Below are 72,089 nucleotides of genomic sequence, written 5' to 3'. Positions count from 1 at the left end.
GGTCAGCATGACGCCGTATTACATTTTCACCAACATCTACCGTGTACATCAGGGGTCCTTGTCTGGCCCGAATTGTTCCAGATTGCCATTTCTCGTTTTTATAATCCCGGGCTAACACTGGTTGTCCTATTTCGAAACTCCGAGTGGTCTTGTTATTTATATGCTGGAACTGTTTGTTTTCAACTTCCCTCCGCACATTTGGTTTTAACAAGTCCAACCTGGACCGCAACCTCCTGTTATAGAACATCATGGCAGGACTTTGGTTTGTCACTGCATGGGTGGCGTTTCGACATGCCAGTAGGAATTTGTCCACCTTGTGTTGTAGTGGAATCTGATCTTCGCTCATGGCCTTTATCGCTTTTTTGAACGTTTGTACAAATCTCTCGGCCAACCCGTTTGTAGCCGGATGATATGGGGCAGAGGTATAATGTTTCACCCCATTCTTCTTCATGAATCTCTGGAATTCTTCTGACACGAACTGCGGTCCGTTGTCTGAACATATTTGTTCTGGCAATCCATTTCTTGCAAATATCGTTCTTAACACCGCGATCGTCTTTTCCGAGGTAGTGGTAGTCATCTTAATCACTTCTGGCCATTTAGAATGTGCGTCCACCGCAATTAAAAACATGGAGTCCATGAAAGGACCAGCAAAGTCAATATGTACACGTTGCCATGGGGTTGAAAGCCATTCCCATGGATGCAGCGGTGCAATCGGAGGTGCATTTTGCACTTTTTGGCACCCTGAGCAGCTTTTCGTCAGCTCCTCTATCTGTTGGTCGATACCCGGCCACCACACATAAGCCCTAGCAAGGCTTTTCATCTTGACTCCCCCCAGATGACCTTCATGCAGTTCCTTTAGAACTCTCTCTCTTAACTTAGGAGGAATAATCACCCTTGTTCCATACATCAATGTTCCTTGACAGACGGACAGCTGTTCTCGTCTTGCTGAGAATGCCGGTAACAGTGGATCACCATGTGCTGGCCATCCCTTCACTGTCACTCGTAGACCCTGGACAGTGTCGGGTCGTTCCTGGTTTCTCTTTCAATACTTGCATTGGTGACTGGTAAACATTCGATGATGGTCGAGTGAAATAACTCAACAGGGTCAACCGTTGGTGCCTCCTCCTCTGTAGGTAGTGGCAGGCGCGACAGCCCATCAGCATTACCATGCTGCTTTGTACCTTTGAATTCTATCTGATATTGATGTGCCCCTAGGAAAAGGGACCATCCTTGGAGTCTCTGTGCTGTCATCACCGAAACACCCTTCTTAGGGTTAAAAATGGATACCAACGGCTGGTGGTCTGTCAGAAGCGTAAACTTTTGGCCCTGCAGGTAATGATTAAACTTCTTTACTCCCCACACAAGGCTGAGAGCCTCCCTATCTATCTGAGCATAGTTGCGCTCAGCGGAGGTCAATGATCTGGATGCGAACGCGACTGGCCTTTCCGTTCCATTTGGCAACTTGTGTGAGAGTACTGCCCCAATACCATATGGAGAAGCATCACAAGCCAAACGAATAGGCAGCGTTGGGTTGAAGTGAGCCAACACTTCCTCTGAGGTGATCAATGCCTTGCTTTCGCGAAAGGCCCTCTTACAGTCCTCGCTCCACTCCCATGGTACTCCCTTCTGCAAAAGAGCATTCAGCGGGTGCAGCACCGTGGATAAATTTGGCAGAAACTTATGGTAATAGTTAATCAACCCTAGAAACGACCTCAATTGGGATACATTATCCGGAGCGGGAGCCTTCACAACAGCTTCGATCTTGTCAGGAGACTTATGAAGCCCCTCCTGGTCAATGACATGACCACAGTACGAGATCCGCTTCTGAAAGAATTCACATTTCTGGCGATTAACTCGAAGACCATATTCTTTCAATCTGGTGAGCACCAGTTCCAAGTTTGCAAGGTGTTCCTCGTCATCATCTCCTGTAATCAGAATATCGTCCAGGTAACATTGTGTACCTGGAATTCCCTGTAATACCTGCTCCATGGCCCTCTGCCAAATTGCTGGAGCCGATGCCACTCCAAAAACCAGTCTATTATACCGGTACAAGCCTCTATGCGTGTTGATCGTGAGATACTGGCGTGACTCTTCCTCAACTTCCATCTGTAAGTACACCTGCGCCAGGTCTATCTTGGTGAAGTGTTTCCCGCCAGACAACGAAGCGAAGATATCCTCAATCCGCGGAAGCAGATACTGCACCGTGTGAAGCACCGGATTAACAGTGATCTTGAAATCTCCACAGATGCGAACCTTCCCCGGTTCCCCCGGCTTGTTGCTCGATGAACGCTTCATGACGGGAACAATGGGCGTGGCCCACTCACTCCAGTCTACCTTAGACAGTACTCTTGAACGTTCTAGCCCTTCCAGCTCAGCTTCCACAGCAGGTCGTATTGCATAAGGTCTGGCTTTGAAAAATTTCGGGTTTGCATGTTCTTCAACCTTGATGTTTGCCGTAATTCCTCTCCGTGTTCCCAGTCCCTGTTGGAACACCTCTTTAGCATCGTCCAATATTCTGGACAATCGTTTAGGTTTGGCATCTTTTGTACCGGAATCTACCGTTAGTGCTTTTAAGGAATGCCAGTCCATATTTATTTTCCTAATCCACTCCCGTCCCAGTAGTGGTGGACCTCCCTCAGGTAGCACATATAAGTCCATTCCTCGGCTTTCTTTGCCCTTGTGGACCACCTTTACCTCTATCTTCCCGATGGGGTATACTCTTTGCCCCGTGTATGTTTTCAATACAATCTCCGTATCCCGTAGGGGAATATGTGGGAATAACCTTTTGTAATCTTTCTTATTCATGACCGTCAATGCCGATCCAGTGTCCAATTCCATCTTCACTTGGACTCCTGCTATCTGAAGTGTGACCCAAATTGTTTGGAGGTCTGCTTCCTTACCAATATTGTGTACTCTTAGACTACCCAGTTCATTACTGCTGGAGTCTGAATCTGACTTCTGTTCGTTCGAACTGTTCTCTGTCACCTTGTGTACCTTTCTGTACTTGTCCTGCAGTGACTTTTTGTTGCTGGTCTTCTTTCCTGACCGGCATACTTTAGCTATGTGACCAAGCCTGCCACATTTTCTGCATTCCTGATTTTTGAACCAGCACTGGTTCTGATGGTGCGTTGTCTTTCCACAACGATAACATTTTACTGTACTCAAGACCATTTGATTGGTTGTGAGTTCCGGTGACCGTAGCTGCATTTCCGCAGTGCCTCTCGCTGCGGCTTCGTGCGATGCTGCAATAGTGACAGCTTTATCAAGCGTAAGCTCATTCTCCTCAAGCAGTCGCTTTTGTGTTCCTTCTTTCAACAATCCACACACAAATATTTATCTCAGCGCATCTGCTAGTCCTGTTCCAAACTGACAGTACTTTGCTAGCTTACGCAGTTCAATTAAAAATTCAGCGTTGCTTTCGTCTTTCAGCTGCGTTCTTCTGTAAAATTTAAATCGTTCCGCTATCATCAGCGGCGTGGGGTTTAAATGATCTTTCAGGACAGTAACAATATTCGTGAAAGTCTGATCCGCCGGTTTATTTGGTGATAGAAGGTGCTTCAATAGCCCGTATGTTTTCACACCCATTGAGCTTAATAAGGTTAGTGCTTTCTCATCATTTGGTACCTTATTTGCTTTACAATACACTTCCATGCGTTCTACATACGTGGTCCAATCTTCGATATCGCTATCAAAGGTATTAATGCTCCCATGTTTAGGCATCCTTGCAATTTTTAAAAAATTTTTCTTTTTCTCAAAATGGCGGCTTCCCGCGCTTGTCTTCTTCCCCCGCCTACTAAAATGGCGGCTTCCCGCGCTTGGCGGTCTTTCCCACGCTCGTCTTCTTCCCCCGCCGACTACAATGGCGGATTCCCGCGTTTGCCTTCTTCCCCCGCTGGCTGCAATGGCGATTGCCTTGCTGCTGCCGTTCTCGCTTCCCCAGCGGTTCTCACTCCCCGACGCTGCTTTGCCTCGCAGCCCCGCTTGCTGCCCGGTCCTTTACACCGGCTGCGTTTGAGTTCTCCGCGGCTCTCGAGCCTGAAGCTGCCCCAGTCGCTGCGCCTCTCGGCCTCGATTGCAGCCCGGCCCTTTCTACCGGCCGTCGTCGAGCTCTCCGCCCTTATTCCTCCGTTTTCCCTCCCCTACTCCACAGCCAACGCGGCCGACTTTCTGCTCATGTCGCTGATCGGCTTACCCACCACCGTGGTAGAAGGGATGATCACTGCCTGTTGCTGATGGAGGGCTTCATGGTCAGAATTCTTTTTCTTTTTAACCCGGGTTCTCGATGCCTCCCGTGCGATGGTGCTCAGCAGGATGATGAGGGCGGATGCCTCTTCTCGACGCCCGTTCTGAGGACGAAGCTGCCTTGGATGTAAAACTGCCGCAGGGTAAGATCGGACTCGTCGCCACTGTTGAGTCTGTGTGTCTCAGTTATGTTTAGGATCAATCACTGGACACAGACAACAAGAATAACTTTTAACAGGTCTTTACTATTCGGAGGTCAGGGCTGAACTGCCCAGCAAATCCTTACACAACACTTATATACCGGTGTGGTCACCACCGGTATTACAGTATACAGCAGCCAAGAGAAAGTAGTACATCTCTTAAAGTAGTTCTCTTAAGGTGGAACAGGTTACATACACCACAGGTGGGAAGAGAGAGAGCGAGAGACTGGGGGGAAGAGAGAGAGCGAGAGACTGGGGGGAAGAGAGAGAGCGACTGGGGGGAAGAGAGCGACGGGGGGAAGAGAGAGAGCGACTGGTGGGAAGAGCGAGAGACTGGGGGGAAGAGAGAGAGCGAGAGACTGGGGGAAGAGAGAGAGCGACTGGGGGGAAGAGAGCGACTGGGGGGAAGAGAGAGAGCGACTGGTGGGAAGAGCGAGAGACTGGGGGGAAGAGAGAGAGCGAGAGACTGGGGGGAAGAGAGAGAGCGAGAGACTGGGGGGAAGAGAGAGAGCGAGAGACTGGGGGCGAGAGAGAGAGCGAGAGACTGGGGGGAAGAGAGCGAGAGACTGGGGGGAAGAGAGCGAGCGACTGGTGGGAAGAGAGAGAGCGAGAGACTGGAAGGAAGAGAGAGAGCGAGAGGCTGGGAGGAAGAGAGAGAGCGACTGGGGGGAAGAGAGAGAGCGACTGGGGGGAAGAGAGAGAGCGACTGGGGGGAAGAGAGAGAGCGACTGGGGGGAAGAGAGAGAGCAACTGGGGGGAAGAGAGAGAGCGACTGGGGGAAGAGAGAGAGCGACTGGGGGAAGAGAGAGAGCGACTGGGGGGAAGAGAGAGAGCGACTGGGGGGAAGAGAGAGAGCGACTGGGGGGAAGAGAGAGAGCGACGGGGGGGAAGCGAGAGCAACTGGGGGGAAGGGGAGGTGGGGGAGGAAAGGAGGAGGGGGAGGAAAGGGGGAGGGGGAGGAAAGGGGGAGGGGGAGGAAAGGGGGAGGGGGGAGGAAAGGAGGAGGGGGAGGAAAGGAGGAGGGGGGAGGAAAGGGGGAGGGGGGAGTAAAGGAGGAGGGGGAGGAAAGGGGGAGGGGGGAGGAAAGAGGGGAGGAAAGGGGTGGGGGGAAGAGGGGAGGAAAGGGGTGGGGGGAAGAGGGGAAGAAAGGGGTGGGGGGAGGAGGGGGAGGAAAGGGGTGGGGGGAGGAGGGGGAGGAAAGGGGGGAGGGGGGAGGAGGAGGAGGGGGAGGAAAGGGGGAGGGGGGAGGAAAGAGGGGAGGAAAGGGGTGGGGGGAAGAGGGGAGGAAAGGGGTGGGGGGAGGAGGGGGAGGAAAGGGGGGGAGGAAAGGGGGAGGGGGAGGAAAGGGGGAGGGGGAGGAAGAAAGGGGAAGGGGGAGGAAAGGGGGGAGGGGGAGGAAGGGGGAGGGGAGGGGGGAGGAAGGGAGGGGGGAGGGGAGGAGAGGGGAGGGGGAGGAAGGGGGGAGGGGGGGAAGAAAGGGGGAGAGGGGGGAGGAAAGGGGAGGGGGAGGGGGGCAGGGGGGGAAGCAGGGGAAGGGGGAAAGGGGGTGGAGGGGTGAAGGGGGGAGGGGAGGGGAGGGGGGAAGCAAGGGGAGGGGGAAAGGGGGGGAAGAAGGGGGGGAGGAGGGGAGGGGGGAGGAGGGAGGGGGGCGTTGTATCCGTGTGTTAATGGAGACACGGAATGCAGGAGTTGGTTTAACAGGTGTTTACTGAACAAAGTCTGGAGGTGAACTACAAGATAAAAGACACTATACAGGCTTATATAGCCCGAGTGGCCACTACCGGCATTACAGTACACAGAGGCTCTTAAAGGCACATACACCACAATTCCTCCCCTTCTAGACAACCAGTACATAACATTTTTAAGTAATCATTAATTAACATGTTTACAAGAACAATAATCTACACATTTGCTGCAGTTAATCAATTATAAGTTAGTCTCTCTGGAGGCTTCCTGACTCGATCCGGATAATGCCTCGGTGGTGTAGTAGTTTTCGGTGGTGTAGTAGGTTCTTTTGGCAAGGTCAATTCGGCTTGAATGCCAGTGTCGGGTTCATCTGGTTCCAGTATCACCGGATCGGAGGTAGATACTATGGGTATCTCTGCTTCATCATTAGGCGTATAGAGTTGTGGTGTAGGTTGTCCCTTTTCGGATGACTCTATGATCTGGTCAGCATGGTGCCTTATTATGCTTTCTCCAATGTCCACGGTATACATCAGCGGTCCTAGTCGTGTGCAAATAGTTCCAGGCTGCCATTTCTCGGTACGGTAGTCCCGGGCCAAAACTTGTTGACCTATCTGGAAGGTTCTAGTTGGCCTTTCATTCATGCCTTGAAATTGCCGGTTCTCTACGTCCCTTCTGATGTTTGGCTTGATCAAATCCAGCCGGCATCTTAGTCTTCTATTGCAAAACATCATGGCAGGAGTTTGGTTTGTAACCACATGTGTTGCATTCCTGTATGCAAACAAGAAGTTATCTACCTTATGCTGTATTTTTATGTCTTCATTACCCATGGCCTTTATGGCCTTCTTGAAGGTCTGGACAAACCTTTCAGCCAATCCATTGGTGGCGGGATGGTATGGGGTGGACGTGTAGTGCTTAACCCCATTGTTTTTTAAGAACTTCCTGAATTCTTCGGACACAAATTGCGGTCCATTATCAGAACAGATCTGTTCCGGCAGCCCATTCCTGGCAAATATGGTCCTTAATACTGTGATGGTTTTTTCCGTGGTGGTGGAGGACATCTTTATTACCTCCGGCCACTTGGAGTGTGCATCAACCGCGATTAAGAACATTGAGTCCATAAATGGACCAGCAAAGTCGATGTGTACCCTTTGCCATGGAGATGAGGGCCACTCCCATGGATGTAGAGGGGCTTGTGGTGGGGCGTTTTGGACCTTCTGGCATCCTAGACAGCTCTTGGTCATTTCTTCGATGTCTCCATCGATACCTGGCCACCACACAAACGCTCTGGCTAGGTTCTTCATTTTCACTCCACCCAGATGCCCCTCGTGAAGCTCCTTTAGCACTTTATCCTGGAGTTTGGGTGGAATCACCACTCTGGATCGACACATCAAGGTTCCTCGGCACACTGACAGCTGTTCTCTTCTTTGCGAGAATGCTGGCAACAGTGGTTCGCCATGTGCTGGCCATCCCTTCACCATTAAATCGTAGACTCGTGAGAGAGTCGGGTCATTTCTCATTTCCTTTTCAATGGTAGAATTTCTTACTGGTAGACATTCCACTATGGTTGAGTGGAACATCTCCACTGGGTCCACTGTAGGTGCCTCTTCTACCGTTGGCAACGGTAGACGCGATAAACCGTCAGCATTTCTATGCTGTTTTGATCCTTTGTATTCTATGTCATATTGGCGTGCCCCTAGGAAAAGGGACCACCTCTGTAGCCTTTGCGCTGTCATAATGGGAACGCCCTTCTTAGGGTTGAATATGGAGACGAGGGGTTGATGGTCAGTCAACAAGGTAAATTTTTGTCCATGTAGGTAATGGTTGAATTTCTTCACTCCCCATATCAGGCTGAGTGCTTCCCTGTCGATCTGGGCATAGTTAAGCTCAGCTGAGTTCAATGAGCGTGACGCAAAAGCTATCGGCCGCTCCGAGCCATCAGGGAATCGATGCGATAATACCGCTCCTACGCCATAAGGGGATGCATCGCACGCCAGTCTGATTGGCAGTGATGGGTTGTAATGAGCCAAAACTTCCTTGGACGTGATCAAGCCTTTGCATTTATGGAAGGCACGTTTACAGTCTTCGCTCCATTTCCAAATTACTCCCGTTTGTAGCAGTTCGTTAAGAGGGTGCAGAACAGTTGACAAGTTCGGTAAAAATTTATGATAGTATTTTATCAATCCCAGGAACGACCTTAATTGTGAAACATTTTCAGGTGCTGGGGCTTTTATGACCGCTTCAATTTTTTCAGGTGACTTATGCAACCCTTCTTCGTTAATTATGTGGCCACAATATGATATTTGTTTCTGGAAAAATTTGCACTTGGGGCGATTTGCTCGTAGGCCCCGTTCTCTCAGCCTAGTGAGCACCTGTTCCAAATTGGCATGGTGCTCGTTGTCGTTTTCTCCTGTTACAAGGATGTCATCTAGGTAGCATTGAGTCCCCGGAATCCCTTGAAGGACTTGCTCCATAGCTCTTTGCCAGATAGCTGGAGCTGATGCTACTCCGAAAACCAGTTGATTGTACTGGTACAGGCCTTTGTGTGTGTTTATCGTGAGATACTTTTTAGAGGCCTCCTCAACCTCCATCTGCAGATATGCCTGTGCCAAGTCAATTTTGGTGAAACGTTTCCTTCCGGATAGTGAGGCGAAAATATTTTCTATCCTCACTGTACCATATGAAGGACCGGGTTTACAGTCACCTTGAAGTGGTGCCCCGCCCACCCCGATCTCCCGAGCCCCGCCCACCCCGATCTCACGAGCCCCGCCCACCCCGATCTCCCGAGCCCCGCCCACCCCGATCTCCCGAGCCCCGCCCCCCCGATCTCCCGAACCCTGCCCCCCGCCCGAGCCGGCTTCAAGAGCAGCGAGAGAGACGCCGCCGTGCATCCTAACGCGTGAGGCCCGGCCGGACTCAAGTCGCACGTGCTGACTCCTGCCCCACCCGCCTTTACTAAGATGGCGGCGGTGGCGATGCTCGACTCAGGCCCGCCCCCTCCAGCCTTCACAAAGATGGCGGCGATCGCGATCGCTTGTTGAGCGCGACGGGAGGTGCCTAACTCGGGCATGGCTGAGCAACAGAGGCCCAGGCTTACAGGCCTGGAAAAACGGTGAAAGGTAGGAAAATTCTAGATGTCAGAGAAAAGATTTGCAAATTAAATAACTTTTTTAAAAAACAATTTGTGTTTTAAAAGCAACTTTTTTTTGCTGGAAATGTAGATTTGAAAAGAAACACGCAGAAAGTGGGAAAAAGAAATGAATAGTTTGGAATCAAATGGCGGCCACTCACCTCGGTTCAGAATGATAAGGCCCGCCCACACACGCACCGATTGGTCAACCGTCAGGTCACTGAACTGTAGGATTGGTCAAGCGTCCTGTCACTCGACTGTAGGATGGCCCGCCTGCACATGCAATGAACCCGTCCCCGTGACGCAGCGATTGGTCGACCGTCGGGTCGCTCGACCGTACGATTGGTCAACCTTCACGTCACTCGATGCTAATGAGCGGATAATGAGCGGAATTTGGACGTTTTTTGGATACCGTCGGCACAATTTTTGTCCGATGAAAAAGTAAATACACCTACAAGAGTCCCCTAATGATGAGCTTTCTTTTGATATAACACATGTGTAGGTACGCTCTATAACTTTTGATTGTATAGCCGGACAGAGAGACAGAAAGACAGACAGAGAGACATACTGTTTTATATATATAGATGAATTGGCCTGAACTGTCTTCTGTGGTAGAGAATTTCACAGGTTCACCACTCTCTGGTGAAAAAATTTCACCTCATCTCAGTCCTAAATGGCTTACCCCTTTATCCTTAGACTGTCACCCCTGGTTCTGGACTCCCGCACCATCGGGAACAGCCTTCCTGCTTCAAGGAGAGGACATATAACTTGGCCAGAAAAATCAGCAAACCTGAGGATTGGGAGCAGTTTAGGAATCAGCAAAGAAGTACAAAGGGATTAATTAAGAGGGGGAAAATAGAGTATGAGAGTAAGCTTGCAGTGAACATAAAAACTGACTGTAAAAGCTTCTATAGAAATGTGAAGAGAAAAAGATTGGTGAAGTCAAGTGTAGATCCCTTGCAGTCAGAATCAGGGGAATTTATAATGGGGAACAAAGAAATGGCTGACCAATTAAATACATACTATGGTTCTGTCTTCACAAAGGAGGACACAAATAACCTCCCAGAGATGTCGGGGAACATAGGGTCTAATGAGAGGGAGGAACTGAATGAAATCAGTATTTGTAAGGAAATGGTGTTAAGGAAATTGACGGGTTTGAAGGCCGATAAATCCCCAGGGCCTGATAATCTGCATCCTAGAGTACTTAAGGAAGTGGCCCTAGAAATAGTAGATGCATTGCTGGGGGTCATCATTCAAAATTCTATAGACTCTGGAACAGTTCCCATGGATTGGAGGGTAGCTAATGTTACCCCAGTGTTCAAAAAAGGTGGTAGAGAGAAAACGGGGAATTACAGACTGGTAAGCCTGACATCGGTAGTGAGGAAAATGCTAGAGTCCATTATAAAAGATGTAATAGTAGAGCGTCGGCGGGAAACTCGAGCGGCGGCAGCGGGGATTTAAAAGGCTCCAGAGACCAGGTAAGGCCTCAAAGCGTCGGCGGGAAACTCGAGCGGCGGCAGCGGGGCTGTAAAAGGTTCCAGAGATCAGGTAAGGCCTCAAAGCGTCGGCGGGAAACTCGAGCGGCGGCAGCGGGGCTGTAAAAGGCTCCAGAGACCAGGTAAGGCCTCAAAGCGTCGGCGGGAAACTAGAGCGGCGGCAGCGGTGCTGTAAAAGGCTCCAGAGACCAGGTAAGGCCTCAAAGCGTCGGCGGGAAACTAGAGCGGCGGCAGCGGTGCTGTAAAAGGCTCCAGAGACCAGGTAAGGCCTCAAAGCGTCGGCGGGAAACTAGAGCGGCGGCAGCGGTGCTGTAAAAGGCTCCAGAGACCAGGTAAGGCCTCAGAGCGTCGGCGGGAAACTCGAGCGGCGGCGGGAAACTCGAGCGGTGGCAGCGGGGCTATTAAAAGGCTCCAGAGACCAGGTAAGGCCTCAGAGCGTCAGCGGGAAACTCGAGCGGCGGCAGTGGTGCTATAAAAGGCTCCAGAGACCAGGTAAGGCCTCAGAGCGTCGGCGGGAAACTCGAGCGGCAGCGGGGCTATAAAAGGCTCCAGAGACCAGGTAAAGCCTCAGAGCGTCGGCGGGAAACTCGAGCGGCAGCGGGGCTATAAAAGGCTCCAGAGACCAGGTAAAGCCTCAGAGCGTCAGCGGGAAACTCGAGCGGCAGCGGGGCTATAAAAGGCTCCAGAGACCAGGTAAAGCCTCAGAGCGTCAGCGGGAAACTCGAGCGGCAGCGGGGCTATAAAAGGCTCCAGAGACCAGGTAAAGCCTCAGAGCGTCGGCGGGAAACTCGAGCGGCAGCGGGGCTATAAAAGGCTCCAGAGACCAGGTAAAGCGTACTAATCTCCGAACTCGGAACTCAGAGGGAAGGAGAGAGGTAAAAAGAAATCGAAGTGTGACGTCACCAGAAAGCAGGTAAGTGATTGGTTGGTGAGTATTTCTCTCTTTTTAAACTTAAACTCTGTGGTTTATAGTTTCTAGGGTTTCTGTGGTGCAGTGGGGACTTCTGCCATACAACCGCCCTAGAGTATATCTTTAATTGGTGGTATTGAATTAATTTAAATTAATTAAAGGGTAAGTCATGTCAGGACAGCCCAGCCCCGTGTTATGCTCCACCCGCGCTATGTGGGAATTCAGAGACACTGCCGGTGTTCCTGACAACCATGTGTGCTGGAAATGCATCCAGCTGCAGCTTCTAGCAGACCGCATTGAGGCTCTGGAGCTGCAGATGGATGAGTTTTGGAGCATTCACGATGCTCAGAGGGTCGTGGATAATATGTTTAGTGAGTTGGTCACACCGCAGGTAAGGGCTGCACAGGCAGAAGGGAAATGGGTGACCATCAGGCGGAGCAGTAGAAGCAGGCAGGTAGTGCAGGGGACCCCTGTGGCCATCCCCCTCTCAAACAGGTATACCGATTTGGATACTGTTGAGGGGGATGACTTACCAGGGGAAGGCAGCAGCAGCCAACTTCCTGGCACCGGGGGTGCTTCTGCTGCTCAGGAAGGGAGGAAAAAGAGTGGGAGAGCAATAGTGGTAGGGGATTCTATCGTAAGGGGAACAGATAGGCATTTCTGTGGCCATAGACGTGACTCCAGGATGGTTTGTTGCCTCCCTGGTGCCAGGGTCAAGGATGTCACTGAACAGCTGCAAGGCATTCTGAAGGGGGAGGGCGAACAGTCAGAGATCGTGGTTCGCATTGGGACCAACGACATGGGTAGGAAGAGGGATGAGGTCCTGCAGCAAGAATTTAGGGAGCTAGGTAGCAGATTAAAGAGCAGGACCTCAAAGGTTGTCATCTCTGGATTACTCCCGGTGCCACGTGCTAGTGAGTATAGGAATAGGAGGATAGAGCAGATGAATGCGTGGCTAAAGAGTTGGTGCAGGAGGGAGGGCTTTAGTTTCCTGGATCACTGGGTCTGCTTCTGGGGAAGGTGGGACGGGTTGCACCTGAACCAGAACGGGACAAATATCCTTGCGGGGAGGTTTGCTAGCATTGTTGGGGGGGGTTTAAACTAACTTGGCAGGGGGATGGGATACAGAGTGGAGCTATAATAGGGGGTGATGTACAGCCAAATATAGAGGAAAAAACAAGTCAGCTTGGAAGGCAGAGCAAATATGTAACAGCACAAGGGAGTATGGCAAGGCTGGATGGCATTTATTTTAATGTAAGGAGTCTTGCGAATAAGGTGGATGAACTGAAGGCGTTGATGAACACATGTGAGTATGATATTGTTGTTATCACGGAGACATGGTTGAGGGAGGGGCAAGACTGACAGCTCAATATTCCAGGGTATGGAATCTTCAGGCGAGACGGGGGGGGGGGGTAAAAGAGGAGGGGGTGTCGCAATATTAATTAAGGAGTCAATTACTGCTGTAAGGAGGGATGATATATTAACAGGTTCCTCTAATGAGGCCATATGGGTAGAACTTAAAAACAAAAAGGGGGCAAGCACTTTGCTGGGAGTGTACTATAGGCCCCCAAACAGTCAGGGGGAGATAGAGGAACAGATAGGTTGGCAAATCTCAGAGAAATGTGCAAATAATAGGGTAATAATAGTGGGGGATTTCAACTTCCCCAATATTAACTGGGATAGTCAGAGTGTGAAAGGCTTAGAAACATAGAAACATAGAGATAGGAACAGGAGTAGGCCATTCGGCCCTTCGAGCCTGCTCCGCCATTCAATGAGATCATGGCTGATCTTCGTCTGAGATCATAGCTGATCTTACCAGTTCAGTACCCCGTCCCCGCCTTTTCTCCGTAACCCTTAATCCCCTTAGCCTTCAGAAATATATCCAATTCTCTCTTGAAAATATTTATTGAATTAGCCTTCGCAGCCCTCTGTGGCAGGGAATTCCACAGGCTCACCACTCTTTGAGTGAAGAAATTCTTCCTCATCTCTGTTTTAAATGATTTGCCCGCTATTTTTAGACTGTGGCCCCTGGTTCTGTGCTCCCCGGCCATTGGAAACATTCTCTCTGAATTCAGCCTGTCCAGGCCTGCCATAATTTTATATGTTTCGATGAGATCCCCTCTCAATCTTCTAAACTCCAGTGAGTACAAGCCCAAACTATTTAATCTCTCTTCGTAGGTCATTCCCGCCATTCCAGGTATCAGCCTGGTGAATTGCCGTTGCACTCTTTCCATGGCAAGAACATCCTTCCGCAGATGGGGCGACCAAAACTGTACACAATACTCCAGATGCGGTCTCACCAGCACCTTGTACAGCTGTAGTAAGGTATCCCTATTCCTATACTCGAACCCCCTTGATATGAAGGCCAACATACCATTTGCCTTCTTGATCGCCTGTTGCACCTGCATGCTCTCCTTCAGTGACTGGTGCACAAGAACACCCAGGTCCCTCTGCACTTCCCCATCTCCCAATCTATTGCCATTTAGATAATAATCTACCCTCCTGTTTTTACCCCCAAAGTGGATAACCTCGCATTTATCCACATTATAGTGCATCTGCCACGTATCCGCCCATTCCCCCAACCTGTCCAAATCGCATTGCAGCCTCCTGACATCCTCATCAGAGCCCACCCCTCCTCCTAGTTTAGTGTCGTCAGCGAATTTGGAAATATTGCATCCAATTCCCTGATCCAGATCATTTATATATATTGTGAACAGCTGGGGTCCCAGGACAGATCCTTGCGGCACCCCGCTGGTCACTGCCTGCCACTCCGAAAACGAGCCGTTTATTCCAACTCTCTGTTTTCTATCCGCCAGCCAGTTCTCTATCCACGTTAATACTTTGCCCCCAATCCCATGAGCCTTAATTTTGCATGATAATCTTTTGTGTGGAACCTTATCGAAGGCTTTCTGGAAGTCAAGGTACACCACATCCACTGGCTCTCCCCCATCTATTTTACCAGTTACTTCCTCAAAAAATTCCAGCAGATTAGTCAAACACGATTTACCCTTTGTAAATCCATGTTGACTCTGTCCGATCCTTTCCCCATTTGTCAAGTGTTCCGCTATTTTATCCTTAATAATGGACTCTAGCATTTTGCCCACAACCGATGTAAGGCTTACTGGTCTATAATTCCCTGCTTTCTCTCTACCCCCCTTTTTAAATATTGGGGTAACATTAGCTACCCTCCAATCCACGGGTACTGTTCCCGAGTCAATGGAGTTCCGGAAGATGATCCTCAGAGCATCTGCTATCTCCAGGGCCACCTCCTTAAGTACCCTAGGATGTAGTTTATCAGGCCCCGGGGATTTGTCGGCCTTCAGTCCCCTCAACTTACCCAACACCATATCCCTAGAGATACTAATTTCTGTCAGCTCCTCCCTCTCATTAGTCCCTATGTTTGCCGATATTCCTGGGAGGTTATTTGTGCCCTCCTTTGTGAATACAGAACCAAAGTATGAGTTTAATTGGTCTGCCATTTCGTTATTCTCCATTATATATTCTCCCGAATCGGACTGCAAGGGACCGACTTGGGATTTTACCAGTCTTTTCCTCCTGATATACCGATAAAAGCTTTTGCAGTCTGTCTTTATGTTTGCTGCAAGTTTACTTTCGTATTCTATTTTCCCCTTCCTGATTAATCCCTTTGTCCTCTTTTGCTGTATCCTGTACTGCCCCCAATCTTCCGGTCTGGTGCTTTTTTTTGCCAGTTGATATGCCCTTTTTTTTGATTTTATGCTGTCCCTAATTTCCCTCGTTATCCACGGTTGAGTCACCTTTTTAGGTTTATTTTTATGCCAAACCGGTATAAACATGTTCTGGAATTCTTCCATTCTATCTTTGAATGCTTGCCATTGTCTATCCACTGTCAATCCCCCCAGAAACACCACCCAATCAATCTTACCCAATTCCCGTCTCATACCCTCGTAATTCCCTTTATTTAAGTTCTGGACCTTAGTCTCTGATTCAATTTCCTCACTCTCCATCTCGACTGAGAGCTCGATCATATTATGATCGCTCTGGCCCAAGGGGCCTCGTACAAGAAGATTGCTGATAAGTCCCTTCTCATTGCACAATACCCAGTCTAAAATGGCCTGATCTCGAGTCGGCTCCTCGACATATTGGTCCAGATAACCGTCCCGAAAACATTCCAGGAATTCCTCCTCCTCAGAATTTTTACTAATTTGGGTAGTCCAATCAATATGTAAATTAAAGTCACCCATGATGACAGCTGTGCTCTTATCGCACGCTTCTCTAATTTCCCTTTTTATGCCTTCCCTCACCTCCATATTACTATTTGGAGGCCTATATATCACACCCACTAACGTTTTCCTCCCCTTGCTATTTCTCATTTCTACCCATACAGATTCCGTTTCATCCGAGTTAATATCCTTCCTTTCCATTGCATTAATCCCCTCCTTTACCAGCAATGCTACCCCACCTCCCCTACCTTTTTGCCGATCCTTCCTAAATATTGTATATCCCTGGATGTTAAGTTCCCAGCCTTGCCCACCCTGCAGCCACGTTTCTGTAATCCCAATCAAATCATACTTGTTTACCTCTATTTCCACAACTAATTCATCCACCTTGTTCCTAATGCTTCTAGCATTAAGATACAAAGCCTTCAGGCTTGCTTTTTTCACACTCTCATTATGAATTAGTTTGGCCCTTTGTGTTTCTCTCCTTTGCTTATTGCTTCTCACCTTTCTACCATCTATTTCTGACTTAGAGAGTGCAGAATTCTTAAAGTGCATCCAGGAGAGCTTTTTGAGCCAGCATGTAGAAAGTCCTACAAGAGAGGGGGCGGTACTGGACCTAATTCTAGGGAATGTGGCCGGGCAAGTGGTAGAAGTGTTAATAGGTGAGCACTTTGGTGACAGTGACCATAATTCGGTGAGATTTAAGGTAGTCATGGAAAAGGACAGAGATGGACCGGAAATAAAGGTTCTAAATTGGGGGAAGGCCGATTTTAATATGATAAGGCAGGATCTGGCCAAAGTGGACTGGGATCAGCTACTTGTAGGAAAATCCACATCGGAGCAATGGGAGTCTTTCAGAAAGGAAATTGAGAGAGTACAATGGCAACATGTTCCCGTAAAGGTCAAGGGTGGTGTTGTGTATGTACCTTTAAGGGAATAACTGGTCTCAGACTGCAGTACCGGCAGTGACCACCCCTGTATAAAAGGCCCTAGCAGGCTTCTGTAGTTTCAGTTTCCAGGTTGTCTCCATTCAGTAAAGACTTGTTATAATCAACTCCTGCCGTCCGTGTCTCAATTATACACGGATATAATATTGGCGACGAGCAGATACGAACTTACCTACAGTCTGCACCACCTCATGGGATCCATCCCTGAAGCGAAGTGAGCAGAGGTCGAGGCCAGAAAGAAGAAAGAAACAGTTGAAATGGGCGTCGACCATGGGCATCCGCCTCTGAGTCAGCGGAGTTGAAGATTTGCAGGAGAGGCTGTCGAGAGCGGGGCCTGGTTCCTGTCGACGGTGCTTCAGCTAATCGGGCTGGTGGCAGGTAGTACACTGATCCTTCCAGGGCTGCGGCGGTCTAGAACTCGAGCGGGTGGCTTGCAACGGGGCCGAGCAGCGTTGTCGGGAAGAGGAGAGAGAGAGAGGGTGGAGCACACAGGGCGCGGCCGGTGCTATGAAGCCGGGCAGCGTACAGACCCGAGAAGAGGGAGGCAAGAGTCCCGCAGGGTTTTCCGACGACGGGAAAATAATAAAATAAAAAAAATTAAACATGCAGAAAGCCGCGAGGAGCTGCAGTTTACAATGGAAACCATGGAAAGCAGCGCTAGCAACAGCGGGAAGAAGGCAAAGCGCGGGAGGCGCCATCTTAATCCAGCGGGGAAGAAGGCAAAGCGCGGGAGGCGCCATTTTGTTAAATCGGGGAAGAAGGCAAAGCGCGGGAGGTGCCATTTTAGATTTCCAAGATGCCGAAGACTGGCTATATCACTGCCTTTGATAATGCAATAGAAGACTGGACCACGTATGTGGAAAGAGTCGAGGTATATTGCGAGGCAAACGAAGTAGCCGATGACAAAAAGGCATCGGTACTGCTAAACTTAATGGGCGCAAGAATGTACGGCCTATTGCGGGACCTGATTACTCCAGCCAAACCGAAGGCGAAGAGTTTTAACGAAATTGTTGCTATCCTACAGGAACACCTAAACCCTGTACCGCTGCTGATAGCAGAAAGATTTAAATCCCACAGGAGAACTCAGCATAAAGATGAGAGCAATGCTGATTACCTTACGGAACTACGCAAGCTATCAAGGCACTGCCAGTTTGGAGCAGGACTGGCAGATACCCTACGGGACAAATTTGTCTGTGGACTCCTGAGTGAAGGAACCCAGAAGAAGTTACTCTCAGAGAAAGAGCTGACGTTAGATAAGGCTTTCAGCGTGGCAGTATCGTACGAAGCAGCAGCCAGGGGAGCTGCGGAAATACAACAAAAGCCACAGGAATACGGCACCCACGAAATGACACGGGGATTTGCAAAATGTTATCGCTGCGGTAGAACAACCCATGACCAGAAGGACTGCTGGTCCAAGGACACAATATGCAGGCAATGCGGAAAGATGGGACACATTGCACAAGTTTGCAGGTCTGGGAAGAAGACCAACGACAACAAAAAGGCTACTAAGGAACCGTACAAGAAAGTACAAAAGATGACGGACAGTAGTTCCGAAGGCCAGATGAGCGATAGTGAATCCGGGAACAAGAGACTAAGCTGTCTCAAACTTCACAATGTAATCGCAAAAGAGGATCACCGAACCATTTGGGTCACCCTCACGATAGCAGGGTCCCAAGTCAAAATGGAATTGGAAACAGGATCGGCTATAACCATCATGAATCGATAAGACTACGAGCGGCTATTCTCACACATACCCTTGAGAGAGACATCCATCGTCTTGAGGACGTATACAGGGCAAAAAGTATACCCCAGAGGAAAAATAAGGGTGCCTGTCGAATACAACGGCAAGAAAATACGGAAATTGTATCTCTACATACTGCCAAATGGTGGACCACCGTTATTGGGACGTGAATGGATCAGAAAGATAAGCTTAGACTGGCACTCCATTCAGGCAATGACGGTGGCGGGTAAAAAGGATGACGACGTCACTCCTGGACGATTGTCAACAATCTTAGCTGACGCCAAAGAGGTATTTCAACAAGAACTGGGCACTCTTAAAGGCGTAACCGCCTCGATAAAAATAGAAGAGAATGCAATTCCCAAGTTTTTCAAAGCAAGACCGGTACCATATGCAATTCGCCCGGCCGTCGAGGCAGAGCTGGAGAATCTGGAGAATGCAGGCGTGTTATCTAAGGTAGACTGGAGCGAGTGGGCGACACCCATCGTTCCTGTCATGAAGAAAACGTTAAACAATAAGCCTGAGGAGCCAAGGAAGGTTCGCATCTGTGGGGACTTCAAGGTGACGGTGAACCCAGTCCTTCACACAGTACAATATCCTCTTCCAAGGATGGAAGATATCTTCGCCTCACTATCTGGAGGGAAGCGTTTTACAAAAATTGACCTAGCACAAGCGTATTTGCAGATGGAGGTTGAAGAATCCTCTAGGAAGTACCTCACGATAAACACTCACAAAGGTCTTTACCAGTATCATCGACTGGTATTCGGAGTAGCATCAGCTCCGGCGATATGGCAAAGAGCGATGGAACAAGTCCTGCGAGTGATTCCGGGGACTCAGTGTTACTTGGACGACATCCTAGTGACAGGTGAAGATGACAGTGAACACCTTGCCAACCTCGAACAGGTGCTCACTAGACTACGTGAACATGGGCTACGAGCCAATCGCCCCAAGTGCGAGTTTTTTAAGAAACAGATATCGTATTGTGGCCACGTGATTGATGAAGAGGGGTTACATAAGTCCCCTGACAAAATTGAAGCGGTAGTTAAGGCTCCAGCGCCTGAAAATGTGTCGCAACTGAGGTAATTCCTCGGATTGGTGAATTACTACCATAAGTTTTTACCAAATTTGTCCACAATTCTGCACCCACTGGACACCCTACTACGAACGGGAGTAGCGTGGAAATGGAGCAATGAATGTAAGTGGGCCTTTCAGAAGAGTAAGGACTTAATCACTTCAAGAGAAGTATTGGCTCACTACAACCCATCACTACCGATAAGACTGGCGTGTGATGCGTCTCCCTACGGCATTGGGGCGGTACTGTCACATAAATTCCTTGATGGTCTAGAGAGGCCGATAGCTTTTGCGTCACGCGCGTTAACTTCAGCCGAGCGTAACTATGCCCAGATTGACAGAGAGGCCCTCAGCCTGGTGTGGGGGGTGAAGAAGTTCAATCACTACCTGCACGGTCAAAAATTTACTCTACTAACTGATCATCAACCTCTTGTCTCCATTTTCAACCCTCAGAAGGGCGTGCCGATAATGACAGCACAACGGCTACAGAGGTGGTCCCTTTTCCTAGGGGCACACCAATATGACATCGAGTACAAAGGAACCAAATAGCATGGGAATGCTGATGGATTGTCGCGCCTACCGTTGCCGACGGTGGAAGAAGAACTTGCAGTGGATCCAGTGGAGATATTCCACTCGACCATAGTCGAATGTCTCCCTGTGACGAATGCCAACATAGAAAAGGAAACACGAAATGACCCGACACTATCCTGGGTCTATGATTTAACGGTGAAGGGATGGCCAGCACATGGCGAACCACTGCTGCCAGCATTCTCGCCGAGAAGAGAACAGCTGTCAGTGTGCAGAGGAACCTTGATGTGTGGATCCAGAGTAGTAATTCCACCCAAATTGAAGGATAGAGTGCTCAATGAGCTTCATGAGGGTCATCTGGGAGGGGTAAAAATGAAGAACTTAGCCAGAGCGTTTGTGTGGTGGCCGGGAATCGATAGAGAAATCGAAGAGATGACCAAGAGCTGTACAGGATGCCAGAAGGTCCAAAACGCCCCACCACAAGCCCCTCTACATCCATGGGAGTGGCCCTCATCTCTCTGGCAAAGGGTGCACATTGATTTTGCTGGTCCCTTCATGGACTCGATGTTTTTAATTGCGGTGGATGCACATTCAAAGTGGCCAGAGGTAATAAAAATGTCCTCAACCACCACAGAAAAAACTATCACAGTCTTACGAACCATATTCGCCAGGAATGGGCTGCCTGAACAGATTTGCTCTGACAATGGACCACAGTTTGTGTCTGAAGAGTTCCAGAGGTTCTTAAAGAACAATGGTGTTAAGCATTACACATCCGCCCCATATCATCCAGCCACTAATGGATTGGCCGAGAGGTTTGTTCAAACATTCAAGAAGGCTATCAAGGCAATGTGTAATGAAGATATACCCCTACAACACAAGGTGGACAACTTCTTGTTTGCCTACCGGAATGCGACACATGCAGTTACCAACCAAACTCCAGCCATGATGTTCTTCAATCGAAGACTACGATGCCGCTTGGATTTGGTTAAGCCAAACATCAGAAGAGATGTGGAGAACAGGCAGTTTCAGAATATGAATGAAAGGCCGACCAGGAGCATTGTAAGACGCCATGCTGACCAGATTCTAGAGTCACTGGAAAACGTCAACTCCACACCACGATCTGATACACCTGGCGATGAAACCAAAGTACCAATTGCATCTACCGCAGAATCAGTGATATTGGAAGCAGACGAACCAAACAACGACATTGATCCCGACTCAACTTTACCAGAAGAACCTGATACCCCAAAGAGGCGTTATCCAGACAGAATCAGGAAGGCTCCTCAAAGACTGAACTTATAATTGCTTAACCTCGACCAATGTATCTAGCAACCGTAATTGTAATTGTAATTAGTTATCATTTAGTTGTTAAATGAATGTTATGTACTGTTTATCTAAAAGGGGAGGAATTGTTGTGTATGTACCTTTAAGGGAATAACTGGTCTCAGACTGCAGTACTGGCAGTGACCACCCCTGTATAAAAGGCACTAGCAGCCTTCTGTAGTTTCAGTTTCCAGGTTGTCTCCATTCAGTAAAGACTTGTTATAATCAACTCCTGCCGTCCGTGTCTCAATTATACACGGACATAATAGGTGGGACCTACAAGCCCAGGGAACCTTGGATGTCAAGGGATATACGAGAATGGATTAGGAAAAAAAGGGGGGCTTTTGGCAGATACAAAGAACTAAAGACAGAAGAAGCCCTAGAGGAGTATAAAAAGTGCAGGGGGATATTTTAAAAAGAAATTAGGAGAGCGAGGTGGGGCCATGAAATAACACTGGCGAGCAAAATAAAGGAAAATCCTAAGGTGTTTTATAAGTATATTAAGGGCAAGAGGATAACTAGGGAAAGAGTAGGGCCCATTAGGGACCAAAGTGGCAATCTGTATGTGGAGCCAGAAGATATAGGTGGGGTTTTAAATGAATTTTTTGCACCTGTGTTCACTATGGAGAAGGACGATGTAGACATAGAAATCGGGCAGGGGGACTGTGATATACTTGAACATATTAGCATCGAGAGGGAGGAGGTACTAGCGGTTTTAGCAGGCTTAAAAGTGGATAAATCCCCAGGCCCGGACGAGATGTATCCCAGGCTGCTGTGTGATGCAAAGGAGGAGATTGCAGGGGCTCTGACACAAATTTTCAGAACCTCTCTGGCCACAGGGGATGTGCCAGAGGACTGGAGAACAGCTAACGTAGTACCATTATTCAAGAAGAGTAGTAGGGATAAAGCAGGGAATTACAGGCCAGTGAGCCTAACATCAGTAGTAGGGAAATTATTGGAAAAAATTCTGAGGGACAGAATTAGTCTCCACTTGGAGAGGCAAGGATTAATCAGGGATAGTCAGCATGGCTTTGTCAAGGGAAGATCATGTCTGACCAATTTGATTGAATTTTTTGAGGGGGTGACGAGGTGTGTGGATGAGGGTAGTGCAGTGGATGTGGTATACGTGGATTTCAGTAAGGCTTTCGATAAAGTCCCGCATAGGAGACTGGTCAAGAAGGTAAGAGCCCATGGGATCCAGGGTGCCTTGGCACATTGGATCCAAAACTGGCTTAGTGGCAGAAGGCAGAGGGTGATGGTCAAAGGTTGTTTTTGTGACTGGAAGCCTGTGTCCAGTGGGGTACCGCAGGGATCGGTGCTGGGTCCCTTGCTGTTTGTGGTCTACATTAATGATTTGGATGTGAATGTAAAAGGTATGATCAGTAAGTTCGCAGATGACACGAAAATTGGTAGGGTGGTAAATTGTGAGGAGGGTAGCCTCTGTCTGCAGGACGATATAGATGGGTTGGTCAGATGGGTGGAACAGTGGCAAATGGAATTTAACCCTGAAAAGTGTGAGGTGATGCATTTTGGAATAAGGGAATACACATAAGGGAATACACAATGAATGGTAGGACCCTAGGAAAGACAGAGGATCAGAGGGACCTTGGTGTGCATGTACACAGATCCCTGAAGGCAGCAGAACAGGTGGATAAGGTGGTTAGAAAGGCATATGGGAAACTTGCCTTCATTAGCCGAGGCATAGAATATAAGAGCAGGGAGATTATGATGGAGCTGTACAAAACGCTGGTTAGGCCACAGCTGGAATACTGTGTGCAGTTCTGGTCGCCACACTATAGAAAGGATGTGATTGCATTGGAGAGGGTGCAGAGGAGATTCACCAGGATGTTACTTGGGCTGGAGCGCTTCAGCTATGAAGAAAGACTGGACAGGCTGGGGTTGTTTTCCTTGGAGCAGAGAAGGCTGAGGGGGGACCTGATTGAAGTGTACAAAATTATGAGGGGCATAGATAGGGAAGATAGAAAGGAACTTTTTCCCTTAGTAGAGGGGTCAATAACAAGGGGGCATAGATTCAAGGTGAGGGGCAGGAGGTTTAGAGGGGATTTGAGGAAGAACTTTTTCACCCAGAGGGTGGTTGGAATCTGGAACTCACTGCCTGAAAGGGTGGTAGAGGCAGGAACCCAAGACGCATTTGGATGAGCACTTGAAATGCCATAGCATACAAGGCTACGGACCAAATGCTGGAAAATGGGATTAGACTAGACAGGGCTTGATGGCCGGCGCGGACGCAATGGGCCGAAGGGCCTCTTTCTGTGCTGTATAACTCTAAGACTCTATGACACTTGGAAAACAGTGACAGGATCGGACAAATTCAACATGGATTTACAAAAGGTAAATCGTGCTTGACTGATCTACTGGAATTTTTTGAGGATGTAACTGGTAGAATAGATAAGGGAGAACCAGTGGATGTGGTGCATTTGGACTTTCAGAAGGCTTTCGATAATGTCCCGCATAAGAGATTAGCGTGTAAAGTTAAAGCACATGGGATTGGGGGCAAGGTACTGATTTGGATAGAGAACTGGCTGGCAGACAGGAAGCAAAGAGTTGGAATAAATGGCTCTTTTTCTGAGTGGCAGGCAGTGACGAGTGGGGTAACGCAGGGATCGGTGCTCGGACCCCAGCTATTCACAATATATATATTAATGATCTAGACGAGGGAACTAGATGTAATATCTCCAAGTTTGCAGATGACACAAAGCTGGGTGGGCGTGTGTGCTGTGAGGAGGATGCCAAGAAACTCCAGTATGATTGGCATAGTGGTTAGCACTGTTGCCTCACAGCGCCAGGGACCCGGGTTCAAATCTGGCCTTGGGCGACTGTCTGTGTGGAGTTTGCACATTCTCCCTGTGTCTGCGTGGGTTTCCTCTGGGTGCTCCTGTTTCCTCCCACAGTCCAAAGATGTGCAGGTTAGGTTGATTTGGCTATGATAAATTGACCCTTAGTGTTAGGGGGATTAAATACGTGGGGTTACAGGGATAGGGTGGGATATGTGTCGGTGCAGGCTCGATGGGCCGAAATGGCCTCTATCTGCACTGTGGGGATTCTGTGGATTCTGTGGATTTGGACAGGTTGGGTGATTGGGCAGATGTATGGCAGATGCAGTATAATGTGGATAAATGCGAGGTTATCCACTTTGGTGTCAAAAACAGGAAGGCAGATTATTATCTGAATGGCAATAGATTGGGAGAAGGGGAAGTGCAACGAGACCTGGGTGTCCTTGTGCACCATTCACTGAAGGTAAGCATGCAGGTGCAGCAGGCGGTTAAGAAGGCAAATGGTATGTTGGCCTTCGTAGCGAGAGGATTCGAGTACAGGAACAAGGATGTCTTGCTGCAGTTGTACAGGGCCTTGGTGAGACCACACCTTGAGTATTGTGTGCAGTTTTGGTCGCCTTATCTGAGGAAGGATGTTCTTGTCATGGAGGGAGTGCAGCGAAGATTCACCAGACGATACCTGGGATGGCAGGAATGACATATGAGGAGAGATTGGGTCGATTGGGCTTATACTCGCTGGAGTTTAGAAGAATGAGAGGGGATCTCATTGAAACGTATAAAATTCTAACAGGACTAGACAGATTAGATGCAGGAAGGATGTTCCCGATGGCGGGGGAGTCCAGAACCAGGGGTCACAGTCTAAGGATAAGGGGTAAGCCATTTAGGACAGAGATGAGGAGGAATTTCTTCACCCAGAGAGTGGTGAACCTGTGGAATTCTCTACCACTGAAGGCAGTTGAGGCCAATTCATTGAATATATCGAAGAAGGAGTTAGATATATTTCTTGAGGCTAAAGGGATCAAGGGATATGGGGAGAAAGCAGGGACAGGGTACTGAATTTGGATGATCAACCATGATCTCATTGAATGGCGAAGCAGGCTCGAGGGGCCGAATGGCCTACTCCTGCTCCTATCTTCTATGTTTCTATGTTTCAGATATTAACATTTCGGAAAGCCTTGCCTGCTCTCAATCTGCTCTGGAGAGGGGCGAAGCAATTCAAACCTGACTCCAGGGCTGAGTATTGGGGGCATTCAGACTGGAGGCTTGAGCTGAGAGTAGGGAACACACATTCACTGCTCACAGTAGGTTCCTGTAATTTACAATATTCTCTCCCACAGATGCAAGTACTCGGTACCATTCACGCTGTCCAGTACCTTCAGTTTAAACAATAAAGTCCTTCCAACATAATTAATACACGTCATCTCACCAAGAGACTGATTCACAGGCTGAACACAAGGAGCTCAACAAAGCAATTATCGAACAAAGAAAGCAAGAGACGGCAGCGAGTTCACCCTCAGAGTACGGAGAGTTCCCGAGTTGTTCACAGACTGGCTCTCTTTATTGCGTCTTGTCCGGGGGGGTGAGATGTGAGATGTGATGTCACCCCAGTGTATCCGCACCTGATACAGCAAGTTCAGTAACTCGGTAAATTTACCCAGAATCCACAGTTTCTTTCCACCAAAGGAAACAAAAAAAATGCTTCAAGCACAATGTTTGTTGCTCGTTGCTGGGAGATTTTCACAAGCTGCGCAACTATTTTCATTGGCGTCATGTCCTCAGACCCACATCTAATTCCACTGCCACTTGAACAAAGAATGATGGTCCAGAGGGGAAAGGACCTTTGCTTCATTTAGTTCTGGGAAATGAAAGGTGAAAAATAGCTGACGTGAGAGCAGGAGAACAATTGTGAAATAGCGACCACAACATAGCTAGATTAAAAAAAAGACAATGAAGGGTCAAAGATAAGGGTAATGTACTGGAAAAGGGCAATGGTCAGCGAGATCAGAAGTGGCCAAATTAAGTGGACAGAAAAGAAAGACTTGCATTTATATAGCAACCTAACAACGTCCCAAACTGCTTCACAGCTCAAGAAGCACTTTTGAAGTGGAGTCACTGTTGTAATGTAGGAAACGCAGCAGCCAATTCACACAGAGCAAGATTCCATGAACAGCAACGTGCTAAAGACCAAATAATCTGTTTTTAGGTGCTGGTTGAGGGATAAATATTGGCCAGGACATCGGGGAGAACTCCCTGCAGTTCGAATAGTGCCATGGAACCTGAGCGCGCACATGGGGCCTCGGTTTAACATCTCATACGAAAGACAACCCCTCCGACAGTGCGGCGCTCCCTCAGTACTGCCCTTCCGACAGTGCGGCACACCCTCAGTACTGCCCCTCCGACAGTGCGGCGCTCCCTCAGTACTGCTCCTCCGACAGTGCAGCGCTCCCTCAGTACTGTCCCTCCGACAGTGCAGCGCTCCCTCAGTACTGTCCCTCCGACAGTGCAGCACTCCTTCAGTAATGCCCCTCCGACAGTGCAGCGTTCCCTCAGTACTGCTCCTCTGACAGTGCAGCGCTCCCTCAGTACTGCCCCTCCGACAGTGCAGCGTTCCCTCAGTACTGCCCCTCCGACAGTGCAGCGTTCCCTCAGTACTGCTCCTCCGACAGTGCAGTGCTCCCTCAGTACTGCCCCTCCGACAGGGCAGCGCTCCCTCAGTACTGCCCCTCCGACAGTGCAGCGTTCCCTCAGTAATGCCCCTCCGACAGTGCAGCGCTCCCTCAGTACTGAATGTCCGACTGCAGCACTCCCTCAGTATAGCTCCTCCGACAGTGCAGCACTCCCTCAGTACTGACCCGCCAACAGTGCAGCACCCACTCAGTGCTGACTCTCCAACAGAGTGGCACCCACTAAATACTGCCCCTCTGACAGTGCAGCACTCCGTCATTACTGCCCTTCCAAATGTGCAGCGTTCCCTCAGTACTGCACCTCCCACAGTGCAGTGCTCCTCAGTACTGCCCCTCCGACAGTGCAGCAATCCCTCAGTACTGCTCCTCCAACAGTGCAGTGCTCCCTCAGTACTGCCCCTCCAACAGTGCAGTGCTCCCTCAGTACTGCCCCTCTGACAGTGCAGCGTTCCCTCAGTACTGCCTCTCCAACAGCGCAGCACTCCCTCAGTACTGACAATTCGACAGTGCAGCACTCCCTTAGTACTGCCACTCCGACAGGGCAGCGCTCCCTCAGTACTGCCCCTCCGACAGTGCAGCACTCCCTCAGTGCTGACTCTCCAACAGAGCAGCACACCCGAAGATCTGTCCCTCGGACAGTGCAGCATTCCATCAGTACTGCACTTCATCAGTACTGCCCTTCCGACAGGGCAGCACCCTCTCAGTACTGTCCCTCCAAAAGTGCAGAAGTCCCTCAGTACTGCTCCTCCAAAAGTGCAGCGCTCCCTCAGTACTGCCCCTCCGACAGGGCAGCGCTCCCTCGGTACTGCCCCTCCAAAAGTGCAGAATTCCCTCAGTACTGCCCCTCCGACAGTGCAGCTCTCCCTCAGCACTGCCCCTCCGACAGTGCAGCGCTCCCCAAGTACTGAACCTCAGACAGTGCAGCACTCCCTCAGTACTGCCCCCCGACAGTGCAGCGATCCCTCAGTAATGCCCCTCCGACAGTGCAGCGCTCCCTCAGAACTGTACCTCCGACAGTGCGGTGCTCCCTCAGTACTGCCCTCCGACAGAACAGCGCTCCCTCAGTACTGCCTCTCCGACAGTGCAGCGCTCCCTCAGAACTGTACCTCCGACAGTGCAGCACTCCCTCAGTACTGCCCTCCGACAGAGCAGCGCTCCGCTCCCTCAGTACTGCCCATCGACAGTGCAGCACTCCCTCAGTACTGCCCATTCGACAGTGCAGCACTCCCTCAGTACTGACCCTCCGACAGTGCAGTGCTCCCTCAGTACTGCCCCTCCGACAGTGCAACACTCCCTCAGTACTGACCCTCCGACAGTGCAGCGCTCCCTCAGTACTGACCCTCCGACAGTGCAGTGCTCCCTCAGTACTGCCCCTCCGACAGTGCAGCGCTCCCTCAGTACTGCCCCTCCGACAGTGCAGCGCTCCCTCAGTACTGACCCTCCGCCAGTGCAGCACTCCCTCAGTACTGCCCCTCCGACAGTGCAGCGCTCCCTCAGTACTGCCCCTCCGACAGTGCAGCGCTCCCTCAGTACTGCCCCTCCGACAGTGCAGCGCTCCCTCAGTACTGCCCCTCCGACAGTGCAGCGCTCCCTCAGTACTGACCCTCCGACAGTGCCGCGCTCCCTCAGTACTGCCCCTCCGACAGTGCAGCGCTCCCTCAGTACTGACCCTCCAACAGTGCAGCGCTCCCTCAGTACTGCCCCTCCGACAGTGTATCTCTTGTGAGCACGAACATTTTTACGCAGCGAGTGGTAATGACCTGGAACTTGCTGCTGATGTGGGTGGTGAAGCAGAGATAATCAATGATTTGAAAAGGAAATTGGATTGGGACTTGAGGGAAATAAACTTGCAGTACTACAGGGTTAGAGTGGGGAAATGGAACTGACTCGATTGCTCTACAGAGAGCGGACATGGACTCGAAGGGCCGAATGGCTTCCTTCTATGCCGTAATGACTATATGGGGGGAATTTTGCCAGCCCTGGGGAGACTGGTCTGCCGGTAAAATGGCAGAAACTGGGAGTGGGTACCGAATCCGCTCCCAGCCCAGTTCTATGCCATCTTCCCAGGAGGCGGGTCCCCGACTCGAGCAAGGACCCGTCTCCTCGAGGCGGGGTGGGGATTACAGCCAATTAACTGCCCGTTAACAGGTAGTTAAAAGGCTTATCCCCACTTTACCCCTGCAAGTGCGGGCTTCCTGATGGCTGCGAACCTCGCCCGGGTCAGCGAGGCGAGCAGTGGGTCTGCGGGGGTCAGAGGGATTGAAAAGTTAAGAAGGCAAATGGTATGTTGGCCTTCATAGTGAGAGGATTCGCATACAGGAGCAAGGATGTCTTGCTGCAGTTGTACAGGGCCTTGGTGAGACCGCACCTTGAGTATTGTGTGCAGTTTTGGTCGCCTTATCTGAGGAAGGATGTTCTTGCCATGGAGGGAGTGCAGCGAAGATTCACCACTGATACCTGGGATGGCAGGAATGACGTATGAGGAGAGATTGGGTCGATTGGGCTTATACTCGCTGGAGTTTAGAAGAATGAGAGGGGATCTCATTGAAACGTATAAAATTCTAACAGGACTAGACAGACTAGATGCAGGAAGGATGTTCCCGATGGTCAGGGAGTCCAGAACCAGGGGTCACAATCTAAGGATAAGGGGTAAGCCATTTAGGACAGAGATGAGGAGGAATTTCTTCACCCAGAGAGTGGTGAACCTGTGGAATTCTCTACCACAGGAGGCAGTTGAGGCCAATTCATTAAATATATTCAAGAAGGAGTTAGATATATTTCTTAAGGCTAAAGGGAATCAAGGGATATGGGGAGGAGGCAGGGACAGGGTACTGAATTTGGATGATCAGCCATGATCTCATTAAATGGCGGAGCAGGCTCGAGGGGCTGAATGGCCTACTCCTGCTCCTATCTTCTATGTTTCTATATGTGGAGGTGATTGATGGGTGCAAGTGTGGAGAGGTTAGTATGAGAGGTGTGCTAAATCCATTAAGTGGAACAAGGACTCAAAGAGACGATATCGTAGAATTAACACGAGTACTTTATTAACAACTGGGAAACACGTTTACAGACAGCCTGCATCAGCATCCTGGCATTCCACCTTGTGCTGACCTATGCAGGAAGCAAACCTCTGACCTTAGTAGCAGCATTGGCTACAGCACCACCTGGTGGATAACCTTAATCATAACATCCCAGATTACTATATCCCTCCACCCTTAAGATTTCAGTATGAATTTCTTAACAAACAACCATTCCTAAGGGTCACATAAGAAGTCTCCATTCACCATGTTCCATACTTGACGAATCTAACAGTTCAGTATCAATCTCTCTGGTGGCTTGCGAGCCCTTTGTGAACGTCTAACAGTAAAGTTCCGGCTTGTTTGTGGTGAAGCCACCCGCTGCTCCTGAGCAGTGCTCAGAGTATCTGACTCTGCAACGATGGTTTCCTCTTGACGGATAGGTTCCTGTGGAATTATCTCTGTCCCTGGTGGTGGCACCACAGATGCACTTGGATAACTGGGGGCAACCCTGTCTTCAGCCATTGCATCTGGAACCTTCATTTCAATTTCCCCTTGTCTGGGAAGTATCTGATCTACATGTCTGCATACTACCCTACCATCTCCCAACATGACCTTGTATGATACTGGACCTGTCATTGAGTCTGTGAAGCCAGGTATCCACTTTGGTCCATAACTGAAATTCCTGGTAAGGATCGCATCTCCTTCTCCAAAACTTCGGCTCTTTGTTCTTTTGTCATGGTTCTCTTTTTGTTTGTTTTGTCTGTTTTCCATTTCCCTTTTTAGGTCTGGGTGGACAAGGTCAAGAGTGGAGTGTAGTCTACAACCTAATAACATCTCAGCAGGAGAGAGTCCTGTGGTGGATTGAGATGTTATTCTGTAGCTGAACAGAATCCGTGACACTTTGGCTGCTAAACTCCCTTCTGCACTTTTTTTCATCATACATAGATACATAGATACATAGAAGATAGGAGCAGGAGTAGGCCATTCGGCCCTTCGTGCCTGCTCCGCCATTCGATGAGATCATGGCTGATCCTTTAATTCAGTATCCCGTCCCCGCCTTCTCTCCGTAACCCTTAACCCCTTTTGCCCGTAGAAATATATCTAATTCCCTCTTAAATATATTTAATGAGCTGGCGTACACTGCCCTCTGTGGCAATGAGTTCCACAGGTTCACCACTCTCTGAGTGAAGAAATTCCCCCTCATCTCTGTCCTAAATGGTTTAGCCCTTATCCTTAAATTATGTCCTCTAGTTCTGTTCTCACCCGCCAAGGGAAACATTCCTTCTGCATCCAGTCTGTCTAGACCTGTCAGAATTTTATACACTTCTATGAGGTCCCCTCTCAATCTTCTAAACTCCAGTGTGTACATCCCTAAACTACATAGTCTCTCCTCATAGGTCATTCCCGCCATTCCTGGTATCAGCCTGGTGAATCGCCGCTGCACCCCCTCCATGGCAAGAACATCCTTCCTCAGATGAGGCGACCAAAACTGTACACAGTACTCGAGGTGTGGTCTCACCAGTGCCCTGTACAGCTGCAGCAAGGTATCCCTGTTCCTGTATTCTAACCCTTTTGCTATGAAGGCCAGCATTCCGTTTGCCTTCTTGACCGCCTGTTGCACCTGCATGCTCGCCTTCAGTGACTGGTGTACAAGAACACCCAGGTCTCTCTGTACTTCCCCCTCTCCCAATCTATTGCCATTTAAATAATAATTTGCCCTCCCGTTCCTGCACCCAAGGTGGATAACTTCGCACTTGTCCACATTATAGTGCATCTGCCATTTATCCGCCCAATCGCCCAGTCTGTCCAAATCGCTCTGGAGCTTCCTGGTCTCTTCCTCTGAGCCCACCCCCCCTCCTAGTTTAGTGTCGTCTGCAAATTTGGAAATGCTGCATCCGACTCCCTGATCCAGGTCATTAATGTAAATTGTGAACAGCTGGGGGCCCAGGACAGATCCCTGTGGTACCCCACTTGTTACTGCCTGCCATTCAGAAAATGAGCCGTTTATTCCAACTCTCTGTTTTCTATCTGACAGCCAGTTCCCTATCCACGCCAAAACTTTCCCCTTTATCCCATGAGCCTCAATTTTCCATGCTAATCTTTTATGTGGGACCTTATCGAAGGCCTTTTGGAAGTCCAGGTACACCACATCTACTGGCTCTCCCCCATCTATTCTACCAGTTACTCCCTCAAAAAATTCCAATAGATTAGTCAAGCACGATTTACCCTTTGTAAATCCATGTTGACTCTGTCCTATCCTGTCCCCATTTGCTAAGTGCTCCGCTATTTCATCCTTAATGATGGACTCCAGCATTTTGCCCACAACTGATGTAAGGCTTACAGGTCTGTAATTACCTGCTTTTTCCCTACCCCCCTTTTTGAATAGTGGGGTAACGTTAGCTACCCTCCAATCCATCGGCACTGTTCCCGAGTCTAATGAATTCTGAAAAATCATCCTTAGTGCATCCGCTATCTCTAGGGCCACCTCCTTCAGTACCCTAGGATGCATGTTATCAGGCCCTGGGGATTTGTCCACCTTCAATCCCTTTAGCTTCCTTAACACCATATCCTTAGAGATATTGATTTGCGTCAGTTCCTCCTTTGCCAATGTCCCTATTTTTCCCGATATCCCAGGGAGGTTTTTTGTGTCTTCCTTCGTAAAGACTGACCCAAAGTATGCATTTAGTTGATCTGCCATTTCCTTATTTCCCATTATATATTCCCCCGTATCTGACTGCAATGGACCAACTTTGGTTTTCACCAGTCTTTTCCTTTTGATATACTTATAAAAGCTTTTGGAGTTAGTTTTTATATTTTCCGCCAGCTTGTTTTCGTAAGATTAAATGTTTGTACGGCTCTCTCCGCAAGTCCATTCGAGGACAGATGATATGGAGCCGAGGTCACCTGCACTATGCCATTTTTTCTCAAGAACTCTTTTGTCTCTGTACTCACAAAACAAGTGGCATTGTCACTTACCATGATCTCCGGTAGCCCTTGATTACTGAAGCTCCAACGCAGGCAGTCTATAGTAGTAGTGGCGGAAGCAGAATTTACAGGATAAACATCCATCCATTTGGAATGTGCATCAATGATTATGAGGAACATCTTCCCCATGAATGGACCCGCATAATCTAAGTGTAATCTTCTCCATGGTTTATCCGGCCACTCCCAGGGGTGGAGAGGAGCCGCTGCTGGTGCCTTCTGGTGTTCCTGACAAGTGCTGCATGTCTTGACTAGATTTTCTATCTCCTCATCTAGCTTTGGCCACCACAAGTAACTCCTAGCCAAGGCTTTCATACACGAGACCCCAGGATGACACTGATGTCGTTGCTCTAGGATAGACTGTCATGCTGGCCGTGGAATAATCACTCGTGCTCCCCACAACACGCAACCATCCTGCACACTCAGCTCTGTTTTCCTGACACTGTAGGGTGTGAAGTCAGCCCCTTCCGGATGCTGTGGCCATCCCCTCACCACATATTCTTGAACTCTAGACAGTATTGGATCTTTACCTGGCCATGTTCTTACTTGCTCTGCAGTCACAAGTGCCGTGTCAGTGTCCTCCAACATCAAAACTCTGTCCTCTGGAGCTGCACGGATAGGTGTGCCTGGCAGTGGAAGACAGCTCAAGGCATCTGCGTTCCCGTGGTACTTGCCCGCCTTATAGATGCTGCCCTCAACGTCACTGCCCACCTCTGGACCCGGGGTGACACCATCTGTGGAACTGTTTTCATTTCGTTGAAGAGAGAGAAGAGGTTTATGATCGGTGCATATGGTGAACTTCCTGCCATATATGTACTTGTGGAACCTCTGTAACCCAAACATTACTGCTAACCCCTCTTTGTCTAACTGGGAATAGTTTTTTTCCGCTGGTGTTAGAGTTCGGGACATAAACCCTATTGGTCTTTCAGTTCCATCTTCCATGCAGTGTGAAAGAACTGCCCCCACCCCATAAGGTGAAGCGTCACAAGAGAGAATGATGTCTTTCTCTGCATTGTAGTGAACCAGCACATCCGACGACAGCATCAGTTTCTTGAACTGTTCAAATGAAACCCCCTGCTCCTCTCCCCACTGCCACTGTGTCTCCTTGCACAGTAGTTTGTGAAGAGGTGCTAACACAGTTGACAATTTTGGTAAAAACCTGTTATAATAGTTCAGCAGTCCCAGGTAAGCTTTTAACTCAGCCACATTTGTAGGAGCAGGGGCGTCCTGCAGTGCTTGTACCTTCTCCTTGAGTGGATGGAGCCCGGTGGCATCCACTCTGTGTCCCAGGAACACTGCCTCATTCCCCAGGAAAGTGCACTTACTCCTCTTGAGCCGGAACCCTGCCCTCTCCAATCTCTGTAGTACCTCTCTCAGAGTGCTCAGATGCTCCTGGTCGGTTCTTCCCGTCACCAGAATGTCATCCAGATAGATGGAAACATGTGGAATCCCTTGCAGTACACCTTCGATTGTCCTCTGGAAGATAGCTGGACTAGATGAGACACCAAACGGTAAGCGATTAAATATTCTGCCCTTGCAGTGCGTTCCTATGCAGAGCTAGACAGGTAGCTAACAACTTGATATCTTCCCATAAAAATCACAAGGCTTGACTTTTCTTGTAAACTTTACTGAAAGATTCTTATTGTGAAACTGAAATACAATACAGAAATGGAAGCACACATTAGTATACAAGCACATAACTGATATGCATACACAAATTTAGGTCAGCCTGAACAACACCGTACATTTGGCGTGTAACTTACCAAACACGTGGAAACACAGCTTACTGTGAATATACATTTAGTAAACTGGAAGGCATTCTCTTTAAATTAGCCCTGTACATAGTGCATCAAAATACAGCTACTAGTTAACCAGCTAGACAGAGAGCGAGCACTTCACGGCTAGCTGTGTAAGTTTGCTTACAAAGAAAAGTTACAAACTAACCATTTTCTGCAAAATATAGTGTACACTAATCATCTATAACATTCTCAAGTACTTACAGACAAATAGTGTCCAAGGCTGAAGCGTGGCAACAATATAACTTCCCAGACCATGTGTGGCTGTAGGTCTGTGATATACAGTAGTTTACTTTACTGCACTTACTGTGCTTTACTGCACTTTACTGCGCTTTTACTGCTGTTGCTAGGTACCAAATATCCACTAGGTGGCGGCACACAATGGGAATCGACCCAAATTACTCAAACCCCTGAATTAACTGGAAAGCTAACATAAATTCCTAAAGAAAGACAGCACAGGTTATATGTAAACAAGCCCTTGTGTGTATTTATGGTGACATACTTCTTTGATTCGCCATCCAGTGTAATCTGCAAGTAGGCATGACTCATATCCAACTTTGTGAATTTCTTTCCTCCAGCCAGGCTTGCAAAGAGATCCTCTGTTTTGGGAATAGGATACTGCTCTAGTTTGGACACCCGATTGACAGTCAATTTATAGTCTCCACAGAGTCTTACCGAATTGTCCGGTTTTAACTCACGTACTATGGGAGCTGCCCATTCCGAACATTTCACCGGCTCCAGTATGTTCTCTTTCAATAGACGGTCAAGCTCAGACTCTACCTTTGGCTTCATGGCATAAGGCACAGGTCGTTGTTTAAAAAACCTTGGTGGTGCCTCCTTGTCTACATAAATCTTAGCTGGGGGGCAATTAAATGTGCCAAGTTCCTCCTTGAACACACTCTCATGTTCACTCAACACTTCTTGCAAAGTCAACTGTTTGCCCGCATCTATTTGATGTACTGCTCCCCAGTTTAATTTAAGTTCTTTTATCCAGCCCCGACCTGTAGTTATAGTACCCGATACTATAACTACAGGTAGCTGTTCCACTGTGTCCCTGTGTTGCACAGTTACCTTAGCTGTGCCTAATGTCGCTACTCGTTCACCTGTATATGTTTTAAGATGCAGGGAGCAAGGCTTTAACTCTGGAACTTTTGCACGGTTCCACAATTTTGAGAATTTTTGTTCATTATGGTCACGCCGCACCCTGTATCCACTTCAACGTTCACCTTAGAGTCATTTACTGTCAGTTACAATGTGATAGGAGCCACTTTTGGAATGTTCTCTAACATGCTATACATTATGAACATGTCCTCTTCTTCCTCCGCTTCCCCGCTGATGTGGTGTGCTCCATGTTTTTTCACTTCTCTCCCTTGGTTTTGCTGTCCTCCCCCTTTTGGTTTGGATTCCTCCACAGGTGATTTCACCCTGCAAGCTCGTTTTATGTGTCCTTGTTTCCCACACTTGTAGCACGTTTCCTCCAGAAACCAGCATTCACTCGCCAGGTGATCGCCCTTGTATCTATAACATGCCTTCACATGCTCACGTTGTGGCTTCTGACACATGTTCAACTTGTGCACAACAACCTGACCTGCAACTTGCGTAGCATTAGCCCTGTCTGAACCCTGTATTTCTTTTACATCTCGGTTCGCTGTCTCTATGGCTAGAGCAAGTTCCAATGCTTTTTCCTAAGTAAGCCCAGTCTCGGATAATAATCTACGCTGCATTTGGTTGTCCATAATTCCGCAAACTAGCCTATCTCACAGCATTTCCTTCAGGTTGTTCCCATAATTGCAATCTTGTGCTAATTTACGCAACACCGCTACATAGTCCATTACGCTGTCTTCCTCTTTCCTGTTCCTTGAATTATACTTGAAACGCTGTACAATCTCACTAGGCTTAGGGTTGAAATGTTCTTTTAGCAAAGCCACTAATTCAACAAATGATTTGTCTCCAGGCTTTTCAGGACTGAGCAGATTTTTCATCAAACTGTAGGTTTGGCTTCCCACTGAACTAAGCAGAATGGCTTTCCTTTTTCCGGCATCATTTATTTCATTTATTTCGAAAAAATAACCCAACACTTCACAGTATTCTTCCCAGGTTTGTGCTTGAATATCAAAAGCGGAAACTGTTCCTACCATGGCAGCCATGCTCTCTTACAGCTTGTAGCTAACTTTAGCTCATGATTTTGTTGTTTAAACATCCCGGCAGACTTTTCTTCTTTATGCAGGGTCCTTAAGTTGCCTCGTCGCCAAATGTGATAAATCCATTAAGTGGAACAAGTACCCAAAGAGACGATATCGTAGAATTAACACGAGTACTTTATTAACAACTGGGAAACACGTTTACAGACAGCCTGCATCAGCATCCTGGCATTCCACCTTGTGCTGACCTATGCAGGAAGCAAACCTCTGACCTTAACAGGAAGCAAACCTCTGACCTTAGTAGCAGCATTGGCTACAGCACCACCTGGTGGATAACATCCCAGATTACTATAAGAGGTGAGTATAAAGTGTTAGAAAAAGTTTACTTACCTTTGCTTCTTCCTGCAGGCTTCAACCCTTGGGGGTCCGAAGGTGCCTCATCTCAACGGCAGAGATGACAGAATGGCTGCTGTGCATTCTCAGATGCAGCAGCCATCTGATTTCTACTGAGGAAAGAGGTTTGGTGAGCCTTCAGTACAAGGGCTCACCTTAGAACAGAGTCTGTCAGTGCTTGACAGCTTCTCAAAGCTGTCAAATGCTGACAATTCATGTCAAAAAATTTTGACAGATGAAACATCATACGCTGACGGCCTCTGTCACTGGCTTTGCCTTAATTGGCCGGCTAAACCCGCAGGGCAGGCTTAACCAGGTCAATCAAGGGGAAATAGCATGGGTTGGTTGGACGTCATTGGGGGCGGGACTGAAACCCGACAACCAGCAGTCCCACCCCCAACGAAAAAATCCAGCCCTATGACTCCGAAAGTACAGTGATCCCCAAGTACTGCCCCTCTGATAGTGCGGCACGCCCTTAGTACTGCACCTCCGACAGTGCAGCACTCCTTCAGTACTGACCCTCTAACAGTGCAGTGCTCCCTCAGTACTGCCCCTCCGACAGTGCAGCACTCCCTTAGTGCTGACTCTCCAACAGTGCAGTGCTCCCTCAGTACCGCTCCGACAGTGCAGCGCTCCCTCAGCGCTGACTCTCCAACAGAGCGGCACACCCTAAATACAGTGATCCCTCAGTACTGCCCCTCCAACAGTGCAGCACTCCCTCAGTACTGACCCTCTGACAGTGCAACACTCCGTCAGTACTGCCCATCTGACAGTACAGCACTCCGTCAGTAATGCCCTTCCGAAATGGCAGCACACCCTCAGTACTGCCCCTCCGACAGTGCAGTGCTCCCACTGTACTTCACAGAGGGCACCCTCCATCATGTTGTGTGGCACTACCACCGTGCTAAATGGGATAGATTCAGAACAGATCAAGTAGCTCAAAACTGGGCATCCATGAGGTGCTGTGGGCCATCAGCAGCAGCAGAACTGTATTCCTCTGGAATAGTTCCCATGGATTGGAGGGTAGCTAATGTAACCCCACTATTTAAAAAAGGTGGTAAAGAGAAAACGGGGAATTATAGACCAGTAAGCCTGACATCGTTAGTGGGGAAAATGCTAGAGTCCATTATAAAAGATGTAATAGCAGAGCACTTGGAAAACAGTGACAGGATCGGACAAAGTCAACATGGATTTACAAAAGGTAAATCATGCTTGACTAATCTACTGGAACTTTTTGAGGATGTAACTGGTAGAATAGATAAGGGAGAATCAGTGGATGTGGTGTATTTGGACTTTCAGAAGGCTTTCGATAAGTTCCCGCATAAGAGATTAGCGTGCAAAGTTAAAGCACATGGGATTGGGGGTAAGGTACTGTCTTGGATAGAGAATTGGTTGGCAGACAGGAAGCAAAGAGTTGGAATAAACGGGTCTTTTTCCAAGTGGCAGGCAGTGACTAGTGGGGTACTACAGCGATCGGTGCTAGGACCCCAGCTCTTCACAATATATATTAATGATCTAGACGAGGGAACTAGATGTAATGTCTCCAAGTTTGCAGACGACACAAAGCTGGGTGAGCGTGTGTGCTGTGAAGAGGATGCAGAGGAACTCCAGTATGATTTGGACAGGTTGGGTGATTGGGCAGATGCAGTATAATGTGGATAAATGCAAGGTTATCCACCTTGGTGGCAAAAACAGGAAGACAGATTATTATCTGAATGGCAATAGATTGGGAGAAGGGGAAACTGCATATCCCTCACTCTACCATTACCATCAAGCCAGGGGACCAACCCTGAGTTCAATAAGGAGTGCAGAAGAGCATGCCAGGAGCAGCACCAGGCGTACCTAAAAATGAGTTGCCAACCTGGGGAAGCTGCAACACAGGACTACATGCATGCTAAAATGCAGAAGCAGTATGCTATAGACAGAGCTAAGCAATCCCACAATCAACCGTTCAGATCAAAGCTCTGCAGTCCTGCCACATGCAGTTGTGAATGGTGGTAGACCATTAAACAACTAACGGGAGGAGGAGGCGCCATGAATATCCCCATCCAAAATGATAGTGGAGCCCAGCACGTGAGTGCAAAAGACAAGGCTGAAGTGTTTGCAACCATCTTCAGCCAAAAGTGCCAAGTGGATGATCCATATCAGCCTTCTCCTGAGGTCCCCACCACCACAGAAGCCAGTCTTCAGCCAATTCGATTCACTCCACGTGATATCAAGAAACGGCTGAGCGCACTGGATACAGCAAAGGCTATGGGCCCCGACAACATCCCGGCTATCGTGCTGGAGACTTGTGCTCCAGAACTAGCTGTGCCTCTAGCCAAGCTGTTCCAATACAGCTACAAAACTGGCATCTATCCGACAATGTGGAAAACTGCCCAGGTATGTCCTGTCCACAAAAAGCAGGACAAATCCAATCCGGCCAATTACCACCCCATCAGCCTACTCTCAATCATCAGCAAAGTGATGGAAGGTGTCATCGACAGTGCTATCAAGCGGCACTTACTCACCAATAACCTGCTCACTGATGCCCAGTTTGGTTTCCGCCAGGACCACTCAATTCCAGACCTCATTACAGCCTTGGTCCAAACACGGACAAAAGAGCTGAATTCCAGAGGTGAGGCTAGAGTGACTGCCCTTGACATCAAGGCAGCATTTGACCGAGTGTGGCCTCAAGGAGCCCTAGTAAAACTGAAGTCAATGGGAATCGAGGGAACATTCTCCACTGGCTGGAGTCATACCTAGCACAAAGGAAGATGGTTGTGGTGGTTGGAGGTCAATCATCATAGCCCCAGGACATCGCTGCAGGAGTTCCTCAGGGCAGTGCCCTAGGCCCAACCATCTTCAGCTGCTTCATCAATGACCTTCCCTCCATCATAAGGTCAGAAATGCATGTGTTCGCTGATAACTGCACAGTGTTCAGTGCCATTCACAACTCCTCAGATAATGAAGCAGTCCATGCCCACATGCAGCAAAACCTGGATGACATTTAGGCTTGGGCTGATAAGTGGCAGGTAACATTCACACCACACAAGTGCCAGGCAATGACTATCTCCAACAAGTGAGAGTCTAACCACCATCCCTCGACATTCAGTGGCATTACTGTTACGTCCGTGTATAATAAGAAACGGACTGCGGAGAACGGTACAACAGATGTTTACTCAACGTGGTTCAAACTGCAACTGATCTGTACAGATCACTACTCAGCGTTATATACAGGTGTGGTCACTGCCGGTACTACAGTATACATGAGCTGTACAAAGTAGTTCCCCCCTTAAAGGTACATACATTACAATTCCTCCCCTTTTAGATTAACAGTACGATAACACTCATTTAACAATTAAATATCAAACTAATTACAATTAACACTTTTAACATGCAACATTAGCTGAAAATAGTCTATTTATAAATTCAGTCTTTGGGGAGGCTTCCTGATCCTTTCTGGATAGCGCCTTTCCCGAGTGTCTCGCTCTTGGTGCGGAGACGATTCTGGCCCCCTGTCGTCGGTTGGTTCATCAGCTTCCGATGCTACTGTTTCTGGGGTAGATGCGACCTGTACATCGGGTTCATCACCAGGTACGTATGGGCGAGGCATGGGGTTGACTTGTTCCTGTGACTCTAGGATCTGGTCAGCATGGCATCTCACGATGCTCTCCCCAACGTCCACTGTGTACATTAGTGGGCCCTGCCGTGTGCATATCGTTCCTGGCTGCCATTTTTCTGTTCGGTAGTCGCGGGCCAAGACTGGTTGCCCTACATTGAAGCTCCTTGTTGGCTTCTCATGGATGTGCTGCAATGACTTACTCTCAACATCTCTTCGTACGTTTGGTCTGAGCAAATCCAGGCGAGATCTTAACCTTCGGTTAAAGAACATCATGGCTGGGGCCTGGTTGGTGACTGCATGTGTCGCATTCCGGTAGGCGAACAGGAAATTGTCCACCTTGTGCTGCAGCGGAATGTTGTCATTGTACATAGCCTTTATTGCCTTCTTAAAGGTTTGTACGAGCCTCTCAGCCAATCCATTTGTGGCTGGATGATACGGGTCGGATGTGTAATGCCTTACCCCATTCTTTTTCAAGAATCTCCGGAACTCTTCGGACACAAACTGTGGTCCATTGTCGGAGCAAATCTGTTCTGGCAAGCCATTCCTGGCAAAAATGGTCCGTAGGACTGCAATAGTTTTCTCCGTGGTGGTGGAGGACATTTTGATGACCTCAGGCCATTTCGAGTGCGCATCCACGGCTATTAAAAACATTGAGTCCACGAATGTATTAAATCCGTGTGCTAATGGAGACACGGAATGCAGGAGTTGGTTTAACAAGTCTTTACTGAATGGAGACAATCTGGAAACTGAAACTACAGAAGCCTGCCAGGGCCTTTTATACAGGGATGGTCACTGCCGGTACTGCAGTCTGAGACCAGTTATTCCCTTAAAGGGAATAACACAACAGAATGGACCAGCAAAATCAATATGCACCCGTTGCCATGGAGATGAGGGCCACTCCCATGGGTGTAGAGGGGCCTGTGGTGGTGCATTTTGGACTTTCTGGCATCCTGAGCAGCTCTTGGTCAGGTCCTCGATTTGTTTATCGATTCCTGGCCACCACACATAAGCCCTGGCTAGGCTTTTCATTTTTACCCCTCCCAGATGACCCTCATGAAGCTCATTGAGCACTCTATCCCTTAACTTGGGTGGAATTACCACTCGGGATCCACACATCAAGGTCCCCCGGCACACTGACAGCTGTTCTCTCCTTGTCGAGAATGCTGGCAACAGTGAGTCACCATGTGCTGGCCATCCCTTCACCGTCAAATCATATACCCGAGACAGTGTCGGGTCATTTCGAGTTTCCTTTTCGATACAAGCGTTAGTTACCGGTAGGTATTCAACTGCAGTTGAATGGAATATTTCGACAGGATCCACTGCTGGTGCTTCCTCCGCAGTAGGCAGTGGCAGGCGTGATAGCCCATCAGCATTTCCATGCTGTTTCGTGCCCTTATATTCAATCTCATAGTGGTGCGCCCCTAGAAAAAGTGACCATCTTTGTAGTCATTGTGCAGTCATCACCGGAACGCCCTTCTTCGGATTAAAAATGGAGACAAGAGGCTGGTGATCAGTCAGCAAGGTGAATTTCTGCCTGTGCAGATAGTGATTGAACTTTTTCACTCCCCACACTAGGCTGAGGGCCTCCCTGTCAATCTGGGCATAGTTACGCTCGGCTGAGGTTAGTGATCGTGACGCAAAGGCTATTGGCCTCTCTGAGCCGTCCGAGAATTTGTGTGACAGCACCGCTCCAATGCCGTAGGGTGACGCATCACGTGCCAACCGAATTGGTAATGCTGGGTTGTAATGGGCCAATACCTCTTTCGATGTGATTAGTGTTTTGCTCTTCTGGAAAGCTCGTCTACATTCGTCACTTCACTTCCATGGCACCCCAGTTTGCAGTAAGGTGTTCAGTGGGTGTAGTATTGTAGACAAATTTGGCAAGAACTTATGGTAGTAGTTTACCAGCCCGAGGAACGACCTCAGTTGTGACACATTTTCCAGTGCTGGAGCCTTGACTACTGCCTCAATCTTCTCTGGGGACTTATGCAACCCCTCTTTATCGATAACGTGGCCACAATACGAGATCTGTTTTCTAAAAAACTCGCATTTGGGGCGGTTAGCTCGGAGCCCATATTCCTGCAATCTGGTGAGCACCTGCTCCAGGTTGGCAAGGTGATCACTGTCATTTTCGCCCGTGACCAGGATGTCGTCCAAATAACACTAGGTCCCTGGGATCCCTTGCAGGACTTGTTCCATTGCCCTCTGCCAAATAGCCGGAGCTGATGCTACCCCGAATACCAGCCGGTTGTATTGGTAGAGACCTTTATGGGTGTTGATTGTGAGGTATTTTTTTGATGCTTCTTCTACCTCCATTTGCAGATACGCCTGGGCCAGATCAATCTTAGTGAAGCGTTTCCCTCCAGATAGCGAGGCGAAAATATCTTCAATCCGCAGAAGTGGATATTGTACAGTGTGAAGGACCGGGTTCACTGTTACCTTAAAGTCCCCACAGATGCGAACCTTCCTTGATTCCCCAGGCGTGCTGCTCAATGACTTTTTCATGACAGGGACGATGGGTGCAGCCCACTCGCTCCAGTCTACCTTGGACAGTACACCTGAACGTTCCAGACTCGACGGCTGGGCGGATCACATAAGGTACCGGTCTGGCCTTAAAAATTTTGGGCTTGCGTTTTCTTCAATTTTAATCATCGCTGTCATGCCTTTTAGTGTTCCGAGTCCTTGCTGGAACACTTCTTTTGCGTCAGTTAGTATCTTTGACAGTCGCCCAGGTGTGACGTCGTCATCCTTTTTGTCAGCCACAGTCAGTGCCTGTATGGAATGCCAATCCAGTTGTATTTTCCGGATCCATTCACGTCCCAGTAATGGTGGTCCTCCATCTTGTAATACATACAGGTCTAGTTTTGGTGTTTCCTTACCGTTATATATAACGGTCACCCTTATTTTTCCTTTGGGGTAGACTTTTTGCCCCGTGTATGTCTTCAAAATAATTTTTGTGTCTCTCAAGGGTATGTGTGAGAATAGCCGCTCGTAGTCCCGTCGGTTTATGACTGTTAGGGCTGATACTGTGTCCAATTCCATCTTTACCTGGACTCCTGCTATCTTGAGAGTGACCCAAATGGTTCGGTGATCCTCCGTTGTGATCACATTATGTAGTTTCAGACAACTCAGTTCCCTTCTTTCGGAGTCGTTATCACTCTTTTGTTTGTCTGAGCTATTCTCCGTTATCTTATGTACCTTCTTGTACTTCCCTTTGGTCGGTTTCTTATTGCTGGTTTTCTTTCCTGACCTGCAGATTCGTGCTATGTGTCCTACTTTTCCACACTGTCTGCACACTTTGTCTTTGAACCAGCAATCATTCTGGTCGTGTGTTGTTCTGCCGCAGCGATAGCACTTCTCTGTTCCATATGACATTTCGTTTGTGCCATATTCTTGCGGTCTCTGTTGTATCTCTGCAGCGCCCCGTGCTGCTGCTTCATATGATACCGCAATGCTGAAAGCCTTTTCCAGCGTAAGGTCCTTTTCAGATAAAAGCCGTTTCTGGGTTCCTTCACTTTGAAGCCCACACACAAACTTGTCCCTTAAGGTATCTGCCAGTTCCGCTCCAAACTGGCAGTGTTTCGATAGTTTGCGCAGTTCTGTTAAATAATCAGCATTGCTTTCATCCTTATGCCGGTTCCGTTTGTGAAACTTGAATCTTTCTGCTATCAGCAGCGGTGTGGGGTTTAAATGTTCCTTTAGTATCGTTACTATGTCTTCAAAACTCTTTTCCATTGGCTTCGTTGGGGTTACTAGATTTCGTAATAAACCATACGTCTTTGCGCCCATTAAATTTAACAATACCGACGCTTTCTTGTCATCTAACACCTCATTTGCCTTGCAGTACACCTCTATTCGTTCGACATATGTAGTCCAATCTTCGACTTCATTGTCAAATGCGGTGATACTGCCACTCTTCGGCATTTTGGGTGTGGTTTAAAATGGCGTCTCCCAATGGCTTAAAATGGCGTCTCCCGCGCTTTCCTTCCTCCCCCGCTGCTGCCGACGCCACTCCCGGTGGTCCTCGTGACAATGGCGGCGCCTCACGGGTTTCTGCGCGTCTCTCTCTCCCTCTCTCCAACGCTGCTCGGCCCCTGAACACCGGCAGCGCCCTGTGTGCTCTGCCCTCTCTCTCTCTCCCCGTCGATGCTGCTCGGCCCTTTGCTGTGCCACTCGGTCGGGCTCTAGCCCACCGCCGTCCGGGAAGGGTCTGCGCACTACCTGTTGCCAGCCCGTTTCGCTGGACCACCTCGACTGGAAAGCCAAGCCTGTCTCTCGACAGCCTCCCCCACAATTCTCGAGTCTCTGCTGGATGACCGGGCGGTTGCCCGTGGTCGACGCCCGAGTCTCTGGCCTTGACCTCCAATCCACTGATCTCCAGGAACAAATCCCCGGGAGGTGATGCAGAGTTGCAGGTAGGTTCGAACCTGCCTTGTCGCCAATGTTACGTCCGTTTATAATAAGAAACGGACTGCGGAGAACGGTACAACAGGTATTTGCTCAACATGGCTCAAACTGCAACTGATCTATACAGATCACTACTCAGCGTTATATACAGGTGCGGTCACTGCCGGTACTACAGTATACATGAGCTGTACAAAGTAGTTCCCCCCTTAAAGGTACATACATTACAATTACCATTGCTGAATCCCCCACCATCAACATCCTGGGGGGTCACCATTGATCAGAAACTTAACTGGACCAGCCACATAAATACTGTGGCAACAAGAGCAGGTCAGAGGCTGGGTATTCTGCGGCGAGTGTCTCACCTCCTGACTCCCCCAAGCCTTTCCACCATCTACAAGGCACAAGTAAGGAGTGTGATGGAATACTCTCCACTTGCTGGATGAGTGCAGCTCCAAAACACTCAAGAAGCTCGACACCAACCAAGACAAAGCAGCACACTTGATTGGCACCTCATCCACCACCTTAAACATTCACTCCCTCCACCACCGGCGCACCGTGGCTGCAGTGTGTACCATCTACAAGATGCACTGCAGCAACTCGCCAAAGCTTCTTCGGCAGCACCTTCCAAACCCGCGACCTCTTCCACCTAGAAGGACAAGGGCAGCAGGCGCATGGGAACACCACCACCTCCAAGTCACACACCATCCTGACTTGGAAGTATATCGCCGTTCTTTCATCGTCGCTGGGTCAATATCCTGGAACTCCCTCCCGAATAGCTCTGTGGGAGCACCTTCACCACACAGACTGCAGCGGTTCAAGAAGGCGGCTCACCGACACCTTCTCAAGGGCAACTCGGGATGGGCAATAAATGCCGGCCTTGCCAGCGACGCCCACATCCCATGAACGAATGTAAAAATAAGTACTGCCACTCCGAGAGTGCAGCATTCCTTCACTACTGACCCTCCGACAATGCAGCATTCCTTCACGACTGCCCCTCCGATAGTGCAGCGCTCCCTTAGTACTGCCCCTCTGACATTGCAGTGCTCCCTCAGCACTGGAGTGTTAGCTTTCATTGTGACAGAACCACAGATGTTTACAGCTCAGGTGGTCGTTCGATTTGTCGTGTCTCTGTGGGACTAATCCCACTGCCCTCCTCTCTCCCCATAGCCCTGTATCAATCCCAAACTAATCCCATTTTCCCGCTCTCTCCCATAGCCCTCTATCAATCCCAAACTATTCCCACTGCCCTCCTCTCTCCCCATAGCCTTCTATCCCAAACTAATCCCACTTTCCCGCATTCTCCCCATAATCCTGTATTAATCCCAAACTAATCCTGTTATGTTCATTAATAACTAGACATTCTTATTATGAACAGCTAGCTTTTGCTTAGTCATTTATTGAGTACATGTTCTCTATTATACAGCATCCTGTAGAGATTCAGCATATGTACTTCTGTGTGCAGGCAGCCATCTTGACTACTGTTCTCTATTACTGTTTGTAACACTGTGGCCTAGAAATTCAGTGGGCTTTGCGCCCAGTGACCGCCCAAATAGGGTTTCTGTGCCAGTGTAAGAGGGTGCACTGATATTCAGCGCTGCGGTAATGGCGGCGGTAGCCGGTAGCGCTGCGCCGACACCGATGACGTCATCGGTGTGCGCAGTGCCCCGGTTCCGCCCCGCTTCTGGCCCAAACCCCATATTTAGTTGCGGCCGCCTCTTCTGCAGAGGCCGCAAACAGCGATTGAAAAACGGGGCCGTACTGCTGCGCTACTGGGGCGCTTTAAGGTGGAGGTGCGGCTGGCCGCTTTTTCGGCGGCCGCCTGCCCGCACCTCCTTCCCCGGCCTCCTCCACCCCCCCCCCCGCGGCATTGCCGGCTGCTTTCCGCGAGCCCGGCACTTCTGCTTGGTGCCGGGCTCATTTGCCGGCACAATCCAACGGCGATCTCGCTGTTGCAGGCACCTCCACCTTAAGAGAAGGAGGAGGCCTGCAGTACCGCAGCCTGCCGCACCACATCGGGTGGCGCAGCGGCACTTAGAGCGCTGAAATTCAGTTTCAGCGCCCCAAGCGGGGGCGGGCACACCCTGGAATAGCGGCCGGTTCCGACTTGGGGCGCAAAAAGCGAATATCGGACGGTCGCACATGGCTCCACGCCCAGCGCTAACTTTTGGCTGTTAGCCAGCTGGCGGGGCCATAGTGAATTTCTAGGCCTGTATCTTTTACTGTTTCTTCTGCTATTTGCTTTGATTTTGTGTCTGACATGGGCAGCGCAGCAGTGACCATACTCACATGAACATCCACGTCTTCTTCAGTAGAGCTCACTTGACTCATTGTGGGTGCTCGGGATAGTGCATCTGCTAACACTATGTATTTGCCTGGTGTGTAGATCAGTTCAAAGTCATATCTTTGCAGCTTCATCATGAGTCGTTGAATCCTTGGAAACATCTCATTCAGATTTTTTTTTATGATGGCAACCAGTGGGCTGTGGTCTGTCTCAACTGTGAAGGTGGGAAGTCCATATATGTAGCCATGGAACTTTTCTAATCCAACTACCAAGCCTAGACATTCCTTTTCAATCTGGGCATATCGACACTTAGTATCAGTCATAGACCTGGAGGCATAGGCAACAGGCTTCCAATCTTCACCCTCTGCTTGTAGCAAGACCGCGCCTAGGCCATCTTTTGATGCATCCGTTGACACTTTGATTCTCTTTGTTGGGTCAAAGAAAGTGAGTACAGGTGTGGTTGTCAGCACTGTTTTGAGGTTCATCCACTCTTGTTCATGTCTTTCTGTCCATGCGAACTCATTTGTTTTATGTAGCAGGTCTCGCAGACAGGTTGTCTTGGCTGACAAATTAGGAATGAACTTTCCAATGAAGTTTATCATCCCCATGATGCGTAGTACTCCTTTTTTGTCAGTGGGTCGGGGAATTTTGAGTATGGCGTTTACTTTTTCCATATCTGGCTCTATTCCTTTACCAGATAGAATATCTCCTAGGAATGTGACTTCCTGGACGCCAAACTGACACTTGGCTTTGTTGAGCTTCAGTCCATTCCAGCGTATGCTCTGTAGCACTTTAGTCAGTCGCTCATTGTGTTCTTTCAGTGTGGAGCCCCAGATGATGATGTCATCAACATAGACCCAAACTCCTTCCAGACCTTCAATTATGTGTTCCATCGCTCTATGAAAGATTTCAGATGCAGATATTATCCCGAAAGGCATTCTGAGGAAACAATACCTGCCAAATGGTGTGTTGAAGGTACAGTATTTGGTGCTCTCTTCATCCAGTTTTAGTTGCCAAAATCCTTGTGAGGCATTGAGCTTTGTAAAGTATCTGGCACCTGACATTTCACTGGTGATTTCTTCTCGCTTGGGAATCTGGTAGTGTTCACGTTTTATGTTTGCATTTAAGTCCTTTGGATCCATGCATATTCTTAGATCATTGTTCTTTTTCTTTACACATACCATGGAGTTAACCCAGTCTGTTGGCTCTTCGACTTTCCTGATGACTCCTAGTGTGGTCATTCTGTCCAGTTCTTTCTTGAGCCGGTCACGCAGGGGTGCTGGAACTCTTCATGGAGCATGTACCACTGGCTGAGCATTTTCCTTTAGCTGGATCTTGTAAGTGATTGGTAGAACTCCAAATCCTTTTAACACATCCTGGAAATTACTCACTACAGAATCCACTGAGTCATCTGGTCTGCTTATGGCACAGTTTATATGGTAGACTCTCTTGACCAGTTCTAAATCCTCACAAGCTTTGTCACCCAGTAGTGAATCAAGTCCTTCAGCCACAACAGAAAACATGAGATGATGCACTTTGTCTTTGACTGTCACTTTAAGTCTGCATACACCTAAGCTATCTATTTTCTGTCCATTATAGCCCTTCAGTAGTACTGACTTTTTCTGTATTTTGGGCTTTTCTTTCATATTTTTAATGTCACTCATACTGATTAAGTTTGCTTTTGCCCCAGTGTCTAGTTTCAATGTAACTAATGCTCCATTTACCTGCAGTGGGATCATCCATTTGTCCTCTTTTACTGCATTAATGTTATGTTCAGCATTGTCCATATCTGAGGACTGCACATTTTCTGTATCATTTTTGACATTGTCACATGACACCATTCGTACAAAAAATGTCTCACTTAAATCAGTGTCCTCAATCATATTGACTTGTTGCCCTTTCTTTGTTGTTACTTTTGAAAAGCATTGTTTGGCAAAGTGATTCTTTCCATGACATTTTGTGCACATTTTTCCAAATGCTGGGCATTGTTTTAACTGGTGTTTGTAACCACAGCGTTTACAATTAAAAATTCCTTCCTCCGATTGCTTTTCATTTCTGTTCTGCCCATGTTGCTTCCCCTTGTAGAACACAGCACCGACAGCAGCACTTACTACAATCGCATCATTATTGATTTCACTGAAAGTCTTCGCGTGCTGTCGAGCTAGCTCACTGGCTTGGCATATATTCACAGCATTTTTCAATGTTAGTTCAGTTTCTCTCAACAGACGTTCCCTGACTTTTTTATCATGAATACCAAACACAATCTGGTCATGAATCATGGATGCTTTCAGCTCAGAGAAATTACATGTCTGTGCTTTCAGTTTCAGATCGGTCACAAAGCTATCAAAAGTCTCATTTTGCCACCGTGTCCTCGAACGGAACACGTATCTTTCATAGGTTTCATTCTTTTTGGGAGAACAATGTGTATCAAATTTCTTTAGCACATCGTCTAAATTTTCTCTGTTCTCCTCTGGATTAAATACAAATGTATTAAATACCTCTATCGAAAAATGCAAAAGGACAGCAAGAGACACTGTTTATTGGCCTGGCATAAATAAGGACATTGAGAACATGATAGGCAAATGTGAGACATGTCAGAAACACCAAAACAAACAAGCAAAGGAACCAATGATAGTAGCTGACTTACCAACAGCACCATGGCAAAAGGTTGGTATGGATCTCTTTCATTTGAATGGTAAAGAATATCTAATAGTGATTGACTACTATTCTAACTATCCTGAGATGGCGCTGCTCTCAAGCACCACAGCAAGCAGTGTCATAATGCATGTGAAATCCATCTTCGCCAGACATGGAATTCCCAAGATTGCCGTTAGCGACAATGGTCCGTGCTTCAACTGTAAGGAGTGGCAACAGTTTGCAGCACATTATGACTTTCAGCACATCACATCCAGTCCTTTGTATGCTCAGTCAAATGGTAAGGCAGAGAAAGGTGTTCAAGTTCTCAAGCAGCCACTGAAGAAAGCGACAGAAAGCAAGTCTGATCCTTATCTCGCCCTGCTGAGCTACCGAGCCTCACCTTTAGACTCTGGTTCTTCACCTGCTGAACTACTAATGGGTCGCAAGTTGCACACCACGCTACCCTGCTGTGCAAAAGAACAGCAAAGTAAGGAACTGAGACAGAGACTTCAACTGTTAAAGCTGAAACAGAAATCACACTATGACAAGTCATCCAAAACTCTAAAACCATTGACAAGGGATGATGTTGTCAGGATTGAGGATCCAGATGCATGGAACAGGAAAGCTACAGTTCTTGAGGAAGTATGACCAAGGTCATACACTGTTAGAACTGAGGAAGGACAGATTCTCAGGAGGAACCGCCGTTCCCTCCTAAAAACACAAGAAACTATCCAACAGCAAATCAATGACAATGCCGCAACTGAATCTGGTCATTCACCACCAGAACAATCTCATGAAAACACATCAGACTTACCTGTGTTAAGAAGATCCACACGTGAAGTAAAAAAGCCTGATCGACTTAATCTTCGAGTATAAAGTAAAGCTTTGAAAATGTTTATGTTTATAGAGCACTAGCAAAAGTGTTACTGATATCATCTTTATTGTTTTTCTTGAAAGTTAATTGATGTTGATTGATATGATTTTGTTTAACCCCAAAGAAAGGGGGATGTAATGATCAATAACATGTCATTCTAGAATAGTACACTAGGTGGAGCTATAGAGCTGTAGAGCTGTATACTGCTGTGTGTTTAGTTGAATGTGTTTAAGACTACACTACCCACGATGCACTAGGCTACCCAGAAAGCAGTAGTCATGATGGCTGCCTGTACACAGAAGCACACATGCTGGATCTCTACAGATGCTGTATAGTAAAGAACACGTACTTAATAAAGTGACTAGCAAAAGCTAGCTGTTCATAATGCAAACGTCTAGTTATTAATGAACATAACAAATCCCACTGTCCCGCACTCTCCCCATAGCCCCGTATCAAACTTCTTTACCCAGAGAGTAGCAAGAATGCTGAACTTGATACTACAGGGGGTAGTTGAGGCGAATAGCCTAGATTCATGTAAGGGGAAGCCTATGAGGGAGAAAGGAATAGAAGCATATATTGATAGGGTGAGATGAAGAGGGGTGGGAGAAGGCTCGTGTGGAGCATAAACATCAGCACAGACCGTTTGGGCCGAATGGCCTGTTTCTGTGCTGTAAATCTTCTTCTTCTTAGGCAATCCCTCGGAACCGAGGATGACTTGCTTCCACACTAAAAATGAGTTCTCAGGTGACTGATGAGTCCAATGCGGAACCTACAGTCTCTGTCACAGGTGAGGCAGACGGGTTGAAGGGGCGGGTGGGTGGGGTGCTTGGGTTGACATGCGCTCCTTCCGCTGTTTGCGCTTGCTCCCGGCAAAGAGACTCGAGGTGTTCGGCGCCTTCCCGGAGGCTTCTCCTCCACTTTGTGCGGTCTTCGGCCAGGGATTCCCAGGTATCGGAGGGGATGTTGCACTTTTTCAAGGAGGCTTTGAGGGTGTCCTTGAAGCGTTTCCTCTGCCCACCTGGGGCTCTCCTGCCATGTCAGAGCTCTGAGTACAGCTCTTGTTTTCGGAGTCTCGTATCAGGCATGCGGACGATGTGACCCGTCCATTGGAGCTGATCGAGCGTGGTCAAAGCTTCGATGCTGGGGATGTTGGCCTGAGCGAGAACACTGACGTTGGTGCACCTATCCTGCCAATGGATTTGCAGGATCTTGCGGAGGCAACGTTGGTGGTACCTCTCCAGTGCTTTCAGGTACCTGCTGTACATGGTCCATGTCTCTGAAGCATACAGGAGGGCGGGAACCACTACTGCTCTGTAGACCATGAGCTTGGTGCCGGGTTTGAGGTCCTGGTCTTCAAACACTCTCTTCCTCAGGCGACTGAAGGCTGCACTGGCACACTGAAGACGGTGTTGGACTTCATCATCGATGTTTGCCCTTGTTGACATTAGGCTCCCGAGGCATCCCCAGCATCGAAGCTTTGACCATGCTCGATCAGCTCCGATGGACGGGCCACATCGTCCGCATGCCCGATACGAGACTCATAGAAACATAGAAGATAGGAGCAGGAGTAGGCCATTCGGCCCCTCGAGCCTGCTCTGCCATTCAATGAGATCATGGCTGATCATCCAAATTCAGTACCCTGTCCCTGCCTTCTCCCCATATCCCTTGATCCCTTTAGCCTTAAGAAATATATCTAACTCCTTCTTGAATATATTTAATGAATTGGCCTCAACTGCCTTCTGTGGTAGAGAATTCCACAGGTTCACCACTCTCTAGGTGAAGAAACTCCTCCTCATCTCTGTCCTAAATGGCTTACCCCTTATCCTTAGACTGTGACCCCTGGTTCTGGACTTGCCCGCCATCGGGAACATCCTTCCTACATCTCGTCTGTCTAGTCCTGTTAGAATTTTAAAAGTTTCAATGAGATCCCCTCTCATTCTTCTAAACTCCAGCGATTATAAGCCCAATCTTATGTTCTTATGTTCTTAATCTCTCCTCATACGTCATTCCTGTCATCCCAGGTATCAGTCTGGTGAATCTTCGCTGCACTCCCTCCATGGCAAGAACATCCTTCCTCAGATAAGGTGACCAAAACTGCACACAATACTCAAGGTGTGGTCTCACCAAGGCCCTGTACAACTGCAGCAAGATATCGTTGTTCCTGTACTCAAACCCTCTCGCTACAAAGGCCATTTGCCTACTTAACCGCCTGCTGCACCTGCATGCTTACCTTCAGCGACTGGTGCACAAGGACACCCAGGTCTCGTTGCACTTCCCCTTCTCCCAATCTATTGCCATTCAGATAATAATCTGCCTTCCTGTTTTTGCCACCAAAGTGGAAAACCTCGCATTTATCCACATTATACTGCATCTGCCATGCATCTGCCCAATCACCCAACCTGTCCAAATCATACTGGAGTTTCTCAGCATCCTCCTCACAGCATACACGCCCACCCAGCTTTGTGTTGTCTGTAAACGTGGAGATATTACATCTAGTTCCCTCGTCTAGATCATTAATATATATTGTGAATAGCTGGGGTCCTAGGACCGATCCCTGCGGTACCCCACTAGTCACTGCCTGCCACTCGGAAAAAGACCCGTTTATTCCAACTCTTTGCTTCCTGTCTGCCAACCAGTTCTCTATCCAAGTCAATACCTTGCCCCCAATCCCATGTGCCTTAACTTTACACACTAATCTCTTATGCGGGACCTTATCAAAAGCCTTCTGAAAGTCCAAATACACCACATCCACTGGTTCTCCCTTATCTATTCTATCAGTTACATCCTCAAAAAATTCCAGTAGATTCGTCAAGCATGATTTACCTTTTGTAAATCCATGTTGACTTTGTCCGATCCTGTCACTGTTTTCCAAGTGCTCTGCTATTACATCTTTTATAATGGACTCTAGCATTTTTCCCACTAACGATGTCAGGCTTACTGGTCTATAATTCCCTGTTTTCTCTCTACCACCTTTTTTAAATAGTGGGGTTACATTAGCTACCCTCCAATCCATGGGAACTGTTTCAGAGTCTATAGAATTTTGGAAGATGACCAGCAATGCATCTACTATTTCTAAGGCCACTTCCTTAAGTACCCTAGGATGTAGATTATCAGGCCCTGGGGATTTATCGGCCTTCAATCCCGTCAATTACCCTAACACCATTTCCTTACAAGTACTGATTTCATTCAATTCCCCCCTCTCATTAGACCCTATGTTCCCTGACATCTCTGGGAGGTTATTTGTGTCCTACTTTTGAAGACAGAACCAAAGTATGTATTTAATTGGCCTGCCATTTCTTTGTTCCCCTGATTCTGACTGCAAGGGACTTATGCTTGACTTCACCAATCTTTTTCTCTTCACATATCTATAGAAGTTTTTACAGTCAGTTTTTATGTTCCCAGCAAGCTTACTCTCATATTCTGTTTTTCCTCTCTTAATTAATCCCTTTGTCCTCCTTTGCTGAATGCTAAACTGCTCCCAATCCTCAGGTTTGCTGCTTTTTCTGGCCAATTTATATGTCCTCTCCTTGGATCTTATGCTATCCCATTTTCCCTTGTTAGCCACAGTTAAGTCACCTTTTTTGTTTTATTTTTATGCCAAACAGGGATGAACAAATTCTGTAGTTCATCCATGCGATCTTTAAATGTCATTGCCTATCCACCGTTAACCCGTTAAGTAAGGTTCCCCAATCCATCCTAGCCAACTTGCGCCTCATACCATTGCAGTTTCCTTTATTTAAATTCAGGACCCTAGTCTCTGAGTCAACTACTACACTCTCCATCTTAATGAAGAATTTCATCATATGTCCACTGGCACCTCCCCTGTGGCCAGAGAGGCTCTGAAAATGTGTGTCAGAGCCACTGCAATCTCCTCCCTTGCCTCACACAGCAGCCTGGGATACATCTCATCTGGATCTGGGGATTTATCCACTTTTAAGCCCGCTAAAACCGCTGGTACCTCCTCCCTCTCAATACTAATTTGTTCAAGTATATCACAATCCCCCTGCCTGATTTCTATGCCTACATCATCCTTCTCCATCGTGAACACAGAGGCAAAATGTTCATTTAAAACCTCACCTACATCTTCCAGCTCTACACACAGATTGCCACTTTGGTCCCTAATGGGCCCTATTCTTTCCCTTGTTATCCTCTTGCCCTTAATCTATATATATATAAATCGGTCGTTCTGTCTGTCCTTCTGTCTGTCCTTCTGTCTGTCTGTCTGCAGGTGTGCGTCTGGGCGGCTATGCGCTCGAAAGTTACAGGGCATACCTACGTGTGCGTTACGTCGAAAGAAAGCTTACCTTTCCAAAACGGTTTTAAGCGTATTTACGTTTCGGCCGGGCTAAAATCGCGCCCGCGGTATCCGAAAAACCTTAACATTCCGCTCATTAGCATCTCATTATCCGCTCATTAGCGACAGAGTGACCTCGAGCTCGACCAATCGTACGCCGGGTTGCTGGCGTGTGCCGCCGGGCCAATCGGTGCGTGTGTGGGCGGGCCTTATCTTTCTGAACCGAGGTGAGTCGCCGCCATCTTGATTCCAAACTTTTCCTTTCTTTTTCCCGCTTTCTGCGTCTTTAAAAAAAACGTTGCTTTTAAAACACATAGGCCTAGAAATTCAGTGGGTTGCGCCAGCCGCTAACGCCATAAAAGGGCTATATTTCCGGCGCTAGACACTTAGCGCCTGAACGCAGTCCGATCTGCGCCGACGCCCAAATTCAGTTGACATTTAGCGCCGGCGCAAAGTGTTTGCGCTCGCTCAGGTGCGCGCGCAGCTTATGATGTCATATCGTCGCGCAACGCTGTTTGTGCGCCCCAAACCGGAAATTCAGTGGCGCCCGCCCAATGTGGGCGTGGCGCTGCTAAGAACTGTGAGGTGGAACGCAAAAGAGGCCCTGTGGACCTCGGGGAGCGCAAATTAAAGGGCACTTACACTGACCTATAAAGCCCAGCCATTTTGCTGCAATGACTTTACTGCTTTGGATTTCTGGACAGAGACCAAGGGACAGAGGTTACAGATTTGGGACAACATAGGAGAGGTATTTTTGGCTTCTGGCCAGTGCTTTGACATTTGATTCATTGTGATTTATCTGTTCTCAACTTTATTATGGGGGCTGTATGGGGGGCCAACCCTCAGTTGCAGCATTATGTGCGAAGGGCTCGCAGACGCTGTGAGAGAGGGCCAGCCATGCCTAGACGCAGAGGGGCCATCAGGCGTCGGCAACGTAGGCCTTACCCACTCAGGCAATACCGGCAGCAGGTGTCCTATCTCACCATGACTGCGGCGCATTGTGTGAAGAGGCTGCGCTTCAGAAGGGAGGTGGTTGCAGAGATCTGCCAGCTGCTTCACACAGATCTGCGTCCACAGCTGATGTGCAGGACATCTCTCTCGGTGGAAGTGAAGGTCACGGTGGCGCTGAACTTTTATGCAAGCGGCTCCTTCCAAGCCGCTGCTGCGGACATAGCGAACATCTCCCAGTTCGCCGCGCATCGCTGCATCCGGCAGGTCACCGATGCACTTTACGCGAGGAGACACCAATTCATCTCCTTCCCCATGACCCGACAGAGGCAGGAGCAGCGTGCAGTCAGATTTGGCAGGATCGCGGGCTTCCCCATGGTGCAGGGCGCCATTGACTGCACGCATGTGGCTATGCGGGCACCTATCCACAATGCCGAGGATTACCGCAACCGGAAGGGCTACCATTCCCTAAATGTACAGCTGGTGTGTGACCACAGGCAGCGCATCCTAGCTGTCAATGCCCGCTTCCCAGGAAGCAGCCACGATGCATTTATCCTGCGCCAGACTACTGTGGCTGACATGTTCGAGGCACAGCCTCCACCAAGGGGATGGCTTATCGGGGACAAGGGCTACCCTTTGTGCACATGGCTCATGACCCCGCTCCGCGCGCCCAGGACCCCAGCGGAGGAGGCATACAACGAAAGCCATCAAGCCACAAGGAACATCATCGAGCAAATGATAGGTGTCCTCAAGCAACGGTTCCGCTGCCTGGATCGTTCCGGAGGATCTCTTCAGTATTCGCCGGATAGAGTCTCCCAGTTCGTCGTCGTGTGCTGCATGCTGCACAACCTGGCTATCCGCAGGACTCAGGCACTGCCACCTGGCATTGCACCACCACCTCAGGAGGACGGGCAGGAGGAGGAGGAGGAGGAGGACCAGCCCAGGAGGGAGCGACAAGGGCCAAGGGCCGTCCGCCGGGGGCTTATTGATCGACACTTCCAGGCCCCCTGTCAGGGAATGGCCTGTGGCAATGAACGCACCTGAGGCAGCCGCTCCGCAAGCCCTCAGCCGGTTAACGCAACAACCACTTCAAACATGACACCTGGACATGCTGAATAAATCAAAAGCTTTATTTCACAAACTCAGGGCCCTTCCCACATGAAACAGAAAAACAGACAAGACCCCCAAAAAACAGTCAAAAACATCTGTCACTCCCAAAACCTGGGGAGGACTAACAAAACTTGCCCATCCAAAAGGCCTTCAACAGCGGCCTTACAAAAATAAGCCCCCCCCCCCCACAACAGAGACACCCCCATGAAAACAAAAAATGCCTTGATCCTCGGCCTTAACAAAATAATGCCCCCCACAACACAAGCCCCCCAATATAAAAGAAACCGCTCTCACCACACTCAAATGGGTGTGCCGAGAGGGCGAGTCCTTAGACAGGCTTCTCCGGCCTCTGGCCGACCTGCTGCTCCGCCTCAACCTGGGCCCTGCGGGTGTGGCGAGGCTGGGGGAAGGCTCATGAGGGCCACAATGCGTGTCGGCAGATGCCCTTGGGGGTCAGCCTAGACGAGGCCTGGCCCGGGAGGGGCCGGCTGCTGACTGCTGCAGCTGTGGTTGGGCAGCATCAGTCTTAGCAGCAGCTCGTCGCACCTTGGCTGGGGGAGTGGCAGTGTCGGCAGCACCATTGGGGGCAAGCTGGCTGATGGCAGGTGCGCGCTGCTCGCCAGAGACACTGGCACTCGGCCGGGCTGGCAGTGTAGCAAGCGCAGCAATCTGGGGGAGGCCAGACTGCTGTGCTGCAGCAGGGCGGCGGGTGCCCTGGCGATGCTTCCGTGCCACAGCGAGTGTGGCAGAAGTGAGTGCCCGAACTGCCCTGGTATGTGCCCGCATCAGCTCTGCCAGTGTGTGGACGGCACCACTCATCTCGCGAGTCGCGTCCTGCGCTGCCGCCAGTTGCTGCACACCCGCGTCCTGCGCTGCCGCGAGTTGCTGCACACCCCTGTCGTGCGCTGCGGCCAGTTGCTGGACACCCCTGTCGTGCGCTGCCGTGAGTTGTTCGAACCCCCTGGCCTGTGATTCCCCGAAAGCCACCACACTCTGAGCCAGGGACTCAATGGCGTGAGGCATCTGTTCGACCACCCCCATGAACTCTTGGTGGCGCCGCTCAGACGCCGCCGACATCTCATCGAGGACGCGCACCTCCTGGGCGAGGACCGTGTCCGGACTGGAGGGCGGACTCTCCCTCCGGGGAGAAGGCCGCCGAGCTGGCCGACCCTTCCCGCGTGCGTCGACCCCACTTGGGCCAGGTTCTGCCCTCCCCTCCAATACCTCCCCCCTCTGGGCAGAAGGCCGGCGTGCTGCCGGACCCTTCCCGCGTGCATCCACCCTACTGGGACCAGCTTCGGCCCTCCCCTCCAACACTTCCCCCCTCTGGGGAGAAGGCTGGCGTGCTGCCGGAGCCTTCCCGCGTGCGTCCACCCTACTGGGACCAGCTTCGGCCCTCCCCTCCAACACCTCCCCCTGGCTCTCCTGCAGGCCAGATGTCTCCCCTCCATTGCCATCCCCTGGCGCGGAGGAGGGTTCCCCCGATGTGCCGCCTTCCTCCTGGTCCTCGACGTCCTCCTCCTCCAAGGGCCTGGCTCTCTGCGCTTCAGGGACCACCTCCTCCTCACCAGCTGAAAGCAGGAAGGCACAAGAGTAGCTTTAGAGTGAGGACAGGCCGTCAGCGAGGGAGGCCTGAGTGGTGCATTATGCGCATTTGTCGGTCAGTGGGAAAGGATGTAGATCTGAAGCGCGAGGGCAACGAGAGAGGTGCAACCGGTCATGTCCTTACCAGTGGGTACCAGTACAGGGTCCGCCTCGCCGATCGCGACAGGGCCAGTCACCCGGCCACGCATGAGTCGTGCCACGCTCTCCTCCAGATCAGTGAGCGCCTGGTACTCGGGACGGCCTCCACCAGTGACAGCCTGGCTCCTTACATTGCTCGCCAGCTTGGCCTGCAAGAGAAAGGACGGCCTCTAAGTACAGTGTGGTGCCCTGTCGCTGTGTGCACTGCCTCCCATGGTGGAATAGCTTGGCCAGTGTGGTGCCCTGTTGCTGGGTGCACTGCCTCCCATGGTCGAATAGCTTGGCCAGTGTGTTAAGTGCAGAAAGTGCTATTGATGAACATGCAAGTGCCATTGCTGCGGGAGGAGGGCTGCCCATTAGGCCTTTGAGGTCCCTTTGCCCATAATGTGAGGTGCACATGCAAGGATGAGGGGGACACTGGAAAGGGTACTCACCTTCACCATCCGAGTGAGGTCGTTGAACTTCTTGCGGCATTGGTCCGCACTCCTGGGGACATCACAGGTGGATGACACCCTGCGGGCGATTTTGCCCCAGGCTCTCCTGCACTGGCTCCTGGGAGCCTTCCTGCCACTGTCCGGGCACAGGATCTCTCTTCTCTTCTCCACACCATGAATGAGCACACTCAGAGCATGCTCTGAGAAGCGCTGCGCTCGCTCACGGGCCCTCTCCATTGCTCCAGGCGCTATTTTGGCACACCAGTAGTGCTGAGGCCTAGCTGCAGGGCTCCAGTATGCAGGGCGTGGCAGCAGTCAAAGTTGACCCTTCCCCCTTTAAGAGCTGGCCGGCGTCAGGGTGTCTGCTGTCAATCAAAACATGACCGCACCTGCGCTGCGCCCGGCTTCGGCGTTATTAGGCCGCATCGCCGGCTTAGCGCCGGAACACAGCATTTCAACGCCAGTTTCAGCGCTCAGCCAAACTTAGGGCCAACTCTACTGAATTTCGGCGATGTGGCCTACACTTTCCGGCGGGCACTAACTTTAGCGAGCGCCCGACTTTAGCGCCCCAAAAGTGTCCAGACTGAATTTCTAGGCCATATTGTTTTAAAAAAAAATGATTTAGAAAGTCATTAACTTATCTAATCTCATTAATTTTCCTACCTTTCCCCATTTTTCCAGGTAGGCCTCGAAGCCTCGGCCTCTCCTCCGCACCCACGCCCGAGCTAGGCACCTCCCGGCCCCACTCGAAGGCTGGAGGGGCGGGCCTCAGCCCAGCGCCGCTACCTTACTAAAGGGTGTGCGCACAGCAGGAGCAGCTGAGACGCGGCGTCTCTCTCTGTGGCTCGGCCGGGGGGCGGGGCTTGGTGAGCGACAAGGGTTACCCTGGCAACCGGGCCCGCCGGCCGTCTCGCACAGCCGCAATCTTGAAGCCAGCTCGGGAGGCCGGTGCTCGGAAGATCGCGCCTCCGGAGTTCGGTGCTTGGTTGGTTGGGGGGGGGGCGAGTCTCGGGGGGGCCAACCTTGGGGGTTCGGGGGGTGGGGATCAGGGGGCTCGGGAGTTTGGGGGGATGGGGATCAGGGGGCTCGGGGACTCTCCCCCTTCCTCTCCCCCCCCTCCTCTCTCCTCCTCCCTCCTCCCCCCCTCCTCCCCTCCCTCCCCCCCGCCCCTCCCTACCCCCCTCCTCTCTCCTCCTCCCCCCTCCTCCCTCCCCTCCCCCGCCCTCCCCTCCTCCCCCCTCCCCTCCCCTCCCCCCGCTCCCTCCCCTCCCCCCCGCCCTCCCCTCCCCTACTCCCTGCCCTCCCCTCCCCCTCCCTCCCCCCTCCCCCTCCCCTCCCCTCCCCCTCCCCTCCAGTCGCTCTCTCTCTTCCCCCCAGTCGCTCTCTCTCTTCCCCCCAGTCGCTCTCTCTCTTCCAACAACAACATGCCCTCGAAAAAGCCTCAGCACCGCCGGGCACTTCAGCTAGTCTATATATATAAATCGGTCGATCTGTCTGTCCTTCTGTCTGTCCTTCTGTCTGTCTGCACGTGCGCGTCTGGGCGGCTATGCGCTCGAAAGTTACAGGGCGTATCTACGCGTGCGTTATGTCGAAAGAAAGCTTACCGTTCCAAAACGGTTTTAAGCGTATTTACGTTTCGGCCGGGCTAAAATCGCGCCCGCGGTATCCGAAAAACCTTAACATTCCGCTCATTAGCATCTCATTATCCGCTCATTAGCGACAGAGTGACCTCGAGCTCGACCAATCGTACGCCGGGTTGCTGGCGTGTGCCGCCGGGCCAATCGGTGCGTGTGTGGGCGGGCCTTATCGTTCTGAACCGAGGTGAGTAGCCGCCATCTTGCTTCCATTCTTTTTCCTGCTTTCTGCGTCTTTCTTTTCAAATATACATTTCCAGCAAAATAAAATTGAATTTATTAAATTGTTTTAAAATAAATCACTCATTTGTAAATATTTTATCTAACCTGAAGATTCTTTTTCCTACCTTTCCCCGTTTTTTTCTTAGGCCTGAAAGCCTGGGCCTTTCTTGCTCAGCCAGGCCCGAGCTAGGTAATTGGGCTGCTGCTAAGCTCCTCACTGCCCCCCCCGCCACCCGGTGTCACGTTACCCAAGGCAACGGCATCAGCCACGAGGGTCAGGGTGCGCGCGCAGCAGGAGCAGGTGAGACTCTGTTCCGCGCTCGGCTCGGGCGGGGCTCTCGAGAGTGCGGTTCTCGGCCTTGGTGAGCGGGAAGTGTTACCCCGGCAACGGGAGTGCGGGGTGGCTGGGGCTTGGAGAGCGGGGCTCGGAGAGCGGGGCGGGGCGGCTGGGGCTTCGAGAGCGGGGCTCCCGAGAGTGCGGGGTGGGGCGGCGCGGCAGGGTTACCCCGGCAACCGGGCGTGGCCGTCTCTCAGCCTCAAGCCCTCCCTTCCTCCCTTCCCCCCTCCTTCCCCCCTTCCCCTCCCTTCCCCCCCGCCCCGCCGCCCCTCCCCCCTGCCCCCCCGCCCCACCCCCTCCCCCCCTCCCCCCTCCCCTCTCCCCCCCGCCCCCTCCCCCTCCCACCGCCCCCCCCTCGCTTCCCCCTCCCCCCGCCCCCCCCTCCCTTCCCCCTCACCCCGCCCTCCCTTCCCCCCTCGCCCCGCCCTCCCTCCCCCCTCCCCTCCCCCCTCCCCCTCCCCCCCTCCCTCCCCCTCCCCCGCCCTCCCTCCCCCCCTCCCCCCCCGCCCTCCCCCTCCCCCCCCCGCCCTCCCTCCCCCCCTCCCCCCCGCCCCACCCCCTCCCCCCCCGCCCTCCCCCCGCCCTCCCTTCCCCCCTTTTCCCCCCTTCCCTTCCCCCCGCCCTCCCTTCCCCCCACCCGCGCTCTCTCTCTTCCCCCCACCCGCGCTCTCTCTCTTACCCCCACCCGCGCTCTTTCTCTTCCCCCCAGTCTCTCTCTCTCTTCCCCCAGTCGCTCTCTCTCTACCCCCCAGTCGCTCTCTCTTCCCCCCCAGTCGCGCTCTCTCTCTTCCCCCCAGTCGCTCTCTCTCTTCCCCCCAGTCGCTCTCTCTCTTCCCCCCAGTCGCACTCTCTCTTCCCCCCAGTCGCTCTCTCTCTTCCAACAACAACATGCCCTCGAAAAAGCCTCGGCACCGCCGGGCACTCCAGCTAGACTATATCTATAAAGCGATGCTTCTGTCCTTCTGTCTGTCTGTCATTCTGTCTGTCATCGTGTGTGCGTCTGTCGGGCTATGCGCTCGAAAGTTACAGGGCGTACCTACGCGTGCGTTACGTCGAAAGAAAGCTTACCTTTCCAAAACGGTTTTAAGCGTATTTACGTTTCGGCCGGGCTAAAATCGCGCCCGCGGTATCCGAAAAACCTTAACGTTCCGCTCATTAGCATCTCATTATCCGCTCATTAGCGACAGAGTGACCTCGAGCTCGACCAATCGTACGCCGGGTTGCTGGCATGTGCCGCCGGGCCAATCGGTACGTGTGTGGGTGGGCCTTATCGTTCTGAACCGAGGTGAGTCGCCGCCATCTTGATTCCAAACTTTTCCTTTCTTTTTCCCGCTTTCTGCGTCTTTAAAAAAAACGTTGCTTTTAAAACACATATTGTTTTTTAAAAAAATGATTTACAAAGTAATTAACTTATCTCAGCTCATTAATTTTCCTACCTTTCCCCGTTTTTCCAGGTAGGCCTCCAAGCCTCGGCATCTCCTCCGCACCCACGCCCGAGCTAGGCACCTCCCGGCCCCACTCGAAGGCTGGAGGGGCGGGCCTCAGCCCAGCGCCGCTACCTTACTAAAGGGTGCGCGCGCAGCAGGAGCAGCTGAGACGCGGCGTCTCTCTCTCTGGCTCGGCCGGGGGGCGGGGCTTGGTCAGCGTCAACGGTTACCCTGGCAACCGGGCCCTCCGGCCGTCTCGCACAGCCGCAATGTTGAAGCCAGCTCGGGAGGCCAGTGCTCGGAAGATCGCGCCTCCGGAGTTCGGTGCTTGGTTGGTGGGGGGGGCGAGCCTCGGGGGTGGGTGGGTGCGAGTCTCGGGGGGGCCAACCTCTGGAGTTCGGGGGGTGGGGATCAGGGGGCTCGGGAGTTTGGGGGGACGGGGATCAGGGGGCTCGTGGATTCTCCCCCTTCCCCTCCCCTCCCCCCTCCTCTCTCCTCCTCCCCCCCTCCCCCCCTCCCCCCCGCCCTCCCCTCCCCCCCACCCTCCCTTCCCCTCGCCCTCCCCTCCCCCCCGCCCCCCTTCCCTCCCTCCCCTCCCCCCCCGCCCTGCCCTCCCCCCTCCCCTCCCCCACCCCTCCCCCTCCCCTCCCTCTCCCCTCAGTCGCTCTCTCTCTTCCCCCCAGTCGCTCTCTCTCTTCCCCCCAGTCGCTCTCTCTCTCTCTTCCAACAACAACATGCCCTCGAAAAAGCCTCGGCACCGCCGGGCACTTGAGCTAGTATACTTATAAAACACCTTGGGATTTTCCTTTAATTTGCCCGCCAGTGTTTTTTCATGCCCCCTCTTCGCTCTCCTAATTTCTTTTTTAAGTACCCCCCTGCACTTTCTATACTGGCTTCCACTGTTTTTAGTCATTTGTATCTGCCAAAAGCCTCCCTTTTTTTCCTAATCCATTCTTGTATATCCCTTGACATCCAGGGTTCCCTTGGCTCGTTGGTCCCACCCTTGGCCTTTACGGGAACATGTTAGCGTTGTACTCTCTCAATTTCCTTTCTGAAAGACTCCCACTGCTCTGATGTGGATTTTCCTACAAGTAGCTGATCCCAGTCCACTTTGGCCAGATCCTGATTAACATATTAAAATTGCCCTTCCCCCAATTTAGAACCTTTATTTCCAGTCCATCTTTGTCCTTTTCCATGACTACCTTAATTCTCAGCGAATTATGGTCACTGTCACCAAAATGCTCTCCTACTGACACTTCTACCACTTGCCCGGCTACATTCCCTAGAATTAGGTCCAGTACCACCCCCTCCCTTGTAGGACTTTCTACATGCTGGCTCAAAAAGCTCTCCTGGATGCACTTTAAGAATTCTGCATCCTCTAAGCCTTTCACACTCTGACTATCCCAGTTAATATTGGGGAAGTTGAAATCCCCTACTATTATTACCCTATTATTTCTATACTTCTCTGACCATCATCACCCTGCTCCTCAAAAAAATATCCCTTGACCCCCTCAGTCCTTGCAAACTATCGCCCCATCTCCAACCTCCCTTTCCTCTCCAAAGTCCTTGAACAGATCCGTGCCCATCTTTCCCGGAACTTCATGTTTGAATCCCTTCAATCAGGTTTCCGCCCTTGCCACAGTACCGAAACAGCTCTTATCAAAGTCACAAATTACATCCTATGTGACTGTGACAAAGGTAAACTCTCCCGACTCGTCCTTCTTGACTTGTCTGCAGCCTATGTCTCGGTTGACCAGACCATCCTTCTCCAACACCTCTCCACCGTCGTCCAGCTGGGTGGGGCCTACATATCTGTTCCTCTATCTCCCCGTGACTGTTTGGGGGCCGATAGTACACTCCCAGCAAAGTGCTTTCCTCCTTTTTGTTTTTAAGTTCTCATCAGAGGAACCTGCTAAGATATCACCCCTCCTTACAGCAGTAATTGACTCCTTGATTAATATTGCGACACCCCCTCCTCTTTTACATCCCCCTCTGTCTCGCCTGAAGATTCCATACCCCGGAATATTGAGCTGCCAGTCTTGCCCCTCCCTCAACCATGTCTCTGTGATAGCAACAATATCATACTCCCATGTGTTCATCAACACCTTCAATTCATCTGCCTTACTCGCAAGACTCCTTGCATTAAAATAAATGCCATCCAGCCTTGCCATACTCCCTTGTGCCGTTACATATTTGCTCTGCCTTCCAGGCTGACTTGTTTTTCCTCTATATTTGGCTGTGCATCACCCGCTACTATAGCTCCACTCTGTATCCCATCCCCCTGCCAAGTTAGTTTAAACCCCCCCCCCCCCAACAGTGCTAGCAAACCTTCCCGCAAGGATGTTGGTCCCGTTCCGGTTCAGGTGCAACCCGCCTGACTTGTACAGGTCCCACCTTCCCCAGAAGCAGACCCAGTGATCCAGGAAACTAAAGCCCTCCTTCCTGCACCAACTCTTTAGCCACACATTCATCTGCTCTATCCTCCTATTCCTATACTCACTAGCACGTGGCACCGGGAGTAATCCAGAGATTACAACCTTTGAGGTTGTAAAGTCTGTGGGTTGTTTAGTTAATTAATACACAGACTCCAAGAGTAACTTAAAACAGGACTTTACTATTCGAAGGTCAGGGCGAATCTGCCCAATAACTCCTGGCACAACACTTATATACTGGTGTGGTCACCGTCGGTATTACCGTATACAGAAGCCAAACAAAGTAGTGCCACACCTAAAATAGTTCTCTTAAAGGTGAACGGTTACATACAATAGTTCTCTTAAAGGTAGACGGGTACATACACTACAATCCTCCCTTTTTAGCTTACAACATACTTATTCCCCATTAAACATAACATATAATCAACGTCATGTAAAACAATTCACAGATATAGTCTCTGCGGGAAACAGTTCACAGATTCAGTCTCTGCGGGAACAGTTCACAGATTCAGTCTCTGGTCTTGACTCGGTCCGAACAACATCTCTGTGGTGTAGCCGGTTCACATTTCTAGCGTGACTCATCCAATAGTCTTTCCCTTGGCTTAACAGCTTGAACTTCCGTCCTGCTGAACCAGCAGTGCTGACTTTTACCAACAGCTGGACTGCCTTGGTAATTTTTCCTACTTTCCAACTGATTTGGCCCCCTTTGTGGGGCCCACATGCATGATCTGATAGAAGTGATAATGATTTAGATGGTTATCGTCTTCTGCTTCGTCTTTTTCTTTTCTGCTTCTTGGAGACTCTCGGGGCTCCCTTATCCGCTGCCAGCTGTAGCGCCACCATCTCCCTATGTTCCTTAGACTTTAAGTGCTTCATCCTGATTTCTGCACTTTGGGAGTTTTCATCACAAGCTGGGCAGACCAAGTCATCGTAATATTCCGTGTCACTCAACAGGTCATGGTAATATTCGGTGTCGTCCTGAGCTAGTCTAGCGAGAGGGCCTGCTACTTCTTCCGTACCCAACTGGACGTTAGCCGACTGTTGTTCCCTCCCTAGACATCTTTCCTGAAGAGACTTCTTCATGCGTTCATATTCATCCCGCTCTGTTCATACTGTTCTTTCAACTTCTCACACTCTGCTTGTAAGGAGTCGTAGAGAAGAACTGGAATAAAATCCTGGCTTCCTGAAGATTCCTCTTCATTTGCTTCTTCCTGCAAATATTCTAACTCCTGAACAGCATAAGGGAGATGTGATCGGTAATTGGTCACGATGGCTCTATGGTCGCTCTCTGCTTGAGCTAGCTGCTTCTGTTGTCTTTCCAGATTCTCCCATTCGGTGTCATAGAACTTTTTCATTGTTTTCATCTCTTGTACGAGACGGTAACTCAATTGTTCTAATTGTTGTCGTAATTTGAAATAAGTTTGAGTCCGAGCTCGGTGTTCTTCCGTCATGGATATGTCCGTAACTTGAACAGGCTCAGAATTTTCTGTCAACTAGGTTGTCGTTGTTCGGTGGAGTTCTGTTCTGAAACTTTGTTCTTCTCTGGAGCATAAGCCTTTATGCATGCCTTCGTTTTTCCAACCTTCGTCGGCAAGTCCATTTCAGCCTTGTCTTTCATATTTGGGTTGGTCTTATCGTCATCCGTTTCAGAATCTGAGCTGATTGTCTGCACCGAGTCCTCACTCGTTATGGCTTTTAGATAGTGCCATTCCATGTCTATTTTCTTGATCCACTCCCGCCCTAGAAGTGGTGGTCCTCCCTCATGTAGTACGTATAAGTTCATTCTTGGGTGTTCTTTACCCCTATCTCTCACTTTGACTCTTATCTTTCCCATGGGGTATACTTTATGCCCCGTGTATGTCTGCAATACGAACTTGGTATCTCTTAAGGGTATATGTGAGAATAGCCGGTGGTAATCCCTTCGATTTATGACTGATAGAGCTGATCCAGTGTCCAACTCCATTTTCACTTGGATTCCAGCTATTTTTAGCATGACCCAGATAGTTTGTAGGTCAGCTTCCTTACTCACATTGTGAATTCTCAGACTACCCAGCTCCTGGCCGTTTGGGTCTGAGTCTGAATTCTGTTCGTCTGAACTCTTCTCAGCCACCTTGTGTACCTTGTTGTACTTTTCCTGTGATGGCTTCCTTTGGTTGTTGGTCCTTTGGTTGTTGGTCTTCTTCCCTGACCGGCATACCTTAGCTATGTGACCCAGTTTGCCACATTTCCTACATTCCTGGTTCTTAAACCAGCATTGGTTCTGGTCGTGTGTTGTCTTCCCACAACGATAGCATTTTGTTGTTGTCGAGGTAATTTGATCCACACTTAGTGCTGCTGTCTTTAGCTGCATTTCCGCAGTTCCCTTCGCTGCGGCTTCGTGCGATGCTGCAATAAGGACAGCCCTGTCAAGTGTAAGGTCGTTCTCTTCGAGTAGTCGCTTTTGCGTTCCTTCCTTTGCCAACCCGCACACGAACTTGTCTCGCAATGCTTCTGTCAGATTCCCTCCAAACTGGCAGTATTTCGCTAGTCTACGCAGTTCGACCAAGTATTCTGCGTTGCTTTCGTCTTTCCGTTGCATTCTCGCATAGAATTTGAATCGTTCCGCCAACATCAACGGTGTGGGGTTCAAGTGATCCTTCAGAACAGCCACAATATCGTCGAAAGTCTGATCCGCCGGTTTAGCTGGTGATAGTAGATGCTTCAAGAGCCCGTATGTCTTCGCGCCCATCGAGTTTAGCAAGGTTATAGCTTTGTCATCTTCTTCTATTTTATTGGCCTCACAATAGATCTCGATGCGTTCCACGTACGTGGCCCAGTCTTCTACCTCGGCATTAAAATCGTTGATGTTACCACGCTTAGGCATCTTCCTCTCTTTCTGATAACACCCCGAATTATTTCTTTAACTTATTTTTTTTTTTTCTAAGATGGCGGTTTTCCCGCAAAAATGGCGGTTTCCCGCGCTTATCTTCTCTCCCCGCCCACTTCAATGGCGGTTTCCCGCTTCTGTCTTCTTCCCCGCCTAATGGCGGCTTCCCGCGTTTCTTCCCTACCGGGAGGGGTACACTTTCCCCCACAGGCGACGGCCGCTGGCTTTCAGATTCACAGCCTGCGCATCGGCTTCAGTGCTTTCCCTTTTCTCGGCAAGGCAACCGGCGCTGGGTACACCCCGTTGACGGCGAACAGGTTCAGCCGCTGGGCTGGCTCTCGCTCAGTTCCCCTTGCTCGGGCTCGGTCTCTCTCCCGCTCTCTCGGGTCTACCAGCGCTGGGTACACCCCGTTGACGGAGAACAGTTTCAGCCGCTGGGCTGGCTCTCGCGCAGTCTCCCTTGGTCGGCTCTGCCTCTCCCGCTCGCTCGGCTCTACCAGCGCTGGGTACACCCCGTTGACGGAGAACAGTTTCAGCCGCTGGACTGGCTCTCACGCAGTCTCCCTTGGTCGGCTCTGCCTCTCCCGCTCGCTCGGCTCCCAAATGCCTCTCCCAGCCGTCTCGCAGTCCGGTGCTTCCCTCCCCGGCTGCGGCTGAGTTTTTATATCTTCCCGCGCCTACGCTCCCGGTCGCAGCGCTTCGTGGCTTCGGTTGCTGCCCGGCCTTTTTCGCCGGTCGCGGTCTAGCTGTCTCACGACGCCGTTGCGTCCCCAGCCTGTCTGTACCGCGGCTTCCTTGCTCCACGCTGCCCCAGTCTCAGCGCCTCTGGGCCCGACTTCTGTCCGGCTCCTTTCCCCCTCGACCGTGGTCGAGTGCACCGCCCTTATCCTCCGGTTATTCTTTTTACTTTTCCCTTACTCACAGTCACCGTGGCCGCCTTGCTTCTCGTGCTGATCGGCTCACTCCTCACCGTGGCAGAAGGGACAGTCAGTGCCTGTTGCTGATGGAAGTCTTTGTCTCTGAATTCTTCCTCCTTTCCAGCTCTGCAGACTCGAGTTTTCTCCCAGCAGAATGACGAGGGCGGTTGCCTCTTCTCGACGCTCGTTAACTGCTTCGGAATTATTGTTGCCGCAGGGTACGATCGGACTCGTCGCCACTGTAAAGTCTGTGGGTTGTTTAGTTAATTAATACACAGACTCCAAGAGTAACTTAAAACAGGACTTTACTATTCGAAGGTCAGGGCGAATCTGCCCAATAACTCCTGGCACAACACTTATATACTGGTGTGGTCACCGTCGGTATTACTGTATACAGAAGCCAAACAAAGTAGTGCCACACCTAAAATTGTTCTCTTAAAGGTGAACGGTTACATACAATAGTTCTCTTAAAGGTAGACGGGTACATACACGACAGAGGTCCTGCTCTTTAATCTGCTACCTAACTCCCTAAATTCTTGTTGCAGGACCTCATCCCTCTTTCTACCTATGCCTTTGGTACCAATGTGAACCACAACCTCTGACTGTTCGCCCTCCCCCTTCAGAATGCCCTGCAGCCGTTCAGTGACATCCTTGACCCTGGCACCAGGGAGGCAACATACCATCCTGGAGTCACGTCTGCGGCCACAGAAATGTCTATCTGTTCCCCTTTGGTCTCGTCTGTGATGCGGACGTCCTTGCGGTCCCTCGCTCGGACAATGACGTAGTCCAGCAGATGCCAGTGCTTGGAGCGAGGGTGTTGACATGAAGCCTTGTACTTGTCTCTCTGATGGAACAAGGTGTTGGTTATGACAAAGCCATGTTCTAAGCATTTCAGCAGGAGGAGGGTACCGTTGGAGTTGGCTTTCCCTACCCCCTTTCTGCCGATCACACCTCCCCAGAGGTCAGTCTCTGTCGTTAAAGTCGCCAAGGAGGATCAGCTTGTCGCCCGTTGGGATTCGGGACAGGGAATGCTCGAGGCTGGAGTAGAATTCCTCTTTGGTCTCGTCTGTGCCTTCCAGTGTTGGGGCGTACGCACCGATGACCGTAGCGCACTGGTTCCGGGCTAGGGTGAGCCGTAGAGTCATGAGGTGTTCCTTTATACCGCTAGGGGAGTCTCTGAGACGTTCAACTGGTTCATTTTTTATGGCGAAGCCAACCCCATGGAGGCAGCGTTCTTCTTCGGGTTTGCCTTTCCAGAAGAAGGTGTAACCACCGCCTTGCTCCTTGAGCTGGCCTTCCCCTGCCCGCCGGGTCTCACTTAGGGCGGCGATGTCAATGTCGAAGCGTCTGAGCTCCTGGGCAACGATAGCAGTACGACGTTCCGGTCTGTCGCTGTTGGGGTTGTCCATGAGGGTCCTGACATTCCAGGTCCCGAACTTCATTTTAAAGGGTGGAAGATGCCTGTGCGTGAATTCTTTTAATGTGGGGTGGCCGTTGCACACCAGCTACCACACGGGCTTGACAGAGCAAGGTCTTGGTCCAATGGCAAGGGGATCCAAGATGATTGGAGACCAGGCTCTGCTACATCGGCCTGTACATGTGATGTAACTCTTTGCAGAGTTTGGTGCAGGTGTTACAGAGAATGGGAGGGGCAAGGCCATAGAGAGATGTGAAGTTGAGGATGAAAATTTTAAATCTGGACATTGGGAGCCAGTGTAGGACAGGGAGGATAGTGACGGGAGAGCGGGACCTGGTGTGGGATAGCTTGGGTTGACATAAGAACATAATAAGAACATAAGAAATAGGAGCAGGAGTCGGCCATTTGGCCCTTCGAGCCTGCTCCGCCATTCAATAAGATCATGGTTGATCTTCTACCTCATCTCCACTTTCCTGCACTATCCCCATATCCTGTGATTCTCCTAATATTCAAAAATCGATCGATCTCTGTCTTGAATATACTCAACGACTGAGCCTCCACAGCCCTCTGGGGTAGAGAATTCCAAAGATTCACCACCCTCTGTGTGAAGAAATTTCTCCTCATCTTAGTCCTAAATGGCCGACCCCTTATTCTGAGACTGTGACCCCTGGTCCTAGACTCCCCAGCCAGGGGAAACATCCTCCCTGCATCTACCCTGCCAAACCCTGTAAGAATTTTGTAGTGAGAATGGAGTCAGTGAAATATTAGTGTAAATGTGAGGCATGGATCTTTGTAGTCGGTTAATGTGCCAGCACCTGGTACTGTACCTGGGATTGTGACCATGTTGGTAAATGGAATGGCTGTATTGCAGCAACTGTTTTTCTGATATGTTCGTCAGCAGATGTGCTTTTCCAGTTATGTAGGTCATTGTATATTTAACAGTTTATTTTTTTGGAGAATATGAAGTGCTGGATATCGAGCGTGGGAGCAGAGTAATAATAGAATACACAACTCTCAGTAGTCTGGTGTGAGGTATAAAATTCAACTCCACAGGGAGACATTGGTCAAAGAGAGATCTGTGTAAATAAAATGTAAAGCTGGAGAGCAGCACAGAAAGCAGCTTGAGTTACTGGGAGAGAGCTGGGTAACTGGCTGTGTAATGGGAGCTGCGAGGGCCATTGTCAGCCGATTGTATTGAGTGGAGAAGTGAACAAGATCCAGAGATGG

Source organism: Somniosus microcephalus, chromosome 1, assembly GCF_052327205.1.
Source record: "Somniosus microcephalus isolate GS21.2 chromosome 1, FLI_Smic_1.0, whole genome shotgun sequence".
Taxonomy (NCBI): domain Eukaryota; kingdom Metazoa; phylum Chordata; class Chondrichthyes; order Squaliformes; family Somniosidae; genus Somniosus; species Somniosus microcephalus.
Note: the sequence above shows the minus strand (reverse complement) of the source record.